This window comes from Apteryx rowi, unplaced genomic scaffold, assembly GCF_003343035.1.
Source record: "Apteryx rowi isolate R43461 unplaced genomic scaffold, aptRow1 scaffold_9, whole genome shotgun sequence".
Taxonomy (NCBI): Eukaryota; Metazoa; Chordata; class Aves; order Apterygiformes; family Apterygidae; genus Apteryx; species Apteryx rowi.
The window spans coordinates 4,673,713-4,745,801 of record NW_020451204.1 but is presented as its reverse complement, the minus strand read 5'-3'; positions in this window follow the sequence as shown (position 1 = coordinate 4,745,801).

Sequence of the window (72,089 nt, the reverse complement as noted above, 5' to 3'; positions counted from 1 at the left end):
ATGATGATGATTGTGATCATGATGATCATGATGCAAACTGGAATCATTTTCAAGAAAATCCCAGTGGGTCACCTGAAGCGTTTCTTTTTTATAGTTTTAGTATACTCAATGTTTATTTTTATTTCATGTTACTATTATTTTCATTATCACAAATTACCGCAGTTTAACAAACACAGTCATTCTGGGCCATAATTTCAACTTGGTTTTCTTGAAAATGCCCAGAGTAATATATTTAGAGAATATCAAATGTTTTCAAACCTATTTCAAGAACTCATCAAAAATGAACTTTTCCTATAGACAGCTTTAGTTTTGACAAACTGAAGTTTTCTAATGAGGACAGCTGAAAAAGCTCCTACCTGTTACTAAAAAGAAATATACTGAAAGTATGTACTGAAGGGATTTAGAAAAGAGCACAGAATCATCCTGGTTACACATATAGTTCTCATTTAGCAAATCACAGTTATTCAAAGACTGGTACAATGTGCTATTACCGTCTTACTCACACTAATTGACATTACTTCCTCTATTTAATCAATTACATTGTATTCTGCCTTAAGGAAGAGGCATTTTTCCTTACTGTCTTCTGACAATTCCTTAATTTAAGGCCTCCATTTGTTCTGCTTCCTATGATTTGAATTCAGGCATAGTATAGTAAACAGCAGGGTCCTGCAGCCAGTTTGTGCCACATTCACCTAGGAACTTGTAAGGCAAATATTATTCAGGTGTAAAATAGGGGCAGGATACTATCAGGAAACAGGTGTAACATGCGGAGCTGTGTCCCAGTGGTTTGCCTGCCTTGATGCTGCTGCTTTTGGGATGATCTGTTAGAGGCAGGATGTTTTACATAAACTATTTCCCCTCCTTGGAACACCATTATAAATTCCATTCTATATATTTTCTCGTGCCACTTTCACCATCTTAGAATCTGAACATCTTCCCCTACGCATGAAAGAATGTGAACAACATCTGTCGTAGGTGGTTTGTTCTTTCTCTCATCTTCTCCCTGGAGAGAGAGCTGTGCATGTAGTGGATAGGGATATAAATAATAGATTATTCCTCTCCACAGTCAAACCAGAAAAAATAAATAAATGGTTTGATCCAAACTGAAATTTGTTTTGTTGTTTTTCCTAAGCAAAATGCTAAAAAAAGTCAGTGGCATGTGAAACTTTCTATTCAACTTGAGAGGAAATATTTTGGCTGTGGGAAATAGGGACAAAAAAAGGGAAATTAAGGGCTASATTCATAAAACTTTGCTGGAGAAGAAGCCGATAGAGTGTACTCCTCATCATGCCTAGCAACTCAACGATTATAGCACTCAGCCTAGAACATGGTAGACAATGGTTCTCCTCCCTTCTCTCTCCTATCCCCATCTCCAGAGGTCTATCCCTAAGTCAGCCAGAAAGCTTTTCTAAGAAATAAGAAACATCACCATTACTGGATCTGTATCATATTATAAAAATAAGTATGCAAATAATCTTCAAGCTGTCATGATCAAGATGCCTGGAGTTTGGTGGTTTGGGTTGTCAGTCAAGTCTTTGGACATGTGGGTTCCAGATGATGCTCACTGCATAATTCACTGTTCAGGGCAAAATGGAACAGCCTTAATGGGAGGGAGTGAAAACTCCCTGCCTGAAAGCGCCTCCTCCTTGGCATTTACGGCAATTTCCTAAGGCGTGTTAATTCCTTTTCTTGTGGTTTTAAAAGCCCTGACTCTCTTGTTTTTCATCCAAAAGTATATGGCAACTTTGAGTAATGCATTAATAATTTCAAGATGACTAGAATCACAGCTTTTCCAGGGGATATTTTACCCAATTGCAGAGAAGAGGTTTATTTAGAGGAAATTATTATGTTTTTAAGGAATATCTTATTTATATCTTACCTTTTGGCTCATCCTTCGGGAATTCCTGCATGGTTGTTTTTTTCAAACGGCTCAGATAGCACCATTATATCTGGTTAATAAAATTCTCCTGGATCTAAATCAGAGAATCTCTTCACAGGGTGTATTCTTGCTAGGAGACATTTTATGCCAGAATGGATCAGTCACTTTATAATTAGCACTCCTTGGTATTCCCATGAGCTGTACTGTTCTTCACCTCCAGCCAAGTGATGCCCAAAAGGGTAGAAAATTGCCTCCTCCTGTTGAAAATAAATAGTTCTGCGAGTGGTGGAGCTAATGAAACCTTCCTTCTGATGGACCGTAGTGTACCTTTTCCTTATTCCTTCCTTACCTCCTACAACAACAAGCCCATCTCTGCCCTGTGCCCCTTGGATAGCCCCATCAGGTTAGCAACAGACTAATGATGGGGTGACAGTATGGCTGGTTGCCCACATTGCCCACAACTGCTGCCAAACAGAATATTTTTCAGCTGCATCCTTTCTGCTTTTTTCCTCACTAATTTGAACCTCTGCCCTCTATCTGACTGCTGAGACTCACAAAATCCACAAGAATTTAATTATCTCTTAAACTGCAGTGTTCCTGTCAAATTTGGTTGAAATCGACCAGTCGACTCAAAGTTTATTGGCATGAGGGTGCTAACAGACAGGTGAATTGATTGAATTCGCTTTACTTGCTTGGGAAAATGGTCTAGAAATGGAAATAAATTCAACTAAAACTCTTCCAATCTCATCCACATTTTAAAAAGAGGTGCATACTTGTGGCACTGCAGGCTATAGTTTTTGGGGTGCCATTTTTGACCCGTTAATGTCATTTGAGCCCTAAAAGCATTCATTATTAAATTCAGCTTCCACTTTAGCTAGATTAAAATGGCAGGTATAAAAGGCCACTGTCTTGAGATAGTGGAAAAGACATTTCTGTGGTTCCTGATATTGATGTTCAGTTTCYAAGTCTCTTGGTCACTTCCTCTTGAACCTTGAGCAAGCCATTAGAAGATCTGAAGTAGGTCAACATTATGTAAAAGATAAATGCTGTATGGATATATCCAAGCTAACTTCAAAAGATCTCATACGTCTCCACCATCCTGATCCTGGCAACAAAATAAACATAGCATTCCTCTTGAATTGAGAATTAGGGCTAAATTATTGCAGATGTGTTTCCCTTCTAAGAGAGCTTTATTCTTCCTTTTCCAGTGTGAACTCGAATGGTATCGTATTCCTCCAGGCTGCTCTCTCAGTTATGAGTGTCTCAGATCGCATCAAAGTTCTACACTTCAGTTTTTATTTCTATATTTTGCTGTAATTTAATTGTAAAATGCTTTCTTGCTTTGTTAAGAACAAGGATATCTACTAGGAAAGACATCTGTAAGAATTAAGTATGCTGTATTGAAATTATTAGTATTATGCAGATCATCACTCCTCAAAGTAGGATGTCTGCAAAGAGAAGAGGGAGCACAGGATGCATCCAAAGTAAGAGCAACAACACTATTTCCCTCCCTTTTCTCTTTCTCTCTCTTTGAAGTTTCATAGCTGTGTAATGTCAGAGAATGGGGAGCTGATTTTGCTATTATTTTTTCTAACTTTTCTTCTATGATTATTGTAAATCATTCAGGACAGAGAGGCTGTAATCCTAAAACAATAATGTTATGGAAAGGATTGGGCAGAACAGAAGTTTCCTTAAAGATTGTTCATGTTTTAGTAGTCCATAGATTCCCCCAGTGGAGATATTTTTATTGCACACTAAGTACTGTGAAATAGAAACAACTGTTGTATTCACTCTGGAGCACAGTGAAGTTTCTGCTATTGTTGAACTTTATTTTAAAATACAAAACTCCCCAATCCTTTGTGGATCCCATATCTGTGAATCTCAGTTTGGATATGTCCTTGATTGCCACAGATTGATGCTGTCTGGTCGGCATCTTCAATTTGCAGTGCCGAACTAGATACAAATGACAGTTCCATATTCACAAACACAAAGAATCTCAAGTGTACTTTTTTTTCTCTTTCTTTACATTTGCATTCTGATTACAGAGAAGTATAATTTCCAGACTTAACATCAAATATCCTCCAGCAATATAAATCTTAATTACTGTATGCTGGAAACAGTACTAACAAACGCATGAGATACTTTACAAGGAAGAAAGTGTGTCCCTATGTACATGTAAAGAATCTCAGCAATTTCTTTTCTGCAGTTAACAAGATCTAAATCTGTTTAATGGTGAGTAATCTCTAAGAAGCAATATAACGTGGATAATTATTCAGAACTTTGAATTTCTCTTCCTACTTTTTTTTTAACAGTCTGGAAGAGATTCACACTGTGTCTGACATCTAGTGAACTAATGAACTATTAGTGACATTCATCAGTTAAAATTATTCATATAAAAACTTAGACCATGCCCCCAAATGAAGCTCTGAGTCTGAATGATCCTGTATGCTGGGGAATTCAGGTGCAGATGTGCTTCAAAGCTGTTCAGCAAAAATCCATCACCAACTCATTGCTGCAGGTTTAAGGGAAAGAACATTTGAAATGCTTTAATCAGAGCTTGTGTTTCCACAGAAACTAGAAACGACAGAGTTGCATCTCCTTCTGTTAGTGGTGAAACTGGTTGAAATATTGCCTTCACTCAGATGTCATTGGGCCCATCACCTGGACCCGAACGATAAAGTAAGAATTTCTAATTGTTTTCAGTTTCTTATGGTGGTGAGGACAACTGTTAAACTCCAGACAGCATGAAAAAAAGCACTTCTTCACTCATCTTAGGGACCTAGGCATCCACAAGCAGCTTGCCGACCACAGGAATTTACAGCATAAATAGGGTGGTATCTGTTGTCAAGACCAGTGTTTGATCACAGCCCTTCTGGGGGAGACTTCTATACAGAAAATAGTATCCCAGGGGTTGAAGAATGTTCTAGTGTACATAGCTCAAAGCTGAGTATGGCCATGATGCAGAATTACCCCAGTGGAGAAATATGTGAGGTATTGTTCAGGCAGAAGTAACCTTAATTTGACCCTTTTCACTACACTGCAGCTAGTACTGGATGCCCCTGGCATTGGTGGTCCTAATGGCCTACCTTTTTGGTGAGGTATGTAGAGACAATGTTAAGCATCCTGAGGATGCACCAAGGCACAGAAACCCCATCCTCTACCTCAGCTGTCAGTTTTACAAAATGACAAAAGTGATGTTCACAGTGAAACCAATAGTCTTGCTTGTATGGTTGCTGAGTCTTATGAGACCCAGGAGGTAATGAATCAGGTTTGCTCAAAGGCAGCTTGCGTAAGTAAGGGCAAAACCTTTTTTTTTTTTTTTTTTAATAAACAAATAAATATATATATATTTTTTATTCCAGCTAATATTGAACCAGAGAAAAATTTTCAATAATATTGCTGTCCCCGGTTAGCCTCTTTTGGCCATTAGTGTTTAGCTGCTAGGAATGACAAACCCTGTTTTAACATAAGTAATTTCTATACAGTTCATGGACACTGATTAATTGCTGCAAAATATTTTTTTCTGATTCTTTTTCAAGACCTTGTTCAGAACGAAAGTTCATCTACAGCAAATATTTATAGTCTTTTTAAACCATTTTAACCTTTTTTGGCAGCAGACAGAACTTGTCTCTTTCCTCTACAGCTTTTCAGCACCTCACTTAAAATAACAAATTGGCCCCTTCTGCTCTGGGATTGCCTAGCCAGATATGGGATAAATAGCTCCTTAAACCCTTGGGACATTTCTCTTGTCTCTTTGGCCTAATCCATTACCAATCCTGTCATTATCATTCACTGCAGAAAATGTCACAGCTAATGTACTGTAAGACCATGATTTTAATTTAAAATCACCATATGGACATTCCTTTCTTACCATAGGCTATATATCTATACATATAAAGTCTTTATCCACACATATAAAAAAACTGAGATGCACGAATAGTCACACTGAATTCACTGCAGCTGCTTGGTTCTTATGTGAGAATGTCTTTGCTGGATGAAGTAATCAGCAACATATGAAATTCTTCCAAATTTCTACCAGCGTTGCAAAGTACCCCCTTGGTCCCTCATTATGGACAGCCATGGTGAGGCTCCAAGAAGGACAAAGGCAAATGACTTAACAGAGGATAAGATGTGTCATCAGGGCACCTGTCTTGTATTCATCATAGTAACCTGGATTTTATAGGTTTTTTAGAATAAGCTAATAACACCTGATTATTTTAGTGAACCAGCATCATTTCATGATTATCAACAGGCAGTCAGAGGTGCCCGATAGTTCAGTAAATTTTTGAGATTTGGAAAAAAATAATGAAAAATTTAGGGGAATGCTTCTGAATTATTTCACTTTTTCATTTCTTTTCTTTTCTTCCCCCCCCCCCTTTTTTTTTTTGGACCATCCTTATGTGAAATTTGCCATTTGGGAAGCTAAGTTTAGGCTTCTGTATTCTTAACCTTAAGTAAGTGGACAGATTTACGGATTTTTTTCCCCCCCTATTCTTGGCTGCCACCAATCGTGAGGGAAAGTAGCCTGCTTAGCATTTCTGGGGGTCAAGGGCTAAGACAAGAAGTTTTCCATTTTGTGTGCAAGTCTAGCGCACTGGTAATGGTGTGTTTTAGGTCCACCTATCTTGCCCACAAGAGATACGAGGCTGTCACTACTCCAGCTGTGGAAACTTTCCTCTTTAACACTTCCTGCAGTAGCTCATAGTCCAAGCCTTAATGGTCTCTAATTTAATACCTGCTATGTCAGCGGATGCGATAGCCATTACGGCAGCTATTTCTGCTGGCCACATCGTTAGTTTAATCGGAGCTTAGCAAGGCTTGGCGGCTCCAGCCTTGCATAAGCACGAGCCTTTGCTTTACAAAGTGAAACACTGGTGTACCAGGCTGAGCGGATGGTTTGGATCAAAGCTAGTGAAACCACATTTCCCCCTCCCTTTATCATTTTCACCCGAAGATATAATAAATTGGCTTAGGATTGCTCACCTCGAGAACCTGGCCCGAGCTTTCGCTTTATGAAGAAACACAAAAACTAAGCAAAACTGCAGTTCAGTTTCATTACCAACAGTTTTCTCGGCTCTAATATTAAAACATTTTCTTTCTCCTCTTATCTTCCAGTTGTCACCTTCCCGAGCAAGGCACCATTTTCTTTCATCAGGGCTTTAGAAATAGCGCCAATTTGTTTCCACCTCCTCTCTCTACAGCTGTGATCTTTAATCCCTGGTATCAATCTCTTTTTCCGTGGTTCCTGCCTCACTCCGTAACCCCTGCAACCTTGGAGCAAATGAGCCTATTTTTGTCTCTAGAGATTTGATGGCAGATAACACAGTTATTAGGGGCATCTTTTCCTTGCTCTAATAATGATGATCTGCCTTCAGTAATTTTTCCATGCCCAAATTGCCAGCATGGCTGGAGGGACATTCTGACATGTTTTTTCCTCATTTGGCAGATTGCTACTTTCTTCCCTTTTCCTTTTTCTCTTCTTCTGTCTGAGATATTTATTTATTTCAATTTTGGTTTCACCCAATCCTCTGTTATGGCCTGCCCATTCATGTGTGACTTAGCTGTCAAYGTTTACACTTACACTGTTCAAATTTATTGCTGACCACTGATAGAGCTATAATTTCATTTTGGCCAAATACCTTAACTTCTCTCACGTTCCCTTAGTGTGGTTCTTCTGCCAGGGCCTGAGGAAAGAGATGATTCCTGTAGCATGCCTGAAAAGTTGGCTTACCTGGACTGTGGTCCAGGGCTACAGAGTGAAGCAGGACTCACTGGGAATAGTCTGCTATCAGTTTTCTCCTCTGTATCAAAACCATGCAGGATCACAGCTGACTGTGAAATGAAGAAAGATATCTCAGGTGACTAACCCCCCCCCCAAATTTATAATGCTGGAGGGCAAAAGCCACATCTGCAAAACCCCACAGGCAGCTCGTTCAGTCTGAAGAACATCATTAATATGTGATCCAAACAGAAAGATTTGTTGAATACTTGAACTACAACACTCTGAATTAACTTCAGCTTCGGAGGGGTCACCAGTTATAATCTCCATTTGCACTCTCTCTAGCTTACTGGGAAGATGACATTCAGTTTATTAGGAGGAATGGAAGAAAAAGCAGAGAAAAAAAACTCCTGCATATTGATGTCGCTAATACTTGCCTATCATGAACCTTCCAAGGTTCTTCTAAGTTCAACCTACTAATCAATCTGACTGATGGAATATTTTCTGACGAAAATCTGTTTACTTTTGATTGCACTTTAAAGTTTTTTCCCCCTATATTTTCATAAAATCTTTTGTAAATATAGACCTTTGGGACTGAAAAAGAGAGTTCTTGGAGAAACATTTATTTTCTGAAAAAGAAGCCCTCAACCTTTTGTCCAGAAATGGTTAATTAAAACTTTTGTTTTGTACTATGAGTAAGTAGACTTGTCTAGGAACATACCTTTTAACAACTCTTATTGCTAACTCAGGAAAATGGCACATTTCCTTTTCAGTCATCACTGGAATAGGAGTTTACCTTAATGTTAAGGTTAGCATGATTGCTTTCAGATGGGACATTCCTGTCCAGTACAGGAGGGTTTTCCAAACATTTTACTCCTGGAGACCACTCAGAGCCACCAAGCTTTCTCTCAGACCAGCACCACAGCCACACAGAGCCGATGACAGTGTGGAAGGAATAAACCATGTTGTTCGTAAGGGTTTTAGGGGATGCAGTAGAAGAACCGCTGCAAGAACTGTCTCATGGTGCTTTCAGAAAAGGTAGGTTGTTAGCTGCAGTATTCGGGCTAAATGGTAACTTGAGTAATTGCGTTTTACCTCCCTAAAGCTCATGGAAATTAGAAATATTAAAAGATAAATGGGAATCCCTTGTTTTCCTCTTGATAATACATTCTATTCCCCCAACATCACTTGCTATTTCTTGTAGTGCTCGGTTCACTCCACCTGTAGCTGAATCAAGACAAAGGACATTCTGATGTTTCCTCTGGGAAACTATTTCTTAAATCTCATTGCTAAGTGTTATTGCAATTACTCTATTCTTTAACTTGATGCCATACAAATTATCCTTCAACTTCTGGTGCAAATAGACATGCTGCCACAAAATCAAACCTCCTTCTGGAGAAGACAGGSAGAGACTTCAAGAAGACTTCAGCAACTCTGATTTCTTGCCATGTTCCAGTAGGAAGCATCTTATAGAGAAGAAAGTTTTAACAATGCAGTTCAGGCTTTGGCCATAATACTTTTTTAGTGAAGCAGGGTGTGGTCAGGAAAAATGTTATGCTGGCCTGAAAAAATAGGATGTGGATGATGTAATTAACCCATGTAATTTTGGCATAAGAAAGGTTCGTGATTTATGATAAATACAAGAGCAAGACGGCATATTTCAAGATGTGATTAGAGGCACTTAAGGAGGAAGTGCACTAAGTGTTTGGTCACCAGTCTGACGACTGTTACTCTCCATACTGCCGCACTAAAGGAACCTGGGTGACAAATCATTTTTTTAAACATGCCTGTAGGTAAAGGGAACTGAGTAAACTGTGGTCTGTGGTTCGTGGGAAAGGCAGACGTTGAATCGGTCAAAAAAATTACTTGTAAGAATAAATGGCAGACACTGGAATAGACCAGAGAAATGTGGATGGTGAGTGGGAGAGGCTATTTCTGGAGAAGAGGATCAGCCAGTACATAAAGAAAGACTAACATCTGAAAATGTCTGCATGGACAATATTTCATCTGTGAATACAGAAACATGTTTCTCACAGATTTCACTATCTTCTTCCTTAGAGACTGAAAGAAGACACTATTCTCTATTTTCTATAAAATTGTCAATGTCCTTAATATTTTAACCCTGAGGGCACCAAAAATATATTTAGTCCCTGATGGTGTACCTTTTAATTGTGAACAGCTTTTGCCAGAAGTCAAACTTTGGATCTTTGCTTTTTTTTTTCCCTAATCCCCTAACTCAGAGAGAACTGAATTGATTTTTTTTTCTCTTTTGCTTAGGTCCAATAACTCGCTCAACAGTGATTCTTCACTCCACGTTTGGCTGGGAATGGAATTTTAATTTTCTAATCAGCCGATGTGAACCGTGCTGTTCAGACTTCATTTTAGACATCTTAGGTATTTAGAAGGTTAAGACCATTTCTGTCTCAGCAGGATGCACAGCTCCTGATTCACATTTTATTACACTAGGGTTGGATTATTGCCACTATGTGTTTGCAACTTTCCTTGACCATTCACTGCACAAGTCCCTGATCGGTAGAAAATTCAGCATCTAAAATGGTCACTTATGTACATCAGCTTATCGCACTACAACCGAGGATGCTACACTGGCTTACTGTCAGATGAATAATTACTTTCATAGTACTTACATATTATTCACTTCTTGTTTCCACTGCCGCTTACCTCTCTGAACTGCTGATCAGTCACTTTCCTTATAACTGAGACTTGCAGTAGCCCTTCGTTAAATGTTTGGGGTTTTTTTTAGTAAGGTACTTCCCATTGGAGCTATGAGAAACTTTACTTTTTTGAGGCTTCTTCTTCTTCTTTTTTTTTTTGATGCCTAATCTTGACTTCTCTAGCAGAAGTTCTGTCTAATTTTAATGTAGTTTAAGTGTATAATGCCATGTGTTGCTTCTGCATGAAGTGTGCTATATAAATGCAAATCAGCTAATTAATTCATAACAACAAGTATTATAGCAACACATTGACTGTCATGCTCTGCAGTTTCCAATTGAACACTGTGTATGTTTTGTTGGTAGAGGAATTGCAGCAGGAGGGTTAATAATTTTAAATCTAAGTACCCCTGGCCGTTTATACAGACCTGTGATTGTCTATCTGAAGCTGATACAGAACTGATTAGGGGACTAAAGGTTCTACTCTTGGTCCTAGTTAATGACTTTTTGTGTGAATTTTGGAGAAATCACTTCTTTGGATACTTTCAGACATCACCTGTTCATGAAATGGGGATAACAATTCCTTTTCCCTCTGAAAAGTACACAGAGAGCTATGGGTAAATCGAGTCATGTAAGTGGAAGGTACTGAACATGATATAGGTTCTCAATAAATCATGAGATTGGCTTTAGGATTGTTTGCACAAGGATATTACAAAACCATAATCACATGTCATATACCTCGTATCATAAAATCATAATAAAATTACTGCTCCATTTCTCAAGTGTTTCTAGATATAGTCTACCTCCCAAGCTTAAAACTTTCTGAAGTGTCAGCAAACTATATGTAAGTACTATATATGCATATAGTATTTGTACTATATGTAAGTATCTGGCAGATATAAAACAGTCTCACTTCCAAGATGGGCTTCATTTCAATATTTAATGGCACTGAGTACCAACCTTTGCCTATGCTCATAAACGCAAAACTTTCATTAAAAATGTTTAATTTTAAGCTTATTGTTTTAATGGCAAAAGCACTTAGATGAACCTGAGTGCTTGAAATTCCTTTCGTATGCTTCCAGTAGAAAATAAAATCCATGGGAACACTGTGTGTACATTCAGGATAAAAGTCTGACTGCTCAGAGAAGGACTTCACAACAAGAGTTTGTCACTGTCAGAACAGTTCTCTAAACAGAATTTCAACAAATAAAAAATAATTTCTGTTGAACTTTTCAGTGGAGAGTGTTGTCTGGTTATCGAAAAGGAAATATAGAGCAACAAAAGACTTTTAAAAACTGGAAAGTTTTCAGGTTCTAGAGAGTTCACAAGGAAAAAACTGTGCAGACACTTAGCACAAAAATTAATAAAATGTCCCCAATTATTTTTTATTAGAATGATAGGATGGAGATAATACCACTGTTTTTTATAGTCTATAGCAGGTTTCCCGATGGAACAGCAGAATGATTGGTAGTCAAGCATTTTGGCCAATACAGAGACGACGACAGSTTTGCGTACCAGTTTATCACCAAATCTCCTCCCCATTACATATCTCTGAGCAAACATACGGATGTTGAGACCCAAAACTCCCTTCCCCAAAACTATGGCTGCAACCCGAGCGCAGAAAAGTCCTTCCTTTTTGCAGCTGAAGCCCTGCAGCTGCATGATGCATGACAGCCCTTGCACAGCAGCTGAGCCAGATTTACCCTGTACCGGATTCTCACAAACAGCAGCCAGCAGCCACAATGCACCAAGGTACTTGAGGTGCACCTGGATCTGTAGGAAAACATCTGAGAGGTAGAAACAGTACTTTCAATCAGAACATCTTTTTTTTTTTTTTTTTTTTTTTTTCTCCCCCCAATTTTATATTTTTTTAATTTTTCGTTGCTTCCTGCCAGTAGTATCATGAGTTTCTCACACCAAAATGTTTTATTCACCAGCAGTCTTCAGGAACTCATTGGAACAAATCTCTGAGCCATCTTCATACCAGTAAAGCTTTCCTCAATTTAATCAAAGAGTTATTAATAATCATTCTCCAACGTAACTTCAAAGTAAGTGGATGCTTTACTCTATATGATTGTCATTCAAAGGTCTAACTGTTGAATAAATACATCTGTATAGCACACATCCATTCTAATCTTTATACAAGAATGTGCTTTTGTACGTACATGTATGAATGCACTCATATTATACACAGAACAGATACAGCTATGCACATTTTTCTGTGCCTCACTGTTTACATATACATAAACAAAACCCAAAAGCCAATGCTTCATGCTCAGACACAGACATTTAATATAGCAAGGAAGAGGAAAAAGGAAAAAAAAATCTTAAATTGCCCAGCTACAGAGAAAATTACCAAGTGAAAGATTGAAAAAGACTTTCAAAAATATAATGTTCAATGTAGCTATATAATTATGCAAACCATCATATTTCTTTCTACTGTTTTGTTCCATAGTTAAATTAAATATATGAACGGTGCAAAAAAAGATTTATATTGTATGAAGGCAGTTAAACACTTCAGATTGCTAAAAACATTATCTTAATTATCTGCATATTATGCTCAGAAGAAAATCATTAGCTTTCTCTTTATGGGAACTGTCAGTGCCAAAAATACTTCATTCCAGAAAACTGGATTTAGGGAAAAATTTCAAAACAACTCATACTTAAGTCATGAATAGTTTTATTTGGATTTTTGCTTTTAAACACATCAAAATTTACTTAGGCAGCTAGAGATAGGAGAATCTTCTTTAAAACATCTGTGAACTTGAGGAAAAAAATGACTCCTTTGGCCATTTATTAATAATAATAATAAGAGAGAGAGGATGGGAAAGGCAAAGATATCTCATATGAGACAAATATATGGTTCCTAGGAAAACAGAAATGTGATGACAACTGAAACCTCAAGGCATTATTGTAGCACAACTAAATCAAGTAGTTATTGTAGGAAAGACAAAGAAGTGAAATAAAAAAATCTGTTTTGCATTGCAACCATCCAAAACTGAGGTCTCTGGTTTAAGCTAGTTATTGACATTCCCTCCCTGGTTTAGTAGAAAGAGAAAGAGAGAGAGAGAGAGAGAGAGAGAGAGAGAGAGAGAGAGAATTCTAGTGCTTGAGTTATCCTACCCTCATGCTGGACAGAAAACACATATAACAACTTTATTCTTTATATAAGGCTTCAGTGCTTAATTTGAAGCTAGAGAATGGTGATCTGTGTCCTGGAACAGAAGAATCATCCATTCATAAAAGTAACATGGAAATGAGAAAAGAAACAGTCATACCTAATCAAACAACTTGGTATTAATTAATTACATGAACAGCCAAAGAAAGGTCTTTTTAATCAATAAACCAGCTGAACTATGTTCCTACAAAACATGTCTTGAGCAATTGCAAACAGTGCAAAAGTTAAGAAATTGCAATCTGTTGGTAGACATAAGAGTTTAAATGAGCCAAATAAATTATCTCATTGCTTGTGAATTCTTAGTTAATCTTTAAATATTTTAAGTTTTTGGTTAAGGCAAGACTTGACTACAGGACAAGGGCACAATTTTTGGCTCTGTCACTGACTTTCAGTGTGATTTAAGGTATATCATTTAATATCGCCCTTCCTCATGTGCAAAAGAAGGTGAAGCCATTCCTTTCTAATTTTGTCCTCTATTTAGTTCATCTTTTGAAGGCTTATCTTAACTACTTCTTATCTATTCTAAGGTAGATACTGTCTTCTCCTGTATGTTTGTACAGCTTCTGACACACCTGGATCCCAAGTTCCAGATGTGGCTTCAAAATATTACTGCAATAAACCTTACAATAAAATGGTTGGTCTTAAAGGATTCAATGATTAATAAAAATAATAATAAAAGACCTGGGGCTATGAAGGCTCTGGTCTCCTCTACTAAGTGAGATTAAGCTAGCAGATCAGCCAGCCCTTGGATTAATGGCAGTGTTAGTTCGTAAAAACAAATACTGAGTGAAGAATTCAGGCATGAAATTCAAACTACTTGTTTTTCAAGCTGCTGTAATGGAACCAGACCTTTTTGCAAGGTCAGATGAGGCAGGAAGAATGTGGAAATATGACAGGGTCATGGTAATGGCCCAAAAGATCACTGAACTGCAGGATTACATTCTCAGAGGAGGGGAAGAGCTCAAAATTCAGCTTAATAGATGTGGTGTTATTAACAGTGGGGCTGGTGTCTAGGAATAGCAACGGGTGACTGAAAACATATATACTGAATCTAACAGGTCTGTGAGTTGTCCCTTGAGAAAGCTGAGAAATTCATGGACTGAGGCGTATCCTATGCAGCAGAGGCCCGGGAGAAAGGATCTCTTGATTTCTGATTCCTTCTGTGGCCTTTGGCAAGTCACTTAAGCCAACAGCCCTAGAAGTAGCCTATGATTTTGAACATTTCCATAACGCAGTGCCCAGTCTAAGACATCTGGGATGTTATTTCAGGAGTGCCAAGAACACGAAGTCAAAAATAAGCTCTGAAAACTTTCCTTTTAACCTCTGTCTTTCAGGGCCCTATTAAGTCTCCATTTTCACATGAATTCTAAGGGTTAGCTGATTTTTCAAGGAATTACACTATTGATCATTATGCAGCATAGCAGGGAGAAATGTATTTTTCCATATATCCATTAAGAAAAATCTAAATAAAAATAATACACAGTTTGGAGTACAAAGGAAATTCAGGATCACTGACATGCGGTACTTGATTTGTTCATTCATGGGAAAAAAAAATAGAACACAACCTATTTTGTATGGAATTAAGAAAGGATCCTAAACAATCTTATCCTTGACTATTTCTAGCTTTCCTGGGTGTGTGTCACAGTAAAACATGTGTTATTTACCCAATGGACCAGAGCATTTTCTCTGGGAAAGATGAGCTTGTAATGGAAATGCTGACACAACCTCAACTATAACAGCATGAACGAAGACACTTTAATAACACTTTTATTGCTATAACATCTTTTAAAAATGAAACACCTGGGACTTGTGCTTAAAAAAAAAAAATCAAGAGCAGATTTGTAAGTTCCACTCTCTTTGTATGATGGGAAATTAATCCAACAAGCCAAAGACTGGGAAGTCAACTTACCCTACCAATATTTAAAATCATTCAAGGGAAAGAAAATTAATAGAAATAATAGAAATATTAACAGCTTTTTCTGGAAATATATTATTATACAAGCTAATATTTGAACGTAAACCTTTTAAAGTGATGGTGGATTCCTGCTACAACTCCACAGCTACAGAAAATACTGAACAAAGACATGAGAAGTTGAACTATCCCCCAAAACTGCAAAACAAGAGTGGCGAGGATTTTGTGAAACACTAAGGCTAAATTTCAGGGAGCTCAAGAAGATACCAGTACATGGGAGGTTTCCTGGGAATGACATGCTATTAGCAAAACTATTACAAATAAACAACACCTTTATAATAATTGTGCTGTATTGTGCTTGAAGACGAGCGTTTCTAGGAACTGGTCCAAGCACTACTTGGATCTCCTTCCAGGAAAGTCTCAACTCTGCGTTTTAGAGGGAGAAACTGGAGAAAGCAGAACTCAAATGTCAGGAGGTCAGCTTAAGTAAACTGTGGAATTATTACTTGCAGATTTCCTGTACCTTGAGACTTGCACTTCTTAACAAATTACAAAAGCACTGTCATGAGGGACAAAGCTTAAGGATGAGTCATGTGAAGTAACCTTATCCTCAGAAGTTCAACAAGCTTCCAAGCATAAATGTTGCCAGGGCCCAGCTTAGAGGTTCACTCTGCCTTGATTAAAGTTCATGGTAAACCCTGCCTGCTGCTGGCATAGTCTAAAAGATGAGAGATGGTAGGAGAAAGGTGCAGCCAAGTTGTTGACCCCCCTCCGTGAAGACACTGTGCCAATAGCTTGTCTAAAATGATAGATTATTAACATGATTTTTCAGAATTAAATAATTAAACAGTGACTGCTTTGTGTGATATTACTGATCTGGCAGCATGCTGAACTCTGCACTGCATGAATCTTCAAGAGATTCTTGAAGATTCTTCTGACATTTCTTACTGACATTTTCAGCTTAAAATGAATTCTAAGTGTCATACAATAGTATCCTTTAGCAAGTATGCCAATTCTGACATACAGCTCAGTGATTTGATGGACTTTCTATTGATGCTTTCCTAAATGTGGATAGAAAACCACACTCCTTTGCATGACTTTTGATAGGATTTCAGATATATCAACTGAATGCAAAGAGTTCTGCTGTATCTTGTTGTTTCTAATGAATTTATGAAAGGCTGATGTTTTGATACAAAGATAGCTGTTTCATATGAATCTCAAGGATTTTTAAAAGTGCTATCCCCAGTCACCATATTAACCATACCCACCTATTAGTGGATAAATACACTGGAATCATAGCCTAAGTCTCAGGAAACTTGGGCTAAGCTCTTTCTTCAATACAAGTTTTCTAAAAACCAAGAGCAAGATATGTAGATCCTGGAATTTAAATGTGCTTGGACTCCTTCTTACCATTTATGTCAGTGGGATTTGAGTGCCAGTACATCTGAAGATTTCATCATATCTCTTTCTTACTCCTCTGGGTGAAAAATGGGAACAAAATAACTTCCCTATGACATAAGCTATCATGAAAATATGGTCAAAGCTACTACAGCCCTTGGATAAGATGATTAAGTTAGCTATAAAGCTTAAACAACTGTTTGGAAATTATCTGAATCGTTTAGATGACATTTAGAGTCCCTTTTTTTGTACAGTATCAAATTGTTGTCAGTCTTCCTTAAATTCTATCTGAGCCACTGAGTTCCCTTACGCTATGGGCCTAGTATAAAAGTACACTTTATTGGACCATCTGTGCTTTCTCTGAAACGTATGCTACAAGAGATAATCCAAAAATGAGTGCTTTTATATAAAGTCATACCTGTTAAAAACAGGAGATTAAAGGAAAAAAAGCTTCACTAACATGCTGAAACCTATTTTAAAATTGGCATACTAATTTAAATAAGCATAATTTAAGCTGGATACTCAGTTGGAGACCTCAAGCTTAGTGATTTTTGTTGCCCGAAGAGCTGGTGCTACTGACTGTGCAGAATTGGTCATATGACTCTGTTCATAGACTCCACACTTAAACATCCAAATGAATAAGTTGTAGGAATTTACAATGTGTCTTCGGAAAGCCTTTTTTGCTTTCCTCTCTGCATACCTCCATCTCTTTTCTCCTTGAACTTCCTCTTCTAAATAGCACGTCAAAGAAATCATTGAAGATCATAGAGATCTTCATCTCCACTCTTGCTTATTTACCAGTCATGCATGATGGAGAGAGGTTTTACAAAAAAAGAAAACTCTTTCATATTCTGTCTGAACCATCAATTTTATGGTCTTTTATTCTTTTGTTCTAACTGCTTTAGCTAACTGCTAGGTGATTATACTATTTATGCAAAGTGGAAGAGTTCCAATAGGAGAGAATGAGTACGGTTTACCCAAATCTTCTCCATATCCTGGTGCTTTCATAAAGGGTGGAGGAGTTCTATGTTCAAGTCTCTGGTCTGCATCAAGCAGAACTAAAACTAGGAATATTGGTTGTTAAGTGTAGTGAGGTGGTGTTTGGTTGGTATTTATTACTATTTTTACTCAAAAAAAGCAAAAAACAACCCAGAGGGGAAAACAAAACAAAACAAAATTTTACCTCAAAAGACACAAATGAGAAGGCCTTAGAAAAGGCTTAGTTTCATCCCAATATAGAATGCAAAACCTTTTGAAATCTTACAATCTTACAAACAGAGAACCTATTACCAATCTACTATAGCATAAGCTTTTACATGTAACATACATTTTGTGGAACACAATAGCCTAAATTCTGCTTTGAATCACTTTTGTATAATCTAATTTTCCCTCCTTAGTTGCAAGTTATAAACCATTCCTTTCAGGTTTAAACTATTTAATGAAAGTATGGTTGGCCACTTAAAGGTAAAGATTATACATATTCTGTACATCTAGGTTTATTCTAATCAAACACCTCCAGAACTCTTTTTTGCCATTTCTCTACATATTCCCAGACTTGGGCATGATGGTTTTTCTCCAGAGCCACACTTCTTCTATGAAAAGGCCACAGAGGCAGTAGAATGGCTTCTCATGTAAATTTCTAAAGAGGAAATGAATCCATAAACCTAGATTAATTCCAAAGTCATCTCAAAGAATTTCCTCCAGTGAGGACTTTTTACACTTTTTGCTAAAATTCACTCTCAGTAGCAATGGCTTCCTGTTCCCTAAGAACAAGAAGCCAGAAGCAGCACTAAGAACCTGAGCTCTCCCATCCCAAAAAGCTCTTCCCCGGTGGAAGAAGGGAAGGAAATCACGGTCAGTGTTTGCAAGCAGGATCCAGAATACTGGATTCCATAATTACAGAATACAGAGATAATTACTTTCTCCATAAAATCTACAGTTCACAGTTACGATAAGACGCAACAGAAAGTAAGGGAAGGTAGGGTCCTGGGGAAAAGAGGATGAAACAAAGTGCCTAAAAGAAGTTTCAAAGAAAATGTTTAGGATGAGAAGCAGCCATAGCTCACAACTTTTATAATTGTGTCCAAAGATTTCACAAAGCACCATCAGCATCTTATTTCCCTCTATTTAACAAAGGCTATAGGTAAGCTAGCAAAAAGGCAGTCTCCAACGCCACCTACCAGCTGCTTGTGTCCTGAATCCTTATCCATTGGACTTCCAGTTATTGTGAGATATCTCCTGTCCACAGGCCAGTCCAGTCCATCTGTTCTCATTCTTCTAGACAGTTCTGTGGTGTTGGATGTTGTCACCAATTCCTGTCCTGACCCAGGAGGGAGCAAACTGATCAGAAATACTGTGAAACAGCCCAGGACCACTCTTTCAGACTGATTGTTTTTGTGGGCAGCTAGGTATTTGTATGGACTGTATGTATATCTTGACTTTTTCCATCATAAGTGCTTATGAATTTGCGTGATTTGTTGCTATGGAGAAGACTGTTCGATGAAAAATAAATGTGCTGTGACTATACAAGTTTAGTGGCAGAAGGTAAAGAAATCTAACAAAAAGATCTTCCGAGATACTTAGGAACAATTTAGTATATATTTTGCACAATACAGAACTTCTTTGCCTCAACACTACAATTACAGCAGCTGTTAGTGTCATGAACTGAAACGAAAGCACTTTAGTTAAGATTAGCTTTTATTTTTCTACCAAACATGAAATGGCTGAATTACAAAAATTTCCATTTTTTATTTCTCAGTACATCTATGCTAAACTAAATCTTCCCGTCTGCTCCTTCAAAACCTGCTCTGGAGGAACCATAGTTTCAAATATTGTATTAGGAATGAAAAAAAAAAGCGCCACTATTTGGATGTTTTTAGAACATTTAGGCTAAAAAACAAATAGTAAAATGAATAAATGAGTTCTTCATATATTGTGCGCTTGTTAAAGCAGAAATATATGGAAATGCCTAGATTCCAATTCAAAAAGTGTGAAACTATCTTTAAACATATGGATAGCTTAATTTAAATCATTGGTAATGGGCATATGTTTAAATTAAACTTCTGCTTAAGTATCATGAAGAATTGAAGCTCTAGAGAAGACATGTAATCTTTAATTTATGTTAAGTACCAGACAGAGAGAAAATCCGAGATAGAAAGAAGTCATACAGCAGTTCTTGTTACCTCCAGACGTCCAGGTAGATGTCTACTGCACCTGCTCAGCACAACACTGAGCAGTAACCAAAATCTATTTACATGTGAGATGCAATGAAGGGATCATTCTTGCCTACACCGAAGGTGGAATCAAACTTTTCACTGAATTAGGTGAAGAGGAGGACAGGCACAGATCAAGCATTGCAAATATCTTTCTTTTTGTTCAGTCCCTAATGGAATCCATTGACTAGTCTGGTGAAAAATGAACATGTGTCCATGTGCATACAACTTAACACCTATGTGCCCTCTGTGAAATTAAGTAACCCCGTTGTTACTGTACCTCATTTTTAATGTAAGAAATGTGCAAAATACAAATTCAGTGCTTAAAATGTTCCTAAAGTCTAAGACTATCTCATATAATGATGTAATTTCTTTGTGATGTCCAGCTCTGACAGAAGCCTTCAGAGTATCAGCATTGGTCTGGCTACCAATGAATGCCAGGGTTCACTTGCATTTTGAAGTTGCAAGCCTGAACAGTTTTGCCAGACACCTCTTGGGAATTAATTTCTCTTTTATCATTTCCGGAATTTCCTGTTTTGAGGTTGCTGGGCTCAGACTGCTGAGGGAATAGTCATTATTTAAGGGTGTCAACACTTCAAGCTCCATGTGGAGTTTGGAAACCTAGAGAATCTCAATTATGAGAGATCATGGATAGAAAAGTTATCAAAACATTCTGTAACCTTCAAAAAAGGGCTTGATTCATTTTTGTTTTTCATTATTAAAAATTATTCTTGCCCTAACTGATCCTTTCTTATCTAAAGATAGCCTCTGTGACTGTTAACAAGACATTTATACAAATATACTTACCCACAAATTATTGAAAATTTGGGTGGTTAAACTAATCCTGAGGGGAAATTAGTGAGAATTTTAAGTGCCCATGTTAGGAGAAAGAGAACTGTAAAATAAAAGAGCACCTCTGCCTTTATAGTGATAATTAGCAGCACTAAACCCTTTCCAAAATGTTCCAAAACTTGTCACTGCAGCAGTCCGAACAAAATCCCTGAAGATCAGCAGATTTAGAGGCAGGAATAGTATTCTCACTGTCTTGAGGGCAAAAATCCCAGCTCCTAGCCAGGGGTTTCAGACTACCCTGTAATATTAACATTAAATGGAAGAGAATCTGCTACACAAACAAGCGCGCATGCACACACACACACACACACACCCCAGAATACACATCTTTTTATCTTTTCAGAAACATACCATGTTTCTGGTATGCTCTATATTCTTTATAGATGGTGAAGCTAATATTCCCTAATTTTACATAATCACTGTTGTTATTGGGCAGCAAAAAACTTAGTTTATTGGAGACACTGTATATATACTAATGAATATAATGTCCAGCAAAAGGCAGAATACCATATTACAGTTATTAGCTTCCTTATGTGCTCAAAGCTCATGAGATTTTTATTCATATATTGATGAGAGTATGATTTTTTTCAGTGAAAGTAATAAAGAAATCTTATAAAGGGTTTGGAAACAGTGGAAAATTTTCACTGTGATTGGTCTAATAAACCTATGCCAACAGCTCCCTCTATGTACCWTAAAAAGGATGCTGGTAAATGCATTGCCTGGAATAAGTATTCCAGGGAAAGATATTACTAGAGAAAAAGAATCTTTTCTGTGTCATTTAATCTGTCTACACCGAGGATTAGGAAAGTTTCAATAAAAAGCATCAACTGACGGTACCTACATAATTATAGTGATGCATCTTCCTGTTTAAAATTTCCTTGATTATTTACCGTATGACTCGGGTTGATTCTTTCAATTCCCTTCTTAATCCCATTTTATATACCTAGATCATTTAATGCAGATAGTTCTCCAGGTATACARAACGGAACAGCGCAATAAAAGGACAGTAACTAATGTTATCTGCGTGAAGCTGGGAAACAGAAGCCGAGGTAGCAGCGAGGATTATCTCTAATGAGAGCCGTACGTCTGCACGAAAAAGAGCGATGYGCTATTAAAAGAAGAGCAGCCGCGTCTGGTGGGGAGGGCGCTACTGTGGGAGTCGAGACACTTCCTTCCTCCAGCTTGTTGCTTTTCTTCTGTGCGGCAGCGGATGAGCCCCCTCATTTCTGTGAGTTTTGCCTCCCTCCGTACCTTATCTGTTCACCTTGTGAAAATTCAGGGTGGGTGCGAGCTGTCATCACGGGCTGAAATATGTCCTCCACCATGGGCTGGKGTTGTCAAACACAGCCGAACAGATTACCGTGGGGCAGCTGAACTGAAATAACCTCTGCGTAGGCCTACAGCAAATATGGGGGGGGGGGGGAAGTGATTTCTTTTAAAATCTCTTTTGTGGCAGGTTAAATGGAGTTATGTGAGCTTGCATTTTCCATAGGCTGAAGTTTGCTTACAGTTATGGGTGCTCAGCTGACACACAGACAAGCTGTTAAACTGCAGAAATTTGACCGTGAATCTAACCACGGGTGGTGCCTGCAGCACCTACCACAAAATTATCTTGATAGATGCTTTGTGCCACCAACCTCTTAGAACTCACAGCAGAATTTCTGCATGCTCTGCAACCTGAATCCAGATCGATTCCACCCAGTACTTTTTACTTAACTAAGAGAAACTGATCTGCTTGCCAATCAGGGAGAAAATAAATGAAACTGCACACACTGAAAAAAAGCAACACTTTTTTTCCTTTTTTTTTTTTTCTTTCCGATCCAGAGGTTCACAGTTACTTATCGGGCGTTGGGCATGTCTGCTCGCCAAAGAATTTGTAAAGCACATTAAGGAGTCAGAACAGGACATAATCACCACGTGGAAGTTTATGTGGCAGAATGATTCAGAAATGCACACCGTTATTATTCTGATGAAGTTTAAAATTAAACCTCATTTGGAAGGGGAAGGGGAAGGGGAAGGGAAGGTGAAGGGAAAGGGAAGGGGAAGGGAAGGAGAAGGGGAAGGGAAGGGGTAGAGGAAGGGGAAGGGGAAGGGGAAGGGGAAGGGGAAGGGAAGGGAAGGGAAGGGAAATCTGATTCATATTCTGGTTCGTTTCTGAAATTGTTTCTGAAAATATGCTTGCAATTCAACCAGGAAAATGTGATTGTGTTCACATGGCAGCACAGAAATCCTTCAGTTTGCAGCGATTAAGATGGGTGGAAAAGGTCAAAGCTCAGAGAGCCCTTCACAACTCCCATTTCTACCTTTGCTGTTTACTTTTTTATGGGTGTGCTCCTCCCTTGTGATTTTTCTGTTCTCTGATCCAGCTGCGTAAGCAAAGCTGCATCAGACGTGTCCCTTCTAGGCTTTTCCCTCCTCTTGCCCCCAAAGGATCCAGAATACAAAGCTGTTACTCTGTGTAATAATCGTGGCTGTTAATTTAGTAGCACCTTGATGCTACAGTGGAAAACTTCTTTTTTTTTTTTCCTCTCCCAACGAAAACATAATTTTTTTGACCTCCCTTTACTGTCTTAATATATCCCTTTCCCTCAAAAAACTTGAAGTTGAAAGGGTAGAGTCAACAGTGAGACTAAATGTTGAAGTCCCAATAGCTGAAGCATCACYGGAGCCCCGAGCACCACGGCCCTGTCCTGCCAATGGTGCCTCCACGTGCTCTGCCGAGACTACGGCACTTCCCACTGCAGTCAAACCTACGGCGTTTGAAGCCCTCCATCCCATCCATCCTGCCCACACCTCTAATTTGGCTCTTTCCTAATCCCTTACTGGCTTCTACTCGATTGAAACAAGTGCCCTCCATGTCACATACTCCCCCAAAATACCCTCTGTGTGGTTTCTTTCAGACCACGAATGCAAAGCTCTTGGATAGCCCCCTATTTACTTGCTTTGGAGCTGCACTTACAGGGCCCACCGCCTGAAACACTGCAATCAAGCTGACAACACAACCAATCAAGGTCTGACCTGCAGCCGTTTCCTAGGAAACCCAAGCCACTGCCACAGAAACAGATTGTACACAGTGGAAGGAAACATATATTTTTTKGGGGGGGRAAAAAAAGAAACAAAAAGCAGCATTTCAGATTTTTTCCTGTATTGTTGAGTTATTACAAAGCACTTCTAAAATAATAGTAATGAAGAATACTCTTGTTAAGAACGATTGAGTGGTGATGGTCATGTAAGTACTTAAAGCCAGACAGAGCCTCTGAGAAAGACCATGAACCAGGGCTGCTTGAGTGCTTGTTCCTGCTTTGCTACTGAGTCACTTCATAGCCCTTGCCAAGTCATTGCAAAAAGATTTCCAAGTCATTAAGCCCAAAGCTCCAATGGAAAATAAGTTCAAATAAAAAGAGGTTGAGTACCTGGAAAATAAAACTTGGAAGAAAGCAAGGAAATTATCATGACCATTTTGGAAGCACTGAGGAAATCGATAAAAGGCAAGGCCACCTATTCTACTTGAGGAAACACCACCACTACACTTTACATTGATGGGTCTACTTAGCAGGTATATTTATCATTTGGAAAAGTTTAAGTATTATTAGTGGAACACTTTATTATATGCTGCAATTTGCAATTTACTTGTATTATCTGTAAATCAAATTCTAGTTGCTTGAACACAGGGTGCATATAGGAATAATGATATATTCTGTAAAATGGCTGGCCAGTGCAGCAAAAGTGTGCTGCAAACTAGGACCTCTCAGTTTTAATAAGGGTGTCAGAATGGAGTGAAGAAAAGTTCCCAGGATGGTATTCGCTGAAGTCTAGATATCTAACATGATGAAAGAGTCCTCCAGACTATCTTTACTGCTCTGGGTATAATTACTCACTTACAGGGCATGATTCATCTTGTTTTAAAGTAGATTTCAAATTAATCATGCCTTAAGAACACCTCTTCATCTCCACTGATCATGAAGGGATCCCAGGGTGACTAGCTCAGAGGTGGATGTCTAACTCTAGTTGTCCACATTTAGTTAGATGAATTCTACCCACCACAGCTTAAAAGAAAGTGGAGGCTGGGAGCATAAAGAAGTAAGGAACAAGCTCTTTCAGATAAGTTTTGGGGCATGGGGGAGAAGGAGTTTGGGAGACAAGCAGTGCAGTTGGGGAATAAAACTCTCCCTCTGTACTGTTGTTCTGCTTCACAAACAACTACCGTGGAAGAYGCAGGAGGCTCAGGGCTTCCTGGCTTTTGCTGGTGATTGTAAAGAAGAAATCCAAGAGGCAGAAAGGAAGGGGAGGTGAGGACTTCTTCCTGTGCTCAGTGTGGTTTCAYGCTGAGCCTTTGAAGAATAGAGCTTCATCACATACACCCATAGGCAACCCAGTTAACCATAATCTTAGTGCTTTATTGTGACTCTGGAAAGCCTACCCATAAACCTGTGTGAGAGACATACAGTAATAAAAGCACAAACAAGTTCCTTAGTGCAATCAAATATTGATGATCATAGCCAGTGACCAACTTGTAGGTCCTGGGAAGGGGCTAATGATTGACCCCTTACCATCCATAGGGAACTGATTGCTTTCCTACCTATTCCACCTTCACGGTGACTTTTTGTGGTTTGGGGCCCTGGGCAATTRCCTCTGTTTTGTGCTTAGAAAGAACCAGAAACTAATATGAAGAGACAGAACTGGACACTGGAAGCAAAACTGAACTACAGCAACAGGCTGTTTTCACTGTGTTGTTGGAAGAAGGGGAAATATGACTTCTGGTTTGTCCAACAGTGGTCATCTAAAACCTGCCTCAAATATGATGCAATGTTGAAAGAGCCCTAGGAAATTTCTCAGAAGGCTTTGCTGAAGGAAGCCCTCAGTCAGTCTTTGGGCTCGAAAGGGGATGGGAAAGGGCTGCTCTCCCATGAGAACAGCGCACTCCTTCCCACCGTAAGGTAGGTGCATGCTGCTCCTTCCTCAGTTCAGGTCTCTGCCAAACACTTTCTGCTCACAATTTCTCCCTACCTTCTGGTGTTGTCTCTTCACAGTCCCCTTCTACCCTGTAGTGTGATTCTAGTGCTTTATGTGACAATTAATCAGAACTGTGAAGCAAACCTTCCAGCTATGATGAGACTTTTGTGAAACAGCAGATAGATTAATTAACAGAGAGGTTTTGGAGTGTAAGGAATCTCAGTCAGGCTGCTAACACACTAATGCTAATAAGAAGTTAATTTTAACAGGAACCTTCTTGAGTTTTCACAGAATTCTTCCTAAGCCTCTTAATGTGCCAATTGTCTTTTACAATGGCCGTGAGATACATCAAATGGATCCTGGAAAATAAGATCAATCTTGACCTTTAGGCCATTCACTTGGTTATATGTTGTGTGTCTTAACTCATGTCCTTCCCAGGCTCCTGCTACCCTTTCTCTAACCATAGATCATCCTCAATCTCCAAGCCTGTTTTCCTCCTTTTTTCCTTCTTTTCTCAAATGTTTTAACTCCTCTTGGCTTTTTGACAGGATGCTGTGCCTTTTTAAGTCTTTATTTTTATCCCTGGTGTCAGCAGTACCCCATCATACATAGCTCCAACTCAAACAGGAGACTTCATGCTCTGAATCTTAAGCAATGAAAACTCATTATTCTCCTTACATTGAGTATGAAATGACTTAGAATATAATCTCTCTATGTCCATAATTTGAAGTCAAGAACATCATTCAGAGACAGAACTGCAGGCAATGTCTTTGCAGTCTCTAGTGGCTGAGGAGTAAGAAAGAATTCAGCCACATCGTAATTAGTGTAATCAACATGCTATGGATTCTCTTTTAAATCAAGAGGCAGACACAAGTTGTTGTTTATGGACTGCAAACAGTTCAGATTCCAGTTATGTCAAACTTTGTAGTAGTCTTTTAAGAAACATACACCTCAGCCCAGTATTCTCATTTCACATAAGAAATTTTTAGTAAATGATTGGTAATTTCCATTGCCTTTTTAGAATCCCTTGGAGACAAATGTAATGATGTGTCTCTGGCTATCGTTGAACAGTTAATGAATAAAAGTTAGGTGTTGGGTGCTCACAGAACGTTAGTCAAACAGAACGACCAATATCTGCTGCAGGACCCAGGACTGCCAAGACTGAGTCTCACTGGTCTGGCACGAAAGCGTACCTGTAAAGCTACAGCACTAGCCAGAACAGGCAATCCTAAGAGACTTCATCGATGTTACTATCTTGGCTACCATCTTCCTGGAACATGTTGAAATGTGAGGAACATGTACAGGCAGATGCTCTGAACCTCCAGTGTTCAGTTCCTGGCTGTTTCACAGCCCTCAAGACCTCTAAGAGGCATCTTTTATTAGTAGTAGCATTATTAGTTCATGTAGTTCATGTCCAGGTTTATTTCTGTGCCTGGACAGCTAAAAGCTGAGGTTCAGTTTCCTCTTTCTCCCAAGACCTTTACCATTAATACTTAGAAGATGTTTAAAAACAGTGATGTTGCCATGTACAGCACAGTTTGGATGCATGCATTTGCTATCCCAAATTTGAAGAATTCAGCACTAAATAGATGCCTTAGACCTGGAAATTTTCAAGGTCCCTGAGTTAGACACCTGTCATCACTGTACCTGGATGGCATTTGGACACTAGGCCGTGCTATACACCAGCTCCTCAACAGCACCCCAACAGACAGGGCTATAGCAAATGTAGAACTGATGGGACTGGGCAGCTCACAGAACCAGCAGTGGTTCTRGCTGCTTCATTTTTAAATGCAGACAGAGAAAGTAGAAGAGATGGGGTGGCCACCCTCTTTTTTACATAATACTTTGTGTGTTAGAGCACTCTGTGCCGCTGCTTGGAAAGGAAAGCAAAACCRAGGGCCAATGAACACACAAAAAGGAGTAGGTCTTTGTACATTAATTAAGATATTCACATGGTAGGAAGAGTCCTGACTTTGTGTTATTCCTTTTTATAATCAATTTGAAGAGCCACTGGATGAAAATGGAAACAGCTGTGAGAGTGGGCAATTCAACCCAGGACTTCTTGTTTTTATGTGACTATGCCACAAAGTCATGCTGCCCCATACACCCACATCTTGCCYTCCTGTCCTAGACAGAGTTGCAGACTTAGGAGGAGGGATGGGGATAGATCTCAGCTAACTCAATCTCTGCGTGCTTTACCAAGTGTAGGAGTGGTTGGGGAATATGATTCTGATCCTTGCAAACTAAGGGGAGATTAGATCTCCTATCCCATTTTGGGACAGTGTTTAAGCAGGAGACTAATATATGATAAACMGGCGTGGCTGAGTCTTTCTTCTCCAGTTGTGTTTTAAAAGGCATCTATTCCAGATTCAATCCTGGGTGCATGGATATACTTTTCTGGAAACCTGGGGTAGATGCTGAAGTTCAGACACAATCTATATAAATAATATTTGTATTAGCTGGCTCTCTATAGCTTCTTATAAAGTATCTTCTGTTGGAGGTATGCAGCTCTTAAGCAGCATTATATAAGTAACTTGACTGTGTAATTTCAATCTTAGATTCTATTTTTGAGTCTGCATCCCTTAAAGTGAGTCAGTGTAGTTTGTATCCTTTATTGGACCTACCCCTTCATTTGTCAGGTGTTGTTAACTGTAAAGTAGGGATAATTAGCATTTCTAAAGCCTTCATAAAAATGTGAGAAAGTTATATTAAAGAGAGAAAACTGCTCTGAGTGTGAGGCAATGAATAGGACTGCATGGAAAAAATTTCTTCTGTCTTGCGAAAATTCTGGAGAATTCAAAAGTATGTCTACTCTGTGCTGAAACGAAAACAGGAGAGACCTGTCCCACATAGGTCAGCTCAGGACACTCACTGGGGACTTAGGTCTAGCCTTATGCTCATCCTCTGAGTCAGTCAGAGATAGGTCTTGCACTTTGTTCTCCCCCATGAGTGCTCTAGTCGAATATATAAACTATTCCAGATGAGCATCTTTCTGGTCTACCATAGACCTGTAATATCCTTCATGTTGAGATTGCTTTGAACGCTTCTGAAAGAGGTTGTGTTGTGCACATCAGAATTTTAATGAACAATCATTTCACCAAACAACTTGTCGATGAGCTCTAGGGATGGGAGCCTGTTTGAAGCCTTTTGCATTTCTAAAGATATTTCCACCTTGAAAAGTATTTCTCTTTTAAGCACAGGGAATATTTTCTAGAATTACTTTTCTCCCTAAAAGCAGAGCAAACTTTCTTAAGAGTGCCCACCATGTCTAGTAAGATCAGTATTTACCACCACAGAAAACAAAGCCTGTCCTTAATTTCAGCTTTCTCCTTGGTTCTATCTTTCTTGGAGAGACACCTCAGCTAGACATACAAAACATAGCTAAGAATTATTGATCTTAGCTGAAGTTCAGCTTCCACCTATGTTTAGAAGGAGAAACAGGAACAGATTTGGCCAAATTCACATCAAAAAGAAGAAACAACACTTTCTACACCATCAATCCACTGGACAACACACTCTTTTCTTAAAAAAAGCCCTTCTTTGAATACAGTGTTCTTTTTTTCTTTGCTGGAATACATTGCTTAGAATCGTTCCCAGGATATTTACTGTTATTATGCCCTTACCCATTTTTTGGCTCCTTTGCTGTTTCTTTAGTTGATAACCCTGTTATTCCYCTATGCTTAATCCTCCTCTGGACTCTGCTTCTTGATTGTATGGGGGTGTTATCACTGCTGATTGACTGGCCATGTCTTTTATTCCCTTGCTGTTTGTGTGGGTGGGGGGTTAAACCATTGAAAAGAAGGATTAGATGCAGGTTTATGGCTAGTAACTCAGCACTTAGATGGCTGACGTCATGCTAATTAGATATTGGCAAGTTCTAAGTAATGCCACTGCATGGTTATCATAACAATTTAAAATCCAAATGGGTTCTTTGCATCCTGTAGCTGTTTCCAAAAGATTTTTTTTTTCTTTCTCAATTCTCCTATGTGAGTTCAAAATCTCTCTCCCTACTTGGAAACACAAACAATTTATACTAGTCTCTGTCTACAGCTGATTGTGTCCTAGTTGTCACAAAATTCATTTGCTGGTTTGTCTAATATTAGCCTTATTTCTTATTTCTTTTTTCTTCTATAGTGATAAATTCCTATGTATGGTTCCTGACCTGCTTGAAAGAAAATCACATTACCTGCAGACTACTTTGACACTGGACAACTATTGCAGTGATTTTCAGGAATAGTTATTCACACACAAACCTTAACAGCCTGGCACCTACAAATCTACAGAACTTCTCTGTTCGTTTCTGCTGTTTCTGTGCATGCCCTTAGGTCAATGAACAAACTGCTGCTGTCTATCGTCTCCCTTTGGCTAGCATCTCTCGGGAATAAAGAAGAATCACAGCTACAGACCAAAGGTTAGGAAAATTCATTAAAAAAAATAAAAATAAATAATCCCTCAGTTCCTAGGCACCAGTCCAGCAAAGATATTTAATTACATGCTGGTCTTTACTCACATCCTCTTAGTGAGGAATGTGTTTATGAACTTTTTGGCAGATTGGAATCAAATACTGTTTAAATTCAGCCTGCAAGATTAAAAAGAAAGACTTACCAGACGAGATTTTGGAAATGATTGTGCCAATACCGATGCAGAAAGATTGCAGCCATTTTAAGCACAACTATCTAATAAGTTTGGCTTTCCTTTATAAAAGGACAGATCCAGTTTGTATCTAGCAGTGAGTTATGTATGCTTCTCTATCAGTTGGAATAGGGTATCTGCGCACACAGATTTGCCCAGGTACACAGCTATGGGGTACAGCTTTCTGGCTACTCCTAAGCATTTAAAATACAATTGCATTTTTATCATGAGATTGCCTAGGAGGTACTGCCAGGTTTTGCAGCTCCATTTATTTGTTTATCTCTACTAAATAAATAAAGCCTATATGAAGTACTGGACAGGCAAACCCAGCAAAATTCTGCAGCACTAAGGAAAAAAMCCCCCACAAACTCTCCCCAAAAGATCTCTGCCATTCTGCCACCCACCTTTTCTATTTGTCCGTTTCTTTACCATTCTGTAGTTACTTGCAACATTTATCTCCAGGATATGCCCTTTACACAAAATGAGAACCAGTGCAAAGAGAAGAGAAATAACCGGAAACACCTCAGGCTAATGCAGCCTTTGAGTCAAATGTAGCTTACCGGTGCATGTGGTGTGCAGCTGTGCCTTGAAAGGTCTCAGTTCTTTCACTGAAGATGGAAACAGCTAATATTCTTCTGCTGAAGTTCCTCAACTTAATGCATAGTGGATTGTCGGGTAACTGTGTCAGGAAAGTGCAGACGGAGCTACCTGGAGTGGACCCGAAGGAGAGCAAAGTGAGTGTCTTAATATGCAATTGAAATGGCTTACCATGTATTAAAAGAGATTAAGGTTTGCAAGATGCTTGTAATCAGCTAGACTGACTCCTAGCATGGGACAGACTTTGGAGCTTTCAGGGCTGAAATGTCACTTTGCTGCAGTGTATCTTTCAAAGAGGTATGCAGTCTTAATTTAATGACTTCATAGATGCAAACTCCTCGACATCCCTGTGTAAACTTAGGTTTCTTTTTTTCGTTGTTTTTTGATTTGCTTTTTCCCCTAGAATAAAATTTTCCATATTACCTTTCTCACAGACAGTGAATGAACTTCCTTTGTAAGATGCCTTGAGGTTTGCTGCTGGCCAGCTACTGCTGAGCCTCTACATTTCCAAAGGGTCTAGACCCTTTGTGGAAAGGACACCTTCAAATTAACTCATCCTTTAAAAATCTGAATTCATTAAGTACTTAGTTCATTATTTCTGGGCTTTGGACAGGCCTGTGTTACTTCCCTCAACACAGGAGCACTACCATGAAGCAATATTATTAATGCCTATAAGAAATAGGGCATGGCTGTTCTCACTTTTGATGGCATAAATCTCTTCAGCTCCTCCAAAAGCATCTGTATCTACTTCAGCAGATGATTTTGCCATTGTTGTACATTCTGTGATTGTTATTATGGCACATTTTCAGCTGGTGCCCGTTTAGAATATAATATTCATACAGATAGCAGTTAGCACACTTGTAGCACCTTTCTGGTTCCTTGGAAGATAACTCTTTTGTCACTTGGTTTTGACCCAAGAAATTTGTTTGATATGGAAACAAAAGGGTTCATCCCTCTGCTAGTACCATGCATTCCCTGATAAATTATTGGAAATGCATAAACTACTATTTATTCTTTGTTATTTTGTTCTTCCAGTTAGGTCTGGAAGGAGGTYGATATCCATTACATGACAGAAGATAGGTTTAAAGGATGTTAATACAGTTTCTTCAGCTTGTCAGAGCTTAAATTCTGCAGAAAGTTCTATTAAAAGGAGACCAAGAAGGAACAAAAACTAATGAGGAGAATAAATATTTCCTCTTGGTATAAGCTGTGTTTTCTATGGACAAAGTTCACCAACAAAACATAAGGAATAAGAAACTTGTCTGAAAACTCATAGAGCTGAGGGACTCCAGTGAGTATTATCTGAAAAAAGATGTTTCAGATGTGTGTCCCTGTCACAAAAGTCAGGGGTGGCCTCTGTAGATCCCAGTGCTTGCTCTTGCAATTGTCGCTGGCTAGACTCTTCCCTTGCTGGTTGCTTTGTGACCTGTGCGAAATGAATTCAGCACCCACCAGCAATTATTGCACTGACAGCTCTCTCCATTATATAATGCCATATTAACCTTTTGGATCACCCTTGACACCTGGGAGGAAATATGCACAGGCTGAATTCTTTTACGATTCCCCTGCAAGTTTCTTTCCAGTTGTATTAGTGGGCAATGATCAGCAACCAGAAGTAAGCTTGCTTTGCTGTTCCTTATGCCCTGTCTCCTCTTGGGATGACAAAGCCTTGGATACATGCTGGTTTTATTTATTCTATTAAATTCAATCATTCTCTGGCACCAAGACCACCCTGCATGTAATGATTCACATTCACGCTATTAACCCCCTTCCCCTCAAAGGCAGCACAGTTCCTTTCCAGTTGCCTATTGAAAATAGTCCCCAGTTTGTGCTAAATCCCAGGCTGTGCCTGGAAAAAGCTGGAAGAGTACTAGTCTGCCCTCGTGTAAACCATGCCAGGGATTGCTCTAACAATGTAACAGATTGAGGACCATTTTCTGGCATAATTTAAATTACTAGCATCAGCGCAGCCATCTTGTCCCTGTGGCACAGCTGAATATCCATAAAAGCCCTTTTGCAGCACATCAGTGGAAGATAATGTCCCAAAGTTTTCCATAAAATTATTGTAATACTTGCACCCATGAAATGCATCTGTCATATGCTGATCACTGAAGAAATACCAGCAGTGATTGAGAGCTAGAGAAGCATTTCATTTGGAGGAAGCAAAGCAGAAATGTTTCAGTCAAATGTTCTAGAGTCAGAACTAGAGGGCCCTCATTTCAAATGTCTAGGTTAAAATGAATGAATTCAGATACTACCATGTTCAGGCACATTTTAATTGAGATTCTACATTTCATAGATTTCTAGATTTTCTAATCTAGGTTTTGCTTCCTGAAGGAATGGTATGATGGTTAGAGGAGCTGATCACTTGCAGTTTCCCCATATTCCTTTTTATTAAGAAAATCTTATTTTTCGGGATTGGGGAGGCAGCAGTGCTCACAGCTGCCAGGTTTTGTACAAATGTAAATTTGAAAGTACTATCTTGTTTGTGAAAGACATGCAAATTTTGGGACTGTTTGAATGTTGACCTCAGTTTTGGACTAAAACTTAAGGGAGGGTCAGAGAAGAAAGTAAGTTTCTGGGCTTAGGGTCTAGGACTTGTCAAATGCTGTTCTCAGGCAGCTAGACCAAGCCATGGCATGTGCCTCAAGATGTATCTTAGGAAAAGACACAGACAGGATTACGATGGGAAGAATATCAGAAATAAAAGAGTGCAAAATTCTTAGATAGAGATAAAAACTCTTATTCTGTAGGACATTAATGAGCATTACTGTGTGGTGGTTGGGAAGATTCACTTTCAGTGGGGCGGTTGTGTATAATTACTGCCTTGTTAGGTTAAATTTTTTCATACTTCCATTTGCCTATGTCACACCTATGGTTGTCTACAGTAACAGACAAGATACGGAAGGAAAATGAACACTGGCCTCCCTTTTTATGGCAGGATTGATGACACATCTGTCTGATATGTATAAAACAGACATCAGCTGAATGTCAAAAAGCTGACCTCAGGTAAGAGCTGGAGGATGTCTTCAAATTTGGCCCTATGCAACATTTGTTTAGGTCACCCCAGTTGTAATGGGASAAAAAGACTCCCTGAAGGAGTGCCTCTTCAACAGCAAATGCTTTCCAGAATGGGGAACAAAAATCCACCTAATCATACAAAACTGCCAGACCAAACAATATAAAAAAAGAAGTGAGCCATTTTGCCATCTTATGTAGAGAACCAGATTGCCGAGTGTGATGGTTATGATCAGTAGTTAAAAGAGAAACAAAGCAAGAAATGGCCAAATTAAATGGCAAAAAAATAAAAAAGGTTAAAAAAAATCATTTATGAAGCAGACAGATAATTTTAAAAAGCTTTCATACCAGGAATAGGGCACCGTTACAATGAGAAAACCTTTAATTATGTTGTAAAGGTCTGATATTCTACTGAAATGTCATTTCAAAATAAACTTCTAACAGTTAATTATCAGTGATATTTAACTTGTGGGAAAATTAAATATCACCACATACTCCTGTGATCATTTTATTGCTTTTGTAGACATTTTAATATTTTAATGGTTTCCAAGTAACAATGAAAAAGTCATGCCACCAAGTATGTTTTCTTGGCTTTCTGTGGATAACCATATAACCTTTTCTTTGTCTTCTTCATACAAAGCAGACYTCGGAGTCAGTGAGGGACAGGACGGAGGGAAAACCTTTCGGGAATAAATATGGGAATAAACATTGCTACCCTCCCCTTAGCCAGCACAATTCCTGGGAAAGAAGTTTTATTAACTGTTATAAATGGAAATATAATGCTGAGTGAACAAATATTGAAGCCCTCTTAGCATTCAGCTGGCAAATCGGATGTATGTGCAGCGTTCCAGCTAGTGACCTATGCATTATCCAAAGCTTATAAAATGTACAGCGCAATTGGATGTAAGGGTGTATGCAGTGACCCCCATCACACACAGACGGGGGGACTGAAACAGGAAACCTCCTGCGCTGTCGTCGTATAAATCAATACCATGCAAGCTAAAGGACCGAGATTGTCAGGAAAAGGTATGATTTTTAAAGCCAGAAGGGACTATAATGTTAATGACTATTCAACCAGCTATTCTGGTTGAATTGGCTGTAGAAATGGATGGGTCCAACGGGTAGCGACTGGCTGGGTGTTACACATCCTTCTCCAGGATGAGCCGAAGAAGACATGAGTCAGTTAAAGGCATTTGGCTCAAGGACGTGGGTTTGTTTCACAGTGTAACACTTAATCGTCTGTATCTAGCCGTTGCTTTCAATTCCCAGTTCAGGTCCCAATATAGTGCCACCAAAAATTCCAAAATAAATAATATTGTATATATAAAATATTCAAATCATCCCGAGATAAGCATTATAAAAAAGGATAACAAACGTTGGGTTTCCTAGTTTTTGTGATTGTAAGAGACACATGGGTCTTACTGCTGTGTTCAGTATTAGCTGAAGTTCTCAGCAAATCCCCAATCTCCAGGAGCAGGGGCTTTACTTAAAGATAAACTATTTTGTGAAACATGATAAAAATCCTGGAAGCTGGAAATACTGGAACTTATCAAAGGCAAAGCAACCATTTTTTTTTGCATGGAATCACAAAACTGATGTTTTTGCTTGCTCCTGTAAACCTACATCCTCAGAGATCTCCAATATCTTCAGAGATATTGAGAGGCTGCATCTTTTTATGGCAGCAGGAAATCCAGTCAGTATTTCTTCAATATGAAATGAAAGTAAAAATGTCCCTAAGCTAGAGCTTAGAGCTTAGCTGAATCTTTTATGTGCCACAGGTCTCTGCATCATTCAGCAAGTAGCTTAGTCTTCTAAGGTCACACTGTTTAATTGCTTAAATGCCTCTTAAATTCCGTGCCTTAGTTCTTGTTGCATAAACCGACAGAAGCCCCACAGAGGCATGTCATGATAAATACAGTAAAAACTGGGCCATTCTTRCACACAAGGTGCATGAGGTTGACTGCTGGACTGAAACAGCAACCACTTTGATGGGGGATAACACAACCGACGGGATTTGTGCATCTTGCACCCATAAAATAAAGTTTTACAGAATACAAGAGATATTGCTTTAGCAAGTGCTTTATTTTCCTTGGTGCTTCCTGGTGGTAAACCTTCTTTATGTTCATGTGTTCCTGGTGTGTGTAAAATCTGCTCCCATCAAAACATTTGGAGGCGTGTCCGATAATTTCTCTTGCAAGCAGGTAGCRTCATCGGCATGTTGAAGGATTATTTGAAAGTCTGGCTGTTAAAATGAGTAGCTAACTCTGAAGAGACAGGCAAAAGAAATTGCTAGGGCACTTTTCCTTTGCTCCGGCAAAGAGCTCACGGTAATGTCTGGAGGTCTGTTAGGATTATCACAGCCTTTTCTGCCTCTTTTGCTTGGATAGAGGCCTGCTTCCAGCGTGAGATTAAGGACCAGACTGCCGTAGGAGTTCATTGGTTTGGACAGTTTCCAGACCCAACTCTGTCTCCCTTCCCTCCTCAGAGGCAGCCAATAACGTCTCTTTTCCTCGAAAAAATCTTTTTGCTCCTTAAATCTAACTGCCAAGTCTTAGTACTAATGCAGATATGGAGGTGGTGCAAACCGGAGTCAATGGCTCTGTATGGATTTTCCTCTGCTAAAGACTTGTTTTACAGTTATTTATCAAACACAGCCACTGTGTTTTGTGTGTGGTGAGAAACAGTCTGCAGTGCAGGTGAGGATGGTATTACTGCCTAAATTGTGTCGCCTTCGACACCTGTACTGTGCTGTTACTTCAGCAAAAAATGGTATTTTGCATCCAGCTATGCAAACTATTGGTTACCAAGAATTATAAATTTACCTCTACAACCTCTTTTTTTTTTTTTTAACCTCTTTTACCTCTGTAAAAGGTTGGAGTCTCTTATCATTTCAAATTATTACAGATTCATATCTCATGCTTTTAGTTCTTCAGGTCCCCAGATAAAATTCTGTTGCAAATATAATGAGCAGCACAATTAGATATGAAAGACAGGGGAGAACCAGGCACTTACTAATGCATGGAGATGTTGCTGAGTGTTTTGAACTAACTTGTTCTACCAAGGTCAAACAGTTTAAATTTCCAAAGAAAGTGGATTTCCAAAGAAAATCAACACTTGATTTCAATCCATTTTGAAATAGTCTCTTCCCAAGTCTTGAAAGAGAAACATTTCTTGTTAATTTTATATTTAGGAAAAAAAAGAATTAAACAAAACTCAAACTAAAATAAATGATTGCCTGTTTTCGAAAGTAAACACTGAGTTGTTCATAGAGAACATTTTTCTGGCATTCATTTGATTTTTTTTTAAAGGCGAAATAATACTGTCTGTGAGTTGTTCAAGATGTAACATATAGTCACACAAACACCAAGAAAATTCCAGAATATTGAAGATTATATGTTGGCTAAAATTCTGAAACGTGGGGGTTGGCAAAATAAGCACTAAAAAATCAGCCTAATTACACTCATAATCATCTTCCCTAACCTTCCAGGAGTTTGAGTGAGTGGTAATGAATGAGTCAAATCATAATATTCTAATAGCGGGTGAGTAGYGATTATGCTGGGAGAGATTCTCAGCTGGCTGAAGTCTTTGAAAGTTCCTCTGTCTCCCTGAGAACACTTTAATTCAGAGAACTAGCAATTGTTTTAGAAGTTTTATGTGTACAATTACCAGCTCTGCCACTACTGTTGCCATCTCTAGAGTGAAACTTGCAGGAAATACTGGAAAGAAAACACACACAGTGGCTTAGTACAGAAACTATTAGGTGAAAAATTTTGGCGCAAGCGGAGCAGAACAGACAACATGATCTCGCGGATCCATTCTATATTTAAAATCTTGGCCCTGAATCAAGATTTGGTTATAGTCTTTTACGTTCACTGTGTGAACTTTTGTCTTCAAGCTGACGCTTATTGTTTTTCATATGATAGTAAAGAGCACAATGGAAATCCTTCAGAGTTTAGTAGAGGGTGTATAAAGGGACTGAAGAGAGGTGAGCTGATTTATTTTACAGTAGTATAAGGAAGGATATTTAGATGCCTGGTGCAACAAACTTAATCCCTCTTTTCCCCAGTATCTCTTATCATGCTATAGTTTACCACTTGTTTGGGAAACCTGAAATAACAGATGCAACTGGAATTGCTGCTGTTAGAGAATAATGATGTTGAAACTGAAAATGAAGAAGAAGAGTGTCTGCTGTCATGGCAAACTCTATGGGTGCTCAATTGATTACTAAAACTTACAGGCTATATATCACTGTAGACCGTACACTGACATGTGCATATGCATGCATGCATGTGCATGCACAACTACACACACACACACACACACACACACACACACACACACACACTGAGGTCAGCAGACCTCCATCCAGTTATACCAATCATGGATCTCTCTCCTATATCAGGAACCAGTATTGCTGCCTTACACTACTCTCATTAATTCCCTCAGTCGCACAGAGCATGATTTTAACTTAAGAAATAACTCCCATTGATATAGAAAAAATACTGAAGAGAACAAAGTGGACTGATTGGATTTTTTTTTTTTTCTCCAAAGCCTGTCAAATGAAAGACTGAAGTAAAAGAAGCAGCTGGTTGCTCAAGAAACTTGGGCAGCACTTTGGCTAGGCATGAGTTATACCAAAAAAAAAAAAAAAAAGCTAGTTAAAAGCAGAAGGAACCAATGCAAACAATATTGGGAAAGGGCTAGCAAGGATTTAGAAGCAGAAAGCACTGCAAGGTACAACTGCAAGACTCAAAGGGCATGAAAGAACTGGTTTGACTTTCCATTCCCCATCTGCCACTCTGAACTCATATGTATAATATAGGTTGCCACTTCCAGCATAGGTTTTGTGGTTCTAACCTTCTGGCAAACACGTAAAAAAATCCATTAAAGTGAGAGCCAAACTCCTGTCAACAACCCAAGGAGAAGGATATAGCTCTGGCTTCTATAATTTTGCATACAACCCAGATGGAAGTACAAGCGCTTCTATGCTGAAGTGCCAAATAACTCTCCCAAGGCCTATATTATCTTTTCTTCGTCTTGCCTCAGAACAACTTCCATGCTTCTGGGGACTCCGCAGCTGTGTGCACTCTAGTGAAAGACTATGCATGGCAAGCCAAGTCCTGTGAATCTGCTTTCCAGCTTCTGTAACGAGGCTTCCCCTCCCTCCCAGACCCATCAGGGAATGTTCCAACCAGGAAATGCAGCTGCAGAATCTTCACAGTTTCTTTAGAACAATTTTTAAAGGAAAATTCCTTCATTTTCTTGAAGCAAACTGTATTGCAAATGAAAGTACAGCAAAGCAGTGATGCCGTAACTACCTAGGAGAAAGGTGAGGAAAACAATATGGAGAGGTTGCAAGAGGGAAATTGGAATTCAGTAGAGTTGATAGCTTTTAAACATAAATCTGTACTTTAATTATATTGTTTTAACCTTACTGATGGCTTCCTTTGTTTTGAAGAACGTGAAGCTTGAGCTTCATGTTCCTGTAAGTCAGAGGATTAAGACACAGAAGTGTAATATGGAATGATTCTTACACCAAAACCATCAATGTCAAATGTAATCAAGCCTAGAAACAACATTTCATTAAATGCACTTTAAGTGGTATTGGCTAATATTATCCTTTACTTCCTCGTACAATTAAATGTTGATCTGAGAAAAGAGGTGACCTCCAAGTAAGGTCTATGTCAACTTAATCTATCTTATTTTAGTGCCAGGATATGCCCTTTTCCCCTTCTGGAATAAATATATTCCTTCCTAATTTGACAACATGATGACTGAGCTAGTAGTGTTCAAGGGACACAAAAAAGCAATCGTACGTAACAGAGGCACTGATAGAACAGGTAGCTGTAATAAGAGTCTTGTTTGTAAATGAATCCGTAATAGGGAGAGATTCCTGCTATATTGGTTGGTTTTATGTATTGGGCTGTGTGGGCATTTCTCTTTCTGCATTCAAATTCAGATTCTGGTAATCTTCGTCTCCTTCAAATGAATTATATCTAGATAAAAATTCTTTTGCCTTCAAATATTGCAGAATTGGATGTAGCAGAGGAAAGGACAATCAATAAGATTTATGAACTCTGTGATGTGGTATAGCTTACCCCTTTTCCTCCTAGTGGTTTTGAGACTACAATAAGCACTTTTCTACACTGCCTACCTCTGCTTGCTCTGGGGCAGCTCTGTAGATATTCCTATGACGAGAAGACTTAGCGATGGGGAGCTCCACACCACAATGTGGATGGGCCTGGGATCTGTAGATACCTCATTTTGCTCTTGTATCAGACAAATAAGACAACCTGGGCTTTTCCTTGCAGAGTGTGCTGTAGTTCTTCCTAAAAGGACTCTGACAGTACTTGTTGTACTGGGATTTATAGTCAGCCTCTGTTCAGTCTGAGAGTAAGCTTTAGAAAAAAAGATGCTATGGATTACAGCTCAGGCCATGGAGAATGTCTTGAATTCATAGAACAACTACGATCGCTTTCCAGTATTATGCTGTAGATCTAACAATAGTGACCCTAAACATAAAATCAATAGCCTAGTCTACCATGCTTACACAAGTTGTATAGCCTGTCTATATCTAGTGGTACGTTTTAAGCTAGGGATGAAAGAACACATCCCTTTTTTTTTTTTTCTCAGAAATGTAGCAAGAATAAATTCATAAAAATTGTAAAGTTCTCATATACCAATCTAGGTTATTACCAAGACAGACAACTGTACAGAAGATATTTCATCTATGTTTGCGTGGGGGAAAGGGTGATTTTGAGCAGCTTGTTTTGATAATTGTTGATTGCACTGAACTGCATTGATGCACTCTTAGACATATGTGGGATTTCATTTTGCATGATTTAAGTAAGGTCAACATACCCTGAAGAGTTGTTAATTTGAAATGTGATATATAAATCTAAACAACGTTTCCTTAATGATGCATGCAGGTTTTAGGGTTAAATTAGATAATAGAAAATAATTATTTGTAAAGGAAAGACAAAAAAAACCCTGCTTCATTCTAATCTGGTTACATTTCTATGTCAGGCTCTGTTACTTGTTCCTGCCTCTAGAAGTTGTAGAGTCATTTTTGGGTCACTAGATGTGAGTAGTGGGCATGTCAGATCAGAGTCACAGTGCTGCCTTCTTCCCACTCTCTTGCCTTCTTTACCCAGAAGTAAAACTTTTTTGAAGAATTAGTTTAGCATGAGTGACTGCTCTACAGCCTCCTGTATGTGGTCACCTTTCCTTACACATGGATTTTAACATTTAAATCTTAATTCTTATTTGGAAGTGTCCTACTTGGTTCATGCATCTGGTCATTACTGTGAGAGAGATGCTTTCAATACATCCCATAATTCATGAAAAAACTCTGCCTTTCAGTTCAGTGCAAGCTGGCTGGCTGCTATGACTTATTGCTGAGTACAGGGTTCATGACTAGCTGCTGGGGTGAACCGAAGGAATCAAACTCAAACCTCCAAAAGAAATAAACTCTTTTACCATCTGATTGATGGATGGCAATAATCATGCACCTACAATTGGGACTATTGTTTCACCCTGAGAAGGTCACTGAACACACAGAATTGTGCTGTAAGCTGAGGCAGGAATAAAAGTAGCAGAGTTTTGTATATAACAGCTAAGAAAAAACTAGCCAAAAGATATAAGGTATCTTAGAATGTGAGTAACCAGTGCATATCATATTCCAGACCCCAGTAATCATTAAAGATCATTGCATTCAATTAGATAAAGCTTGAAGAAAAGCAGTGAGAATGATCAGAAGGCTAAAATACATAATATACAGGGACTGACTGAACTGGGCATAAAAAGAGAGCAGAAGGAGGTGGGTACCTGATAATTGAAAAAAGATACATAGTTGCCACAAAATTAGAGGGAACAGCTTATTCTTCTTGTCAATGACAGTCAGGACAAGGGGTAATAGACATTTAAGGAAGATTTAAATTAAACATTAAGAGCAGCTTTCTAACAATAAGGCTAATGAAGCACAAAATACAATTTCTGAATTGGTTACAGCGTCTTCATTGACCTCCATAARAAGTCTTAAAAACAGGCTAGCCAAGCAGCTGTCAGAAATGGCATAAATATGGTTCATTTTACCTCAGGAAAATTAACTGTCTAGAAAGCCTCTTGAGGTCCTTTTTGGACCTGAGGAATCCATGACTGCATATGTAGCAAAACCAGAACTCACACCACACTACATAAGGAGCACTAATTGCCACAACAACCATGAATCCTCTGACAGTTTATCAGCTGAACTTCGCTAATCCAACATGTGTATTACTCATGTTGTTGGACATTCTCCAACTCCTTCCAGCAAATGGGTTGGAAGATAAAAACATGGGACCTGAGGGAGACTAAGAAAAAATTCATTACATAATTTTCTTCCCTGTAATAGTGGTAGTGTTGTAGCCTTGACAATCGAATAAGATTAGAAGATTTATAGGAAGAAGTAGTGGGGKTTTTTTGTACAAGCTGAAGCTGTAAGAAAGGACGCAAGTTTGTGGTCATGCAAGGACAATAGGGAATATGAGCATGGCACATTGCTTTTTTTTCCTCTAAAACATCTCRTCTAGTTAAAAGTATTGTCTCTTCTTATAAACCTTATTCTCTTTCTTTGCAAACGTTGACATCACACAGACATTTGTGTTGGTAAAAGAAAAAGAAAGTATTGATTTTTTTAGGAGTTTGCTTAGTCACATACATTGAATCTACTTAGCTGAAGCATTTAACTGAAGCATTAATTTGGAAACCTAGCCAACTTTGGTTCCAGGTAACATTAATGATACAAATTACATACACTTGAACAAGGGTGATCAAACACTGGAACAGGTTGCCCARAGATGCTGAGGAATCTCYAGTCTCCWTATTCAAAACCTGACTGGACATGGTCCTGRGCAACCTGCTGTAGGTGACCCAGCTTTGAGCAGGGGGGTTGGACGAGATGATCTCCAGAGGTCMCTTCCAACCTCAACCATTCTGTGATTCTGTGATTCYGTGATTAACAGAAAAAGACAAGCAGCTTCAGAGGATGCCTGAGTTCTGTGGTGGGTTTTCCTAAATAACTATCGAAGAAACTGAGGTAGCTAGATTCCTAGTGTCGATGTTTCAGCAAAGTACCCAAATTTAGTTTAAATTAGTCCAAGTTCAGAGAGAGACTTTAACCCCTAAGCTACTGAGGTAATAACCAATGTCCATCCATAAAACATATGTGCATAACCCCATGCCATGGGCTTTCAAGAAGAAAGAAATGAGAAAAACTGGATTCCTTTCAGCAAACGGTTGGAATTTCCAATGGTTGACATCTGCTAACCTTAGCACAGGCACTGTCAAAAGCCAAGCAAAAAGTCAAATAACATGTTCCGTCTTTCATCTACTGTGGCTTACCTATAGCAGCACAAAGGCATGTCAGCAGCCCAAGAAGATGATTTGTTTGAGAGAAAACAGATAATATCTTGAACAAAAGGGAGATGGGATTCATGGAGACAACACTCTGAAGAGCTGTTAAACAMATTATCTGTGACTGGAGGTCCATACAGCTCCTAATCAGTCAGCACAGATGAGTCTGGAACAATCCCTTTATCTTGCATTAGTCCTAATACCAACTGTGCTGTCTTCTGAAAGATAATCAAAGTTTTCCCAGTCTTTACCTCAGCCAGTTTTGTGTATCAAAGCCACTTTTATTATGATTTCTATTTACCAAGTTTGGTTGCAAGGAGTATCGCAGGCTCTCTTGCAGCATGCAAATCAGAACCTAAAAATTACCCCAAACGTTCAGTTCTGTGTGCAAGGCACGCTCCTTTGACTTGATCTCTAGGACAGACAAGAAGCGAGTTCACTGGAATCTGATTTGCTGAATGAGAACGATGCAATGCTCCTAATCATGTAAAATACCTCCTGGTTCTCCCTCCCGTGTTGGTCACAAACTGCCAGTGCCTCTTTCCATTTCTGTTCTCTTCAGTTCCTTTATATCTGCTGTGAGCTCTATTGGAAGCTTTGAATCAGCCCCAGCTGCTGCTCAGTATTTGAAAGGGTAGACGAATGCATTTTGAAAAGCCCTGCAAGAGATTTGTGGGTAGTTTGGGGCAATGCAGTGTGCTCTCGGAGGTGATAACTTCTTAAAGAAAAATATATGGCTGAATTTTCAGCATCTGTGCAAATGGCCAGGATAGCCTTTTTTTTTTTTTTTTTTGATGGCTATGAAATTCATTTTACTTGCAAAACAAAACAAATATTCTCAATCAAAAAGGCCATGGGTTATTGGAAATATCCACATCTTATTTAATCTTTTGGATGAGGACGTGAGAGGAGAACAAGAGCAAAAGGGAGCAGATATCATCCTAAGGGAACAGTCTATATTTGATCTATTTTAGTTACACCAGGCTGGGGGACTGATCCCGTGCCGGTAGTGTCTGCGAGGATCCCGCTGACTCCAGTGAAGTTACTCCTGATTTAAAGTTGCAGTCAGCATCTCTGGCACTGACCTTTATAGCAAAGCTTTTGTTTTGTCCGCTCTGTGTGAGAAGGAAGGAGGGGATAGATTGTAAAAACACCCTGCAAAAAATGCTTGGCACTGTGTCCCATGTGATAACAAGAGATATTTGGTCTCAAATCCAGATGGTGCTCAGTTTATGTTCCAAAGGAGGAAAACCAATAGGCCTTGTAATCTCTGCCTGACCAATGTACCACACCTATAAAACTGCTACTCTTTTTCATACTTATATAGCCCTTTTTTCAAATCTTACTAAATGGTTCCTCGACTATTTCCTGCAGCAGTGGGCTCCTTACTGGAAGGTTAATCTTGCATGGTATAAATACATATATCCTACCACCCATTTAAAGTTTGTTGCTCTGAATTTCACCTAGGGTGGAGGTGGAGGGAGTTGAGTCTCCCAAGACAGCTCATCAGTTCTGAARGTTTATTTTTTAAAAACAAACTGAGGCTTTATTTTTTGAAGCCCTTTTTCACTGTCATAACTACGAAGAGAACTTGCAAGTGAAGCCTGTTGTGATGCTGCTTTCTGAAGGCGGACGGCCTTCATCTACAGCAGAGAAAACATTGCATTTGGCATTTTCTCTTCTCAGAATGTCTCTATACCATCATTGACACAATCATCAGTGCTCAAAACCAGTGGCAGTAAAAGCTGTTGTGTAGTACATTCAGTTTTGGAGGTGGGAGTCTGACTGGCAGGAAAACAGTTGACAGTGTTGACCTCTAGGTTTTTATCATTAGCCTTGAGAATTTATGAGCTGTTTAAAAAGAAAAAAGGAACACTGTTGATGTTCACCGGTTTGGGTGTCTCCTTGCTCTAAAAAATGCCATGACACTGAAATCCACTTTCTCATCCTACACTAAATTTTTGAGAGATGCGGTACCAGTCCTCCACCCACTGACCACACTGATTCAGGCTTTTTTGACATTGCAGAGACCAAGTTAATTTAGCCGACTGAGTTTTTCCATAGAGGGCTCAGTCCAGAGCTGAGGATGTTAGTGACAGTCTTCCTGTTGATTTTACTGCCTGTTGGATCAGGTTAACAGATAAAACAAACCTCATACTTTCAGCTCAAGCGATTCTGATTCCTCACTGAAAGGAAAAGAACTTGGCAAAAACAAATTTACAGTCTCTAAAAGAAGGGGTAATTGTAAGAGTGCTCACCTGATGGGGCGGTATTAGCTCTTTCCTCGCAAAATGACAGCCGTACCACGCAAGTAGTCTTTGATATACCCAGAAGTGACGCCCAGGGTGCTTGGCTCAGCATTTCTCGCCAGGGTGGGAAAGACTGAATTTTGCCACCTCAGGAGACAGAGCTGGGCCATAAGACATGGAAAAACAGAAGGAAGAAGTACAACTAAAGCAAATAGCTAAGGAGAAGACATGGGATATAAGGCCTGCTGCTCCTCCTGCCACTGGYGTATAGGATGGGTGGAAACAGCAATTTTTGCTGCTGCAGGTTCAACCCATTAAACCCCAAAAGCAGTTATCACCCTACGTATGCTGAACCTCCCTCCASTGCCACTGGCAGCAGCATCTGACCTGATTTTCTGGGGCTGTAGCAAGRAGAAGGAAAGCAGCAGAGCTAAGGAAGATTTGCAGCAGGTCTGTTGCTCTRGGCAACTTTTTTCTTCCTTATCCCTAGAGCCAGTCTTGGTATCCACTATACAAAATTATGGCAGCCTGTATGACACTAGCTGCTCTTTTTCGAGCAAGGAAACTGTTTTAATGCCACCTAACATACAGAGGCTGCATAGCTGTCTCTAAATGCACCCGAACGCCGGGGAACATCAGGGGAGACAAGAGGGGATTTTGAGTTAAGCCACTCGGATCATACACCTGGGATCAGAACAAAACAGAGCATTTTCTGAAAAAATGCACTCATTTTTTTTATGTTAAAAACATTGCTTAGTTTTTTACAATTAAAAGAGGGAAAACTTGCTTGTTTCTTTGAAAGCTAGTTCTTGCGGGAAGAGATGGCTTGCGTGTCAAAATGACTGGCTTTTATAGATCATCATAATTTTTTCTTTTAACATTCAGATTTGGATGTCTCAGAAAATATACTGGTACAAATCTAAATGCCAAAATACAACCCTCATCTCTCTGCCTACACCTCCTGCCATTTGAAATTTCTAAATCTGAAATTGAATAAGGGAAAAATACTTAGAGAAGCTCCAGGTTGATCTTCTCTCTACTATGATTATATATATATTTTAAATTATYAACAGCTCTCTTGCTAGCCTTCTATCCAAACTTAACCAGGTGTATTYTATTAATTCTCTTTCATAGAAGCCCTCCTCCCCACCACCCATGACTCTCATCATTTTTGTTGCCTTTCTCAGGACCTTTTTACTTCTTTTGCTTACTTTTTAGGACCAAATGATCAAACCTCAATGCAGTATACATGGTGAGTGAATGCAAGTGATTGCTATAATAGCCTTAATATTTTGTAAAGTATTCTTCATTTGCTTCTTAATTTAGCCTTCAGTCTCGCTTCCTTTCTTTAATCACTTCTAAAGACTGAGAATGCATCTTTCACTAAATGTCCTAGGAATTAAGGCACTAAGTTTTATACAGGATTTGTCACGTTTCCGCAAAATGTGCTTTTGTCAGAATCTCTGATTCATTTAAACGAAATCTCTTTAGGAGAAGCATGCCAGTTTTGACAAGATGCAAATCTTAACCAGAAGTTTGACTAAGGAGTCTGCTTAGGCCGTAGTAAGTCCATGCTCTGCCTAAACCAGCTTAGAGACCTGTATCATTGACCCCAAGCTATCCTCTCTTCCTCTGTCACCAAACTGAATATATGGCTATACATCTATGAAGAAGGCTTCCTAAATTTTTAATTATGTTCCAATGCAGGCTGTAAAAGTTATGATCTTAAGATTTTCATGGGACAAGAAAACCACCCTCTAACTAGCTTTAGTAACACTTTGCCACAACTTCTGTGGAGCTGAAATCCTTCTGGACAACTGGAAGGAATAACTTGCACAAAATCTATATTATCATTTCTTGTAAGCATACTGTATATACAGATTAAACAGATGCCACTAATCCTATCTGGCTTCATATTAAATTCATCTCCGTTGAACTGTATTTCATATGTAGTTATAGGTGATTAAAATGTTCTGTTTTACAAGAAAAAGAAACAAAAAACAAAGCCAAGAACATATGATTTTCTTGCAGGGCTGCTGGAGCTCTGCACAATCTTTTCTTTACACAAATATCTTTTCACCTTGTAAAAGCATTGTACTTGGGTAATACATCCTCTTGCTGAACGAAACAAAATGGTTTGTAAATCTTTTTGAACCTGTTAAGCTGGGACCCATGTGCAAACAACGTGCCCAACACACTTGACCTTCCATGAAGTAGATGATTGAGGAGACWGCTTCTTCCTCTAACAGAAAAGGTGACTCTGTTAACTGTGTAACAACATTTACCAACAACCTTAGGTGATTTCAGTCGTGAGATGATCGTCTGATGATGCAGATGATTATATGATAAACTTTATGTCAGTAAAAGTGGAAGGTGCTCTTCATTCTGCCTCTTTTTTAGGAACAAATTATGGAAAAGAAATTATAGCGCAYGAAGATGTAGTTTGCACATCCCTGTGGCCTGGATTTATGTTTTCGAAGCACATGATGACTCCACTTCCTTCTTCTTCCTGAGTTACCCMCTGGGCAGGAATCCTCTCACTTGTGTCTCTTCTATGGTCTGGATAGGCCTTTTTGGCCTTGAGTAACTTGAGATGGAAGGAAGAACTTGAAAGTCATCCATATTTTCTGGCTGTCCATGAATTTTCCTCTGGACCAAATTAAAAGCAAGCTGGAGAACTACAGTACTTCCAGGTCTTGTTGGCCATTCACGGTGGGAGTGTCTCTGATGACACTACTAAGTTCTTCTGCACCCAGTCAATTTTTTGAAGATATGTGTAGGAATTCAGCATCCTTATGCCTCCATCCCTTCRTAGGGATGCTGAAAATAACACACAGCCCATGCAAAATTAGGGATATAGATAGTCAGCCTGATTCCTGTATTTATCACATTGGTCTCTTTATCCACTGGAAGCTAGGATAAAAAAGTATGGGACAGATGTTTAGCTATTGTAAGTCAGTGTAGCTTCATTGACTTACATGTGCTGAGCAGCACTGAGTTCACAAACACCTAACATAAAAATCTACGCATCACTAGTACTCTTTGCAWGTAGTCAAGGAAGGGAATATCGGCACATGAAACACAGCACATTAGCAAATAATGATGAATTGAAATATTGTCGTTCACCTAGCTGAGCACTGGATGGAACAAAATCAAGTGCATTACGCATTAACCCCAACTCTTTGGGGTTCAGATGCTCAGCTGGAATAAATCAATATTTCTCTATTTAGCTATGCTGTAGCTCATCATCTCAAATGCAGTCCACTCTTTTTTGCTTGTTTCTTCTATATCAAAACAACTTGTGCTTTAGTCTGATCTAACCTTGACTGGTTTATTGAAGAAAGAGAATGATTTCAAAATTATTAAGCTTGATAACAAATTAAGTTTTGAGATGGCACCTAGGTCCTGCAYGATTTGGGGAACTGAAGGGTTTCACTTCTACGGCTCCTGTTTTCATCTCCATTTCATCTTGTTCCCCTTAGAGGGATAACTTATTCTGCTTTATGTATACATAAATGTCCTTTAGGGCTTTGTTTATTTCTTTCTCTAGCCATATAGAAAATAATGAGGTCCCCTAAGAAAACCTTAAGGGTCTTCTAAATAAGCAGGGAGGAACAACTAGCTGTCTTATGAACCCTTCTGAAAATAACAATTTGTTCATTAATCATGGAAGTAAAGCTTCGTCACTGGAGAATTAAACTAGCCTTAGTTCATAGATAACAACAGAAGCACCTTCATCATGAGAGAAACTTTTATCATGCCAAGCCTGTAAATGCCATATAATGGCACAGTATTAACCCTTTCTCTTTTTATTTCATGAAGATCTTGCTTGATTCAGCAATTACAACTGATCCAATGTCTTCGGTCCAAGTTCAAAATAAGAGCGAAAACAGCACTCTGTGAATTTAATGACCATGGAACTTATGTTTAATACATTTCTACTRACTAGCATAGTTTATGTCTTTTTAAAGTGGGTTTGCGCATGGAAGTTTCCTCTTGTTATTAGCATCGGCTAAAATTGCTTTACAGCGCTGAAAGTTATGTAAAATATAATGCTGTGAAATGGAGTCAGACAACATTGGTACTTATTTAAGAAGAAGCAGGTTGTTGAAAGTTGAGCCCACAGTCAGAAAACAAGTCCATTAATGGCCTTAGTTAGCGGCTTCTTATCACCAGTCCCCCAGTTATACATCTGGCTTTTGCAGGGTCAGATTTTTGCCGGATTAGTTGCTTCAACCTGCTCCTCAGGTTGCATCAGCAGGAGCGTCCATTTAGGAGGGAGGGTAGGACTGTGTCACCTGAGATTCAGCTAAATTCAATATAGGCTGCTGCAGAGTCCCACCCTTAGAGTAAATTGTGCAAGTCCCTGTAATATGAAACGCGTTCTCATATCACTGAGCTGAAAAATATCATTTAGAGCATATTCTGGCATTTAAGTAGTGCCCTTAGTGTGAGATAACCATCTTGGATCTCGTTATGATGGATAAAGATGAATTCCTGGGCTAGAACTTGGTGTTTACTGTGATAACCTTTATTTAACAGGAGCAAATGCAGACAGTCGCAGTTACATAGATTCTCTCTCTCTATGCATACATGTGTGTATACATACATACATGCATTCRTATAAAATTTGAATGGAAAAAGCAAAACTAATTAGGCAGAGAATTGAAAAAAAAAATCAGTATGCATAGGGTCTTCTTTAAATTAAGGGACCTAAAGCCATTTCACAGATGTGCACAACAACAACATAAAAAAGGAAGCAGTTGCAAGCTGCAAGAAGGGCAAGTCTCACTGGATAGAAGAAAGAGCTTCACAATGAGGGCAGCCAGGAGCTGGAACAGGGACCCTGACAAGYTGTGGGATCTCCATCCCTGAAGATTTTTGAAATAACACTGGACAAGGCACTGTGCAACCTGATCTAAATTTGAAGTTAGCCCTAGTTTGAGAAGGAGGATGTATTAAAGAACTCCAGAGGTCCCATCTAACCTTAATTATTCTGTGTTTCTATAACTCTACAAACAAAAAAAMCAAATTTTGGTTAAAGTCTTCCCCTATTTCAATGACAAAATGAAGGTAACTTTTAGGATAATATTAAGAAAAGTAGTATTTTACCAATGTGAAAAAGGAGAAATATAATAATCAAATAAGAAGTTACGTTTCCCAAGAAATATCTATATAAGCTACAGACAGTGTGGAAAAAAGGGAGATTCATGTCTGGATGGTGTATATACAATGACAAAGATCGTTAAGAATAAACAAAACCATTTTTGTGTAAGACTATTGCTAGATCAGATGGTAAAGCAGACCATAATGTTGCAGAAAAAAGGCAGAATTTTCATTACAGATTTCTTTTCTGCATTCRTCTGAATGATGAGATCATACCAATCAAGATAAAATAATTTCTAGTCCATTAGAAATCAACATTTTAAAAATCAGYGGATGAGAATGTCAGGAATCTACGAGTCCTTTGAGATTCTTTGTTCACTGCTGTAGGTTGTTAAATGTATTTGGAAAATACTCAGGCAAGTTCAGAAGACTTCAGCAACACTTACATTGCACTAATATGTCATAAAATGTTCWGTAAAATTACAAGCATGCCACCATCACATCAATACTGGATAAAATAATTAAAGACTAAAAAAGAGTTCATCCAAATGAGAAAGAAGTGAGGACAGCAATAAGAGGAATTCCAGCCCACAGAAAACTGATCAGCAGTTTTTTTTGTTTTTTTTTTTTATCTTGTGCAAAGCAGAATCAGAGTGTATCTGCCAGGCAAACTCAAGGAAAAAAGGTTGAAAATTGATATTCAGTTTTGTATGCCTCTAGTACCAATTTTTCCATTTTCTCCCTTTCACTCCTACTTCCAGACACTTCGAGCATCGTAAATAAGCATAGAAGAATCATGCAGAGCCTTGTTTTTTCTTACTATGAATACACAATTCAAAAAGAAATGGATTTTTAAACAGCCAAGTAGCAGTACGCCGGTCACAGGCTGGGAAACATAAGCCTATCTGATTGATTAAGGGACTTTGTCCCGGAAAGCAGTAAATGTGAAAGATTCCCAGGTCATAATAGCCGAGTGATTTGCCCTGAGCCCCCATGGTGATACTGTGGTAACAGGACTAATGCAATCGTTACGAGGACAAATCCAGCCCTGCAAAGMAGTGAAAGGGAGGTGAATTTACTTGCCGGTGCAGAGCAGGTGAGGCTGATTCTGCAGTGTTGTTCCCATTTTAACGTTCGCAGCTCAAAAAAGGGTGGGTGCAGAAAAAGCGATGCAGAAAGCATTCGAGTGCTAGGGAAAATGTGCAACAGCTAGAGACTTGAGCAGCTCAAGAGGTTGTGGACTAGTGAGGCGATTTTAACCGTAAATATCTCCTCAAGAGAAAATATTGGGTATATCAATCTCCCACATGTAGACCTGGGACCAGGACAAAACTGCTGGCAGAAACCAGAGAAGTCCAAACTGGATAAAACACTATATTTATTTATTTATTTGATAGTGAATGATTAATCTTTGGACCATATTGCAGTGAGAAATAGAGGACCGTTGTCTGAATGAGGTGAAATCAGGACTGGATGACTTTTAAGCTTCTGGAAGATGTCTTCCATCACACAGGTTACTGAGCTTAGCATGAATTGAACGAAAGTTAATTGTCTGTGATGTTAAGGAAGTTAGAAAAGGTGGTCCCCTGGTCTTTTGTATTTGGTCTTGAATGCTCTGAGCTTATGCTCAAAAATCTCACAAGTATGTGAGTAAAGCAGTCATGATGATGCCGCAGCTTTACCCTTCTGCGCCCAGCAAACTATCAGATGCCATAGTATTTGCCCTCATATAGGTTTTGAGAATACTTTTTGAAGGGCTTCAGCATTAAATTGTGTCAAATCTTTTCAGAACATGCTACGTTCTTTGGGGGTCCTGCACAACAATACTGAACGCCACATGATCATTGAACAGATCCCACACAGAAATACTGTGCTTTCAAGCATAAGAGCAAATAACAGCAAATATCATACTTCAGTAAAACTACCATCTGGTCATCCAACCCAAGCAGTAACTTCGAAACATATAACAAAGCGTGAGTTAGATTCTACCATGTCCCGCAGTGTTGGATAAGAGGCAATGAGGATTAGAGAGTAAGTCCTCCTTTTAAAGAACTAATTATAATAACAATTTAATACTGGGACACAGAGCCAATTCCCAAAGCCACAGGTTAGTGTGCATATAACACTGAGGGAATAGCAGAAATTATAGCACATGCTTCCCTTTGCATAAATTACTGCATTTGAAAGAGAGGAATACCAGAATATTTGGGCAAGCAAGGGACTCCCAGTCACTTGTGTGCCAAATTCTGCTGCTGGTACCTCAATGGAGAAGAACCACTTTGCTTTTACTCAGCAATGCCCTGAAGTGCTTAGGGTTGGATGATGCTATCCCTTTTTCTGTGAGCAATTTCTTTTATACCAGTACTAGATTCCTACTTGTTTGCCTAACTTTTTTCCAGGGAACTATGTGTTTGTGCGTGGTTGGTTTTTGTAACTAGCATAATGATGATATCTCTTAACTTGATCTCTTTTAACTCGTGTGATAAGATCTACCCTGGGAAAGTCCTGTAAGCATTTTCTCCTCCTCCCTACCTTTTAAGGAATAGACTTATTTTTGTTTTTCCACGTGTATTCCAGGCTTATAACGTTGTCCAAACTACAAAGATTGCTTTCAAAGCATTGTCGTGTCTCACTGCCAGCTATGTGCTCCATTTCATACAGAGCATGGAAATGTTTAACTGCTATTATCAAAAAAGCATTCAGCTTTCTTTCCAAAAATCATTAAAACAAAACTAGTAGAAATACATGCCATGAAACAAGCAGTGCTAGGAATTGACTGAAATGTTCTGGGCTTGAAGAAAACTTTGGAAGACATTCAATTTGGAAACCATTCTGCTAAGGGTAATAGTACTTGAACCGACAATCTCCTTCAGGAGCCCAAAACTTTTGCAGCCTCAACTGCACCAAAACATTTATTTTCACCAAAACTTACTTTTATTTTGTTACACTGTCCAGTCAGCAGAAAAGTACGTGGCAAAATGTATGGAAAACTTAGGCAAGGCTATAGTGGTCTTCACAGAAACCAAAGTTGTACAAGTTACCTTCCTCTTGCAGCATTACTAATAGTTTTGAAAGAACAGGCTGCGCRCACAGTAGCTAAATGCATTTCCTTCCTACCACGATATAAATTATGTGAATATACCAGTAGTTTGGAGGAAAGGGAGATGTTAGTATGCCACATAGACTCTGGCTTCTTTTTTCTGCTCAGCCTTTCATGTTCCCTTCAGGTCCTTTTTTGCTTCCCTTCACGGTGTGGATGACATGCTGAGTAATGGAGCTTTGTGTTGGGAATATGACACATATACCCCTGAAATTTTCGTTTTGAATTATCTTCAGGCAGCATGTGAATGCAAGTTAGAATAGTTCTCTTTAATTTCTAGTCTCAGTTTTAATCGAACGCTGTAGGGATGTTGCTGTACCCAGCTATGAATTGCAAATTTGACTCACAGTCAATTGTTCCCTTTTTCACGTCCTGGGAAAAAAAGACACATACACTGATTTTTGATTTCACATGAGGCAGTTTTATACCACTACAAGCTATATACATTCCTCTAAACAAGAACAGAGTCAGGACACTGATTTAAATCACAGCCAAACCACAAACAACCAAAAAACCTGTTTTACTTTTGCTACACAAAAATATGTGCATTTATATCTCTGTTCAGATAAATAAACATTGATTATTTTCAATGATATTACAATAGGCCTTAGAAGAACCAAATCATATTTTTTCCCGATTTGTTAGCTGGTATATACAGGGACAGTCCTGACCTAGAAAAGCTTATTTTCTCCAAAGATAACATACAAGGTTATGCAGTGTAGAGAGAGAGAGAGAGAGAAAAAAAAAGAATTGTTTATCAAAATACAGAGTTTTAGCGAAGTCTGTCATGAAGAAGGTGAGGTAGGGTCTCAGGTTTCCTTGTGCAGTATTAATTACATCCTTTGTACTGTTGCTTCTTCCAGGAAGAGTAAAACTTTTCTAACCCCGATTGATGTAATGCAACACTTTCATGAAGTTAAGTGGAACTCATAGATTGTACACAGATAAGATTCCCAAATCACTACAAAATCTACATATCATTATACTCCAAAGGAGCTTTAATTACAAATTAATGCTAACAAATTTGTTACCGCTGGCAAAGTGAAATATTGAAAACATGTATGTTTCTGATACGGTAATAGATTTGGAACTCAAAATCTGCAGGAAATACTGKCATTTCAAAACTCGATTACTTTCCAAAACTGAATTAATCATCATATTTGAATAATGTTTAGATTTAGTTTTTGAAAAAAACAGGCATCACTTCAAGCCATTTCCTTTTTGTTCTGGATTTTCATTTTGCCATGGTTTCAGAAATATTTAAATTATCATGTCAGAATAATGACTGAAATATTTCAAAAACAAGTAAATCAAAATGCGAACAGGTCTCTATGCAACATGATGCGTTCCTGCAAAAGATTCCGCTTGCAACAAAGGCAGTTTCTATAAATGTTACTTAACGAAGGAAAATGTTTCCTTATCAGAGGAAAACAGTTTAGGACAGACCTGAAACGCTGCATTCATCTACCCATCTCCCCCCAAAAAGGGATCAGCTATACTGTGTTACTTTAACTGCTGTTTGCCTTAAGAGTAGAAGTTTTTCAGAACAGGTTAAACAGTCTATTCTGGTACCTCACCACGCTGACGGATTTTTTTTCCTATTGTCTAACCAGATCTATTTTGCTGCTGAAATTTAATTTTTGTTTGCCTGTTTTATCCATCATGATGAACGTGGAAGACGTGTCTTCCCATCTTCTTTGCAGCATTCTTCTCTCTATGTTTGAAATGAACTGTCTCCATCCCTTGTCTTATTTTCTTCAGCTTAAACAGCTGTAGGTTTTTTCACTCTTTCCACAGAGGTCATGTTTTCTAGACCACTCAGTCATTTTTATCTGAAATGTTTAGACCATTTCTATTATCACGTTTTGAATCTGTTGGACTATAATTCTGAGATGTAGCTAGATCAGAAGCATCTTCACCTAATCTGCAAAGTTTTATTGTTTTCCTGATTTGTTTTGAGCACAAGGATGCAGTTTCTTTCTAGTGAAACACCTGCATTTCAGTTGCATGGGACATAATTTTTTCGCTGCTGCGTCCTCCAGTATGAGAATATTCATTATCATCACACGGCAATTTTTATGAAATATGCATTGGTATTTGAAATTGGTATTTTGAAATTCATTTGAAATATGAATTTAAAACCAGGGCCTACTCCCAGTTAAGTCAGTGCTATAAATTCCTTATGAATTCAGTAGAAGGAGAAAAAAAMCCCTAGCAGTGCAGCAGGACAGCAATTTCTATTGACTGTAACAGGCCTCAGGTAAAGTATATAGACAAAGAGTTAGGATGCTAGTAATGAAACATAAAACATTTCATCAGCAGGTCACTCTTTAATAATTGGGATGAAATAAAACTCAGGCTGACGCTATTTCTTCATAGGAAAATAAAAAATGCTGGCCYGCATAGAATAAGCAGAGCAGGAAGTTTACTTCTTTGCTAAGAGCACATATAAGACCACATGCATGGTATATGCATTTTATACATGCTCTTTGTATACAAGTAAATCCAGCTTCTTTTGCTTACAATTCATTATTAGACGCCCATCCTCTCCCTGCCTCCAATCCTTGACTTTCTAATCCTGATAGCGCAGGGAGCTTTTACTCAGGAGTTACAGTGAATCTTGAGATATCGGCTGTTTTACTCACAGCCCTGACTGCTAGAGACAAGTAATCTCAGATTCCATATATATAATTTATAATAGAAGAAAACTACTTGAAAAATCTGGCTTAAATGATCCCTAAAGTCTTAAAAGCAGAGTAAAAAGAATGGCTTAGATCATGGTTTTAAAGTAATGCTGTTAGATTTTGCAGCACCCGTTGGGGGGGGACTGAGGCGTGATTTAGTTATTTTTTTAGCATTTTGGATTTGCAGTATTGAATGAAACATCACTTGGAAGAAAAAAAAGGATTGCATATGTTCCTCATTCCTATACAGACCCAGATGAAATCCTGGCCTAGAGAAGGAAATGGCAGTCCTGACACTGATTTATATAAGTGCTAGATTTCACGCTGGGTATGATTGTGCACCATTACTCTGAAGTATTATCATGTGTGTGACCTCAATTTTTGCATTTCATGTTTTTTTTTTTTTGATGGATATATTGCAGGATATTATACAGCAACAAGGTAAAATATTCAGCAAGATATATAGGATAGACAATAGGAGGAAAAAAAAAGACTTTTGTTCTTTTATAGAATGAACTTGTTTCTTACTTCCGAGTGCGTTCTTTCTAAGTGACAAACAGGAAAGACTGGCAGATTCAAATTAGGGGTTAAACAAAGGGTAGCTAAGAAGAACAAGAATCAGCTACCTCTGTTTAAAAATAGAATTAGAATGAAGCTAGCAACCTGAGGGAATTGACATGAAGCAGATTATAAGGAAATTGGGAAGGATCTTTTATTATAGCTAAAACACAGAAGGAATGAAAAAAAGGGTCTGCTTTACAAGATTCCAGTTCTGCCTTCAGCCAAGCAGAAAAGCTAGTGGTATCAAACCAATTAAGATTAAAATGAAACTTGAAGGCAAATGGAGATCGTCCATTCCATGATCTCCTTTTTGTGTGTGCATCGTATAGTAATGCAAATGTGCAAAGCTTTATAGGATGCACTCCTTCCCTGCAAGATGGCCAATTAAAAGGTTAATGTGCATTAAAATATTAGAATTAAAGGAGAAACTAAGAAGCATTTTCATTACAATTAACTTTAAGGGTTTGATTATTATTCAAATTAGTCTCTCTGGTTCAACTTCTCTTTTTCATTTGCAAACCACTTTTGATTGAGTACTGATGTCAGGGGAGAGAATGCCATTCAAGTATTAGCGAAGAGGAGAGATGCATGGATCCTTCAGGAAGAGAACAGGGGATTTCACAGAGCACTAGATCCAGTTACAAGCTGCTACAGTGTGTTGGACTTGTTCACTTTACGGCTTGCATGTTCGACTCAGTTCTGGTTTTGGTAAAGGCCACTTTGATTTCACAGTGAGGACCACTATTGATTGTAAATAATCATATTCATCGTGACTCAGTTAGCAAATTATTTTTCGAAATCAGTAATTTCTGGATACAGTCAAGCAACAGAATTCTTTCCTGGGGAAAATTACCTTTTTGATGAAAATCCTGAAGCTTTAGTTATCTGACAAAAATTGAAAGTTTGAGGAGACCAGACACTGTAGGCATGCATTTAACGAAAACACAATTTTCTGTCCCCAAAAGTTGAAAGAAAATATTTGGCAGGCCCTAATCTTTTCTTGGCTTGTATCTAACTTTTCCTTCTTGTGAAGTATTACTGAGAAAGTAGTAAAAAGATAGAATCTGAAGTATTCAGGCTCACTGAATCCTTCTCGGTCAGGTTTAGGATTAGGTGCAGCACACAGTTTTCAGTAGTTTGTAGAGTCTAGGAATATATAACAGATGGCTGAAGATGATTCTTTGCTCTTAAAGACATGTGGGGCCTCCTTTAACACTGATGACTTTCAGGACATGGGACACATAATAGCATGGTTTCCCATGCTCCGAGATGCTAAATGATGATGTGTAGTTCTTCATTCAGTAAATGTGGGCTTGGGAAAGGTCTCCTGCAGCAATCTACAGGGTTACTTTCTACGGACGGGCAGATCAGCTGCTACGGTGATTTGAGCTGGCAGTTATCAGTGCGCTAATGACACTAAGTAGCTCATTTTTTCCTGTGCATGGCTGAGATTGGTATGCAGATAAAAAAATTCAGGTGGTTGAAAGTTTCATTAGAAAAAGCAGTCTGATTTGTGCGCCTGATTCCCACCGTTAAAAGCTTTGTTCCTCATCAGTTTGCAGGTAATTTGTTCTTGCTCTGTTGAGAATCCAGAAACTGCTATTTCCAATTTATACTTACTTATAACCATTTGCTCCTGGTCTAGACCTCATAATTTTATTTATAATGACCTTTGGCATAGAGGACCTTAATGCATTAGGTCTGGGGCAGTCCTTGAAAATCACTCAAAAATTGCAGAGCTCTGTGCCCTAACTATTAAATACCTATATTTCTTCTCTGATGGATTTTATTGTTTTCCTGCTTTCTTCTGTGTGTAGATCAGGACACCAGTATTGACCAACAGGAAACAAAAATAAAGCACATCAAGTTTAATGACACCGTCACTTTTCATATAACCCACTGGTTACTTTAGCAGATAGACAGTATAAACTCAAAGTCAATCACACCAGCAATAAGCAAGATGATCTGTTGGCAGTGTGTTACAATGAAATGCTATGGAATAATTAGAAACAAACTAGAAGCTTGGTCAAATGATGCCTTACTTATGCCAAATGAAATTAATTTAGTTTTTAAAAAATCCAGAGTGTTTGTCTCAATGGCCTTCTGCAAAGGTAGATTCTATAGTTTTCCTGGTCACTTCAAAAAAAAAAAAAAAAAGACCAACTCCTTGTACTCAGTCTAAATATAGAGGCAACATAGTCATTTCAGAATGGATGTCAGAAAGAGCTTGACTGGAAGGACTCAAGATGCAGTTACATTCTTTATCTCTCTTCTCCTAATAAAAAAGTCAAAGATGTTATCCATCAAATGAGCCAAATTCTACTTTTTCATGATAAGGCACCACTTGCAATGACATCAAAGTGAAGTGCATGATCATATCTAACAGGAAGATAAGGAATGTTTTATGCTTGTATCAAATGGACCTGTTCTGCCAGATGAGGACTGCCATTATAATAGCTAAAAGCAAAGAAGAGCACATATTAAAATATGTATCTACTCCATGTTCCTTCATATCCATCTTCACTATAATAAAAGACTATACCACTGGTTGGGGCTGGCACTGGCAGATGTTGCTGCATCAACCTCTGGTTCCCTCTTAAGAAGGGGACAAACTTTTTGCTATTAATCTAAGGAAAATTGTCAGAACTTTCTGTTTAGTTCTTTCTTTACATATCATTAGAGTCATATACAATTAAATATGTGGCACCCCAAAAGTCATTAATGCCCCATGTATAATAATAGAATCTAAGTGGCAATAACTCTGTATATAAAATGAAGTGTAAGTCTGGTAAGTTATTGAGGGGACAATGTTCAGTGCAAGTCTCCAGGCACTTATTTCTTCCTTCTCCAGTGGAGTCCTAACACTAAATCAAACACTGGTGATCAAAATTCATGATCAGTTTAGTTTCTCTTACTGTCCTTGTTTAATTGCTACACTTCTCRGGGGGGGGAGGAAAAAAAACAAAACAGTATTGTAGGGAAGAATAACCAGTCAGACCTCACATCTGAAATATAGATGTTATTTAAGCCCGAAACCTGACTTGAATTGGACACCTAAAATCAAGAGCTAGCACTTCCCTACTCTCCTGTTTCATGCATAGAGAGGAGTGAATATAGACTAATCTAAATTGTAATTTCATAGGTTGTTTATACTGTGTAAATAAGGTACAGCAGCTGTTTGAAAGGCAATTTGAACTAAAAGGTCTCTGTATTGAATCCTAAAGTATTTATATTCAGGGTTTTTTTACACTGTGTTTTGTTTTCAGAATCATTGGCGAATCTGTTAAATCACTGGTGTACTTGTTAAAGTTTAAAGAAAATGCAAAATTGCATGAATACTAGCCATCCTTCCATCTCTCCTCCCTTCTACATATTTGTAGCTAAATACAAAACCTTTGACACAGCTATCTTTACTGAACCAAAACAAACTGCAATGAATTCTTGTTTAAACTCCATCAGCCATGATGGTTATACTATATTTGTAATGAAGCAAGGCCACTTAATAACACTGCAAGGACACATTTCATAGTGTGYAATAGTTTTTACTGTATATATGATTTCACATGTCATTAGCCAGACTTTTCAAATGGGTTCCAAGTAGCTTATAGGAAAAACACTAACATGCTGAAACGAGATTATTAGCAAAATCAATATCACTGAATGGGCAATTATTTTTTCCTACTTGCTATTGGTAACTACTCTAGCAAGACCAGAACAATAAAATTTTAATATACTGCTCTGGATGTCTGTAGCGCTGAATAAGAAAATCCCAACCATCACCAGAGATATTGGTTATATTATGCTGGGGTTTAAGTGAAGTTTCTTTGAAGCTTCTGGGTGCAATAACTCTCTTTTCTCTTTCAGGTTTGTGCTTTTTGCATTGGACCAGTGTGAGATAATAAGAAGAAATGATTTTATTAGTGAGACCTGAACCTCAGGATGATCCCCTTTAAGCAAGGTATCTAATTCATTAAGCTATGCCAGGTTCCTCTTATCTTGCCTTCTTTCTGGCTCCATGAGTTTCATATTCCTGGCTGAATTCAAATAGACCAGACTTGTAGCTAAAATATTAGGTGAACAACTCACCTTTTTGGGTTATCTCCTTCCAGCACTGTATCTTTTACACCCCTAACTGCCCAACAGCATTACTTCAACAACAGATAGACAGTGTCTCTTCTGTCTCCACTTCTTCTCCCRCTCCCTGGGCAAGGCTCTTGGCTGGAACAAGTCATCTGAAAACCAGAAGTCTGAGCATGGCTTAACTCTTCATTGCTTATGTCTGTGTGAGGGTTTTACCCACCAGGGTATGAGTCAATAGGAGGATGGGGATGCTATCCACGTGGTGGATAACGAATGAATAGCTGTCAATTGGGGGTCTGCAACTTCTCATTCTCATGACAGAAAAGGTTAAGGAAGGAAATAAAATCAGGTGGACTTTTAGACAGAATTTCCTGCCCTAGAGAAACACTTCTAGTTAGTATCTTCATCCGTCTCTCTTTGAGGAAAGCGGAATTGAATTTTGAGAGTTTATGGAGGTGATGGTTGGTAAGTAACTGTTTTGGTGGTTAACAGACAGGTTAAGATGATTTGGGAGATCTGGGACAAGCAGTGCAAGTAAAGCTGTGGTTCTGCCTTTTGGTAACTATTGTGATAACACTAAGACCAGTGAAAGGAATGAGGCATTTTCCTCCAACTGCTCATAGCTATTTATCTAATTATGTGTATTCCTTACTAGAAATGCTGAATTTAGTATCTTCTGATAATTATCTTTGAGCACGCATTGATTCTTCTGAGTGTTTCTTTGATATGAGACAATGCTAATATATTTTACCTTTGGGTGATTTTGAAATATTCTTATTTAGCCATTATTTATGATAATTCATTGTTTCCTGATTTAGACATGTTGTTAAGTCACTTAAATCATTGGTTTTTTTTCTTTGATTTCAGGAGGTCTGGAATGTCATGTAAGGGATTTTTCCTCCTCTGCATTTGGAGGATAATAATTTCCTCAAGTAGTGGAGGAAGGCCCAATGTGGGTTAGAGAAACTTTAACTGAAAGGAAAGTTTGCTTGTTTATATTCTGATCTTGCAAACAATTATGAATTTGCTTAAATCCCTACATGTGAGCAACCCCTTTTTATGCCTACAACTAGGAAATAAAATTAAGATTTTATGTTGCTATTTGTAAATTAAAGACTAGAAGGTTGGAAAAAAGGTGGGGGTGAACTGAAAGAATCTAGAAAGAAAAGAAAAAAGCAGGGGGAGATTATCATCTTTTCACACACTTTATCTGGAAGAATTGATTGAAAAATTGAAAAGTTTAACAAAAAGCAAGTAAGCTCTTTCAGTTTTCTGCAAGAATAATACCATGGACCTCAATTGAGATAAAAAGACTATCTCATCAAGCAAAAGTTTGAAAGCTTGACCAGCTTTGCTGCATAAGGAAGTGTGAGACTTTTCTCTCTGCCAGAATAATTACCAAAAGAAAAATGCATACTGTTTGAGTTTGGACATCATATAAAAAATGGGTAGAAAGAATACTAAGGTAGCCACATAGATTTTATTTAATTATAGATATTTATTGCACTTTTAGACTTTCAGGGTTCAATATGGAAACATGCCCCTCCTTTCTTCAGGACTGGTGCATCTCACTCAGGATGGGTGTCTGCTCTGCACAGATTACTCTGAAGGCTGTTCATATGCAGAGAAATAAATGTTACTAATGTGTAATTCCATCTATTCTGAAGTAGGCATTTAGAGTAGACCAGGTGAGTCACTCCCTGAAAATTTCTATTTCTTTGTAGTGACCACAGAGGAAGTCCAGAAATGAGCTGTCAGTGGGCACGCTGTACATGTGCCGATGTCATTTCTGGATCTTGACTGGTCAGATAATAAACAAGGCTCACACTTTTATAACTGGAAGGGCATAGGTCTTTTATTGGGCCTGTCTGACCAGTACTTACAATGCAATGACCTGTATGATACTTACTGTTAATAATAGTATTTTATTTTGCTTTCGTTTTACTGTGGTATTAGTGTTTGGCATTTTTCCACAGGTTCTATCATTTTGTATCTCAAAGACTCATTTGCATCTCTGACATGATTAAAGCAATRAGTAGAATTTCTTTGGGTTATAGCTGCCCACACAAATGTCCAGGGCTTACTCAGTTTCTTGATTATAGGTCATTTGAAATGTTCTAGAGTATTCTGCTTGTCCTCTAGYTGCTACTGCAGAAGACCATAATCTCTTGTAGGTCCCGCTGTATATGTCATCCCTGTGTAGATAGATCAGGTACCCTAAGATGCCTCAGATAGTGTTAGGCCACTGACTCAAGTCATGAGAGTTGGCTGTGAGTCATACTGTTACATATAAGTGTCTAGAAGTAGGCTTTTGACTGTTTTGACTAGATCTTCATTACGTAGGTTCATTATGAGCTTGGACACATGAGATTTGATTAGGTTGTCCCTGCAAAGCTCTTTAGTGCTCTTTGGTTGCTCTATGCTRTCTGAGACATCCTCATGGGACAAGCAAACATCACACGGGACCTCCAGGAGACCTGCACCTCTCTGGTGAGGCAAGAAGAGGCTTAAACTCCCTAAGAAGCCTCTGCATAGGCTGAATTAAGCTGACAGACAGATCCCTGAATTTAGATGCCCTAATCTAGGACTGAATTCCACTCCAAAATTTTTATTTTGTGTTATTTTAAGAAGCCTCTGAGAGAAGAAACTTGAGGGGAAGAGTAAAACCTTGTAAGTGAGAGAAGAAACTTGAGGGGAAGAGTAAAACCTTGTAAGGTTATGTGACCCTGTATAGCGATGAGACGCAGCCTCCAGGAACATATTGGATAATTGCTAATGTCCTGTCCGATACATTTCTGGAGGCTGTGTCTTGTCACTACCTGAATGTTTAACATAAAGTAAATAATCAGTTACTTTGTTGGCACTTAGCAGGAGTCAAGGATATTTTGAAAAAAATATATGATTACTTGCAATTCAATTGTCTAAACATAGGTGCCTAGTTCTGCCTGAGACACTCTATGATTTCCCAAACAACTACCCTTCTGCTGTGGCRGCTGCATACCAGGTGAGCTCCCCGAGGGCATCTCAAATGGCATTGTGTGCCTACATTCAGGCAAATGAATCACACCCCCTAAGTCTTCAAGAAAATAAAGTTAGCATTAGAAGCATTTAGCAACAGGAGGCTTTTTTGTTCATTCTGTTTATCACTTATTATTTAAATATAGCTTAACAAGGCAAACAAAGCAGAGTGCCTGTATCCCATTATCTTTTTATATTCTGGAAAAAATAGACAATGCACAAAAAGTGTCTAAAATTGAGCAGCTTGTGGTTATGTTGCTATAGTTACAGGATGATCAGAGGCTTTGCTAAGCCAGAAAAAGAAATGAGCAGTTTCAAATAGTTTTGCACCTAGGCACTGCAGATAGTGCTACATTTTCAAGCAGGCAGTTTTGGTCTCCTCTGCATTGGTGAAATGCTAAGAAGCCATTTGTCTCCTGAAATTCCTTAAGAATAACAATCCTTTGCACTTTACATCTGGGAATTTCCATACATATTTCAAATAAGAACAGCAGCTGCTATTAATAGAGATGATCAGAAAATGGTTTTGTTTTGTTTTTCTCTGAATAATTCCTTCTCCCCTTTTTCATCACAAAATGAAGGACTTAACATTTTTGTGGCTGAAGATCAAACACTTCTGGTTTCCAGCTAAAACCTGTTATCTATAAATCAATAATATTTTCTCATTAAAAAGTTATGCTTCACAAAAATAAATAGAATCATGTGAAATGGTTAGCTGAAAAAAACATTTGTCGTTTGTCACTAAAAAGAATTTTCATAAGAAAAGATGCTAATAAATATTCCCTCTTTTCAGAAACAATTTCAATATAAATGATATGTAAAAATGTTCACCCAGACACGTCAGTTTTCTASAGGTCCCTAGCAGCTGAACTGAGCCAATAATTAATACAGAAGAAGCAGATAGGTTTCAGTTTCCTATATCTAGGTGTCTAGCATCATACTGGGTGCTCTGTAGTAACCTATCAGGCCTCCATCTGCTGGCTCAGAAAGTGTGGATTACCTCTGGGTCCTGTGTCTTATTTGCCAATCCCATATGAGCATATGGGAAACCCTAGATCATCTGAAACAGCACTAGGCACCTATGCTTAGGAAACTGAATCCTGCCCCAGATCTCCACCAGCTGTAAAGAGTTTAGACACCTTGATCCCTTGTGAAATTCTGCTTTGTATATCTAGCAGTAGATGTTTCATCTGCACATAGAAACCTACCTTTGATGGTTACAATGTCAATATGAAGTTAATTACTTTCTCTTTCTTTAACAATCAATAAAGATCTAAGGTGATTTTTAAGGTGATGATTTTACCCCAAGGTAGACATCTAAAATAGATGAGAAGAATCATTCCATGAAAGTGATTCAGTTGCCCTCGTGTGGGCATCTAGTGCCATTTGAGATGTCTCAGGGAAGCCCATGTGGTCTCCAGCTGCTTCTGCAGGTGGCCACTGGTCTCCCATGGGTCCTATGTCATATATCCTGGCCATATGTGAATGTCTCAGATGCAATAGGCATTTGGTGTAATTCAGTTGCCTAAATATCGGTCCCTTCCTCGCCCAAATCCTGAGTCTCACAAGAGACAATATAGGTGTGAAAAGACAGGGCAAGAAGTGTTCAGTTTTAGCCTGCTGTATGTCCTAGGCTGCTAAAGACATTGATGGACAGATAGAGTCCAAAATGATGAGACTAGCTGATGAGATCTCAGGGAAAATGTACAATGGTTTGCAGGTAGGATAATCACTTATCCCATAGTGTTCTTATACTTTCTAAAGATCTTTACTGAATGGAAAACTGATGCTATTCATTATGCATGCATTGCAGATTTACCATTAGGCCAGTAATTTTTCTAGCATAGAAAAATATCACCAAGGAATTCATGTTTCAAAGGAGATATAAGAAACTCTGCAAGAGTCATCAGTGGGATAATGTGCCTTTAGGGATGGGGGGAGAGAAATATCTACCTGTCATCTTAAGGCTAGAGGTTTTTTATTCCACATAGCTTGGATGTTTCAAGATATTTGTACTGATCTCTTAGCACAAAGTGAGTTAACTGTGATATCCGAAAAAATGTGATTTTGTCATACAAATGTTTTTCTGCTTGAAAACTAATTTAATTTCTTTTGTATACTTTTGCTTTTTTATGAGTTTGAGGAAAACTAAAGGAGCTGAAACAGAACTATACAGGGTTACATCCTACTAAATCAGTTTGTATACCACTGGGTTATAGTCACTGCACTTTTTCTGAAGCTAACTTCTCAGCTGAATCAAAGATTATATAAAAACACCACAATAATAATTTTGAAATAAAAGATGTGCGTGTGTCATCCAAAGCAATGCCCAAATTGTTCTGTTGGGCTATAATTTCTTAGCAGCAGTTCTCCCATTCTACAAACCTGTTATTTATAAGTGAATTAAACAGCATCATCAGATGACTTAACTGACTCTGAAATTGTAGTATGAGGAAAAAAACGGGAGTGAAGCGCCAGACTACCAATTGAAACATTACTGTAACAATGTCCGAGACAATTGGAGAACAAAAATGCTCCATACTTCTACTCAAAACTATCAATTAGGGAAAAATAGATTATTCATTAACATGAGTAAATAAGCCTAAATATCTCTATTTGAAATTGGACTTTTTTTGTTGTTGTTGTTTAGGCTGGTGCAAGTTATCAGATTGCCATACTTCTCTCTCCTTTCGTTATTTCTATTTCCTCTCCTTATGTGCTCCCCATAATATTGGATCACTAAGAAACAGGTTTATAATGGTGTTTTGGTTCCTAACTCCTGTAGATATGTAAGATGTCCAGCATGCTGTAAACTCCATTCCTAGAAGCTCAAGTCTTCTGTTAGTTCTGAGTAATGTTAACTATTGTGCAGTGGGAAAGCCCGAGACCAAAAATAAGACCCACGTATTGATGCTTTGAGCAAGACTACATTTCATAATAAAGAACAGAGAGCAACAGTGCAGGCATATAATATGTTGCTGAAGAAGGCATGGGTCTGCAGTACATCCTGTGTCATATCCTGTGTCAGCTTGGGGTAAATGTCTCCGACAACCCAGGACAAGAGAAACCTTTGCTTAGGTGACTGAAATGAACATCAAGTGTCTGAGCACAATACCATCTTTATTAGAGAGATGGTTTGGGTAATATCAAGATAGAGAGCTGCCTTGGGCAGCAGATGGATGGGGCAGCAAAGCAACCACGGCTGGCAGCTGTTGCTGCTAATAAAGGAGGTGTGAGGGCTTTCGGGGTGATGTCTACCAGAAGCTGAAGTCCTTCATTGCTTCCAACACCTTGGTAGCAGCAAGTAGCAAACCCTGATTCACCGCCTAACCTCTCATCTGGTCTCTTCCCCCTATCCTTCATTTTGTCAGAAGTTATCCAGCGCTGGCCCCTCACCCCTGTGATAAAACAAGCAGACAAAAATAAAGCAAAACTTCACAAACCCCAGATCTATATTTCTGCAAAATCGTGAGCTGACTCTGCTCTGTTACACAGTGTAATGACAGAATAACTCTGTTGGATTCTCTAACAAAATGTACCCTACACCAGTGTAAAATTGACAGCCTAAGATGCATTTATGACACCTAATACTATAAAATCTGGACACTTCGCATGCTTTGTGATATCCCACAGAGGCAAAGAAGGAAGAATTATTTTACAACTGGGAGTAAGAGGCACAGAAAGGCAAAGTGACTTATCTAGGATAACATATAACACCTGTGACAGAAAGAAACTAAACCCAGGTCCTTTAATTTCCAGGCTTATGTTCTAGCACTAGATAATACTTCCTACTCCAACCCTGCAATCTTGGTATTCTCATCAATTCTACATGTTTTCAAAGTAAGATTTTCAGAAATGTGTAGCTTTGTTGTTGGCTGAACTCTCTCTGAAAATGTGTTTTATCAGTGGAGCCACCATTAAAACAAAAGGAAGGTCTTCTCTAATCTATCCTGAACTAAGCAAAAGCTCAACCTCAACCTCATATTTCTTGTGCACACACCCACTGCACCAGAAAGGCAGGACTCTAACAAAGTCAACTGAAATGTTTATGGTTTTCAGGACATTTTACAGGGTATCAGCATTTTCAAGCATGATTGCTGCAGGTGTCAGTTAGTAGCAAGCTATTGATTATACTAGCTGCTTATAGAAAGAAAGCAGCAGGAGCTCGAGCTGCCCTTGCATGAATGTATAGTATTGTCTGACCTTTCACTGCCAGTTCAGCATTGCACGAGTCTCCAGCTGCCAGCGCTGTATTGCTGTCTAGGGTCATCTCAAACAGCACTAGTGCCTACCTTTGGGCTTCCAAAAGAAGCCCCAGGTCCATTCTCATGGTTCAGTGACCAACAGAAAGGACAAAGGATTCCCAAGAGCCCCTATAGCCACAGACTCCAACTGGCATCTTTGAGTAAGAACTCCGGACATTTATCCACATTGACAAGAGCTGCCAGCCTGTACTGGTGCATGGGGTTATTCCTCCCCCGATGCAGGACTTTCCCTTTGTCAGACTGGATGGTTTTCCTGTCAGTCCATTTCTCCAGCCTGATGAGGTCCCTCTAAATGGCAGCGCAACCACTACTCCAGTTTTGTATCATCTGAAAACTTGCTGAGGGTGTGCTCTGTCCCATMACCCAGGTCCTTAATGAAAATGTTAAACGGCATTGGCCCCAATATCTATCCCAGGGATACACCACCGCTGACCACCTTCATTTCATTTTTCATGTTCATTTTTTAAATGACCTTCATGTGAGATTTAGACATTCATCTGACCTAAGTCTATCCATGTAAAAGTTAGCTTTTTTATCAAGCAGGTGGTCTAAGTTCCCTCTAAAGCCAAAGGAGAGAGGCAGTGTCAGGAGGATTTGTGTCATCCTAGAGGTAGGTACCTGCCCCATACAGCTATTTCTCTCCATTGACTCCAGGTTCAGCCTTGATTACTGTGGTCAGACAGCTGGCTTTTAGATAACTATAGGTTGGTTAGGTGGATCTTAGATTTCTTTAAAGAATTAAGTGAGCTATCACTAAAAGGATAGATTGAGAAGGGGTCCACATCACAATACCCTAGTGGCATAAGCACTCATCAACATCTTACTCTGATTTGAAGTGTGCTGTAATCAGAGTCCACTCCAACTGGAATTCCACATTGAGCTTAAAAAGGCTTCCTAACAATACTTTTTTGAAATGAACACATTTCTCTACAATTTGCAAAAAAATCTGTTGCCGAAAGTCACCAATTCCTAGGAAAATGCATGCCAGCATATTCTGTTAGTCAAAGCAGCGTATTCTGCAGAAAATATATAATAACTACTTTAGACAACTTGATCTTTGGTTGTGTCCTGGCTGTACCATGACTCAAGAGTAATCATTTCAAGTGGGCTTAATCCCCTGTGCGCTGCCACTAGATGGGTGCTAATAAGGATTGTGACCAACAGCTCAAACAAAGAACAGGGTTTTTTTTGTTTTTTTTTTAGTTCTAAAATTTATTGCTTGACAGATTACTACTGAAGGGAAAAGTACAGCAAAACCCACGTGTGCCTTGCACTATGCACAGTTTCATCACTTGATAAATAAGCCAAAAATAAAGCAAAATGAAAAACAAAGTCCTATCAAAATGGAATTTGAGAACATCCCAGAGATATACACTATGGAAAGTTGGATGTATTTGAGATAAACAGCAGATGGCATTCTCAGGTGGTGGGAAAGACAGAAACGTGAATTTAGAAATGTTAAGACTTTTGTAACTGCCGAAAAAGTGTAACTGTTGGAATTCAGCAACAGATAGTCGAAAACTCTGTTTGCAGCTTTGGGGAGCACAGCTGCTTTGCGTCTTGTATCGTCTCGGTGGAAATCTAAAAGCACCTTGGACTCTTTAAACCAAATATGAGCATCTGCTGGTCAGAATAGCCTCAAACATCCCCAGCCACCCACCCTTAGAGTAAAGCATTGGTAAGGGCTATACTTTTTCTATACAAAAAACAGAATTACGTTGGACTACCTTCACTTGGAATTATCTTAGAATAAAGCAACAGAAGAGCAAAGTTATGTCCTCTAAGAGACTAAATTGTGCTTGTCTCTGCAAGTGCTTATTTTTCTCAACAGGAAGGTCCTGGAGGTTTAAACGTGTGGTGTAAAGAAAACAAAGCTGTATGAGTTTCACAGCCGGCCCTCAGTTTTGTCTCTGACTTTAACTGAATCTCATGCTACATATTACTTCATCATGTTCAGTCTGAGGAGAAAAAAGTTTGATGTTGAGACAGCTATCTATGAACAGGGTTATGCTGCAGATCAAAAGCACCCGAATAGATCTTACTTGGAAGAAAAAAATACATTTTTTAGTCTATTTTTTTTTTACAAATAAATAAATCTGTTTACTTCTATCCCTTTGCTTAGAAAATGCCAGAATAGAAAAATAAGGTATTCAATGCTAATGATTAGTCATGAAAAGCAGTGGGATGTTCAGTGATAAAGAAAGCAAAAGAGAAGAACAAAAGAGCATTTTCTGGTAAATCCCAAAGAAGTTTATGTGGTTGAGCTGCTTGAGAAAATAATAAAAAAAAAGGGCTAGTATTATGCAGACTTTCAAGTCAGCACTGGCAGTCGTGGCCTAAGTGAGCCGGGCTGTGAGGTCTGTTCCCGTGGAGGTTAAGAAACAGAAGTGCTGTGCCGACGGCAGACAAAGCTAGTAAGGAAAAAGCTAAGTCTGAAACCTGCTTTGTGCAAGGAAACTGAAGATAAGATAGACCTAAAGAGGGGGAATTCAGGCAAAGATAAGGGTGAGTGATACTACAAGGCAAGTAGGGAGGTTTACGAATGGAAACATATTTTTGTTTATTTTTATTATCATGATAGTGATATTTAAAAGAACAACAGGAAAAAAAAAAGCAACAACATTTCTCAGAGTGCCAGAATTAAGTAATGCAAAAATCTGGACAGAACCTTGAGTGTCCAAATATTAAAGAAGCTTGATAACTCTCAGGTGTCTTTGAGGAAAAACAAATACACAAAAGAAAGTCACAGAGGATTCGTTTGCCTGTGTGTGTTAATGTTTAACAGATGCTAAWACTTACAGGAGTGCTATGAGAATTAATTAACGAGTGGTGGTAGAAGTAATCTGAAGAAGCATTTTTTTTCCATACAACGGACATATTAGCAAAGTTGYACTTTTGCCTTTGTTAACTTTTGTAGTAGCTAAGTGAAACATATTCTTGGGTAGAAAGGCAAGCAGAAGTGTTAGACCTGCATTTGCAATAAAATGTAATGAATGTARTTCAGTCAGAACTGTGAATTTCAACGTGTGTTACGTAAAAGATAAAATAGCTGTGGTTTCTTATTTATTTCCACGTGTATATGACAAAATAAAGGGAATGTCTATCACTTACTGCAAATAGTGAAATCAAATTATCTCTTGGGAGGAAACCTTTTGTTCTCTGCCTGGAGAAGCCCCAGCTCATCGGAGTCCTTCTGCGCGATGGAGGTTACTTTCTTCTACTGTACTATGAACAGTAATTAGCAAAGAGCGTAATTTCTCTGCCTCAGTTCTGCTTACCAAATTTGGAATGCTAAGACTGCCCCAAACACAAGAAAATCAGCTGTGGACGTATTATGACAATTGAAGGTTTATGTGCACATCCTATTATTTTTGCACATGCTTCTCCCTGTTTTGATTGTCCTGYGGTTCAACCCCTGCTTTTGGTAATAGAAGTAATATCACCTGTGATACCGTTCTCCTCGCCTCTTTCTGTCTGTGCTGGTGACAGTGTGACACAGTTAACATTAAAATAGTTACCACTAATGTTCATTGTGCGTTTTTTTCTTTTTGCGGCACCCAATGCCTTTGTTTCCTGTTCTTTCATTGGAAGTATCAGGCTCCAGGGGAACCCAA